The following is a 71,741-nucleotide window of genomic DNA, read 5'->3' as shown; positions in this document are numbered from 1 at the left end:
CACTAGGGGCAGATTAAATGACATTAAATTCAGTGAATGTGTGGTCTGGCCAAAAATGATGTTTTGCTGTGGTTAACTCATCATCTGTTTTGTAGGAATAAAATTGTTAAGCAACTCATTAAGACTTCAGTTGATTTTGTTTACCAAAATTATCCATACCCCCTGGATTTGGTTGCATGCAAGCCCCAAGGTGGCTGAAGATCTACATTGTTCGAGAGGTGCAGCCCAGCATCACAGATGAATCAGGAAGCAAACCCAGAGCCAATAGAAGGAAGGAGAAGCTACTTACTCTTGGGCAATTATGGTATTAAAAAAATCTCACTAGTATACACTCCATGAAAAGTTGTCCTTCTTTCTTCAGAAACAGTTCATTTAACCAGGTAACTCACTTAGGAGAAGAGGTGTGTTCAGACCTATTGGGAATCACTGGATAGTGTCTCTGAGATCACCTCCAGTCTTAGGATGTAGCAGGAACTCCCTAGCCTGTGAATAAACAAAGTTTCATTCAGTTTGATTTAGAGGTCTTGTGGGGCTTCCCAACCATTCAGTGGTTAATTCTCCAGTTAAATGGAACATAGTAGGAGTGAATGTCCTATAGGATACATAGGCTTTTACTCGTGAGTTCACCTCACAATTACTTATTGATTGACGTTTATGTACTGAACACCGTTCTAGGCATCGAAAATATAGCCTCAGGGCCGGTGTTGTGGCGTGTCGGGTAAAACCGCTACCTGCAGTGCAGCATCCCATATGGGTGCCAGTTCGAGTCCCGGTTGCTCCACTTCCAATCCAGCTCTCTGCTACGGCCTGGGAAAGCAGAAGAAGATGTCTCAAGTTCTTGGGCCCCTGCACCCACTTGGGAGACCCAGAAGAAGGTCCTGGCTCCTGGCTTCGTATCAGCTCAGCTCTGGCCATTGCATCCAACTGGGGAGCGAGCCATTGAATGGAAGACCTCTCTCTCTCCCTGGTTCTACCTCTCTCTGTAACTCTTTCAAATAAATAAAATACATCTTTTTTTAAAAGAAGAAAATATAGCCTGAAAGCAAAAGGACAAAATTCTGGGTCCTCATGTAACTGCCTTCTGATAATGGTTCCTTGGTTTCTTTCCCCAGGAAGCAGGAATTCCTGGGTTATAAAGGCAAAAGTGGAAGCTATGACAGCTCAGGCCCCCTATAGAAGATGTCATTCTAAATCAGCCAGCTCAGTTCATTTAGGGATAAACGCAATGAAGAGAAGGAAATAAGATAATGCTGCTGAGCAAGGGTTGCTGACTATGGCCAAATCTGCCCTGCTGTCCAAAAACTGTCTTTAAAAATGAAGTTCTTACATACTTGGAACCTGATTAGGACCCAATACATTGTTTCTGCTGTTCTTATCATGATTATGTTACTATTGTTATTAATAGAAGTATTTTGAAATGTTTTATTATGATGGTGGTTTTATCTACTAATTCTTGTATTTCTAATGGTGCTGCTTGGCCATTTCACTGCTGTATGAGATGCATAGTAGTTTATATGTCTTTCTTATGGATATGTTTTGTGAGTATATATGCCCCCTCTGTCATGTTTAATGTGCAGTTATTTGATTTGTTTCAAACTTTTAAAATGCTATTCCATTAGCCATTTCTCCAAAGATTCCTAATCGTTACCTTTCAATATTTAAATAGTATTAAAATACAGATAGTATAAAATTTACCACTTTAATCATTTTAAGTGTACAGTTCAGTGGCATTAAATGTTTAATAATTTTGCACAATCATCACAACCATCCATATCCAGAACCATTTACATCTTATAAAACTGATACTCCATGCCTATTAAGCAATTACCCCCAGCTCCTGGCACTGACAACTGCCATCCTAGTTTCTGTCTCTATGATTTTGATTACTTTTAGCATCTCATATAAATGGAGTCATATGATTTGTTCTTTTGTGATTGGTTTATTTCATTTAGTGTGATGTCCTCTGGGCTCATCCATAAAATAATTTCTTTCATTTTTAAGGCACAATAATAGTCTATTGTGCACACACCATTTTTGCTTGTTCATTCATCTATCCATGAACATTTGAGTTGCTTCTATTTTTTTCACCTGTTTTGAATAATACTAGGAACTGGGTGTACCAATATCTCTTTGCGATCCTGCTTTCAATTCTCTTGAGAATATACCAGGAATTAGAACTTCTGTACCCTAGGGTCCTATCCTTGGGTGTGGTTTGTCCCCAGAGTGTTCATGTGTAGTAAGCTTGCTTCCCGCTTTGGTGAGGTTAACAAGTTATGGGAAATTTAAGAGGGGGAGCCTGATGAAAGGTCATTGAGAGTGCTGCTCCCAGTAGGAATTAATTTAGTTCTCTAATCCAGCTCCCTGCTGATGTGCCTAGAGAAGCAGTGGAGGATGGCCCAAGTGCTTGGGCCCCTGCACCCATGTGGGAGACCTGGAAGAAGCTCCTGGATCCTGGTTTCGGATCAGCCCAGCTCAGGTCATTGTTTCCTTTTGGGGAGTGAACCAGCAGACGAAAGACCTCTCTCTCTGTCTCTATCTCTCTTTGTAACTCTGTCTTTCAAATAAATAAAATAAATCTTTTTAAAAAAAGAAGTGTATCTCTTTATGTTGTAGATTATATCCTTTACTGTGCAGAAGCTTCTTAGTTTGATAGAATGTTGTTTTTCAGTTTTTGCTTTTTCTGCCTGAGCTTTTTGGGTCTGGATGGTATCTTTTGGTGCACAAATTTAAACAATTTTTATTAAAGTCCAATTTGTCTTTTTTTTCTTTTGTTGTCCTATGCCTTTGATGTCATGTCCAAAATATAATTGCCATGTGCAATATCATGAAACGTTTGTCCTGTTTTCTTCAGAGCGTTATAATTCTATGTCTTACATTGTTAGGTCTTCAATTCATTTTGAGTTAATGTGTGTATTTGGTGTTAGATAAGACTGCACCTTCATTTATTTGTATATGGATATTCAGTTTACCCAATACCATTTGTAGAAAAGATTGTCCTTTCCCCCACTGAATGGTCTTTCCTTTCACTTATAAGTATTTTTGAATTTCCCTTGTTGGTTCTTTGTCCATCCATTGATTATTTAAGCATGTGTGGTTTAACATCTGCATACATATGTAGATTTTCAAAGGTTACTTGTGTTACTGATTTCTATTTTCACCCCATTGTGGTTGCAGAATATATTATTCTTTATCCTTTAAAAATTATTGAGTTTTAGTTTGTGGCCTAATGCATAGTCCTCTCTGTAAACTGTCCTCCGTGTACTCGAGAAGAATGTGTGTGTTGTTATTGGGTACAGTCATCTATGCAGGTCTGCTATATCTAGCTGGGCTTTTGAGTTACACCCCCTGTTTCCTTATTTAATTTCTGCTTGGTTGTTATAGCCTTGTTTGATCATGGGATATTGATCCCAATTGTTATTGTAGAACTGTTTCTCCCTTCAGTTCTGTCATTATCTGCTTTATATATTTTGATACTCTGTTATTAAATACATAATGCTTATAATGGTTACATCTTTATTATATTGAACCAATTATTAATATGTAATGTTCTTCTTTATCTCTTGAAACAATTTTATTTGAAGTCTACCTCATCTGTTAATATAGTATAGTCACTCCTGCTTTCTTTTGCTACTATTTGCAGGCAATATCTTTATTCATCATTTCACTTTTAACCAATTTGTTTTTGGATCTAAGGTGAATGTCTTGTAGACAGTGTAAATTTTCACTATGCATTTCTATTTATTGTGCTAACTTCTGTCTTTTTATTTATGTGTTTAATCCATTAAATTTAAAGTCTACAAAAAGACTTATTCTGCTATTTGTTTTCTATATTCCTTATAGGCTTTTTGGTGCTCATTTTCTGCATTACTGCCTTATTGAGTTTTTTTTTTTTTTGCAGTGAAATGTGTAAATTCCTTTCTCATTTCCATTTGTGTATATTCAATAGCTATTTTCTTTTTACTGACCATGGAGACTTATTTTTCATTGTAAAGTTGTAGCACTGTAACTTGAATTTATACCAGTTTAACCTTAATAATTTACAAAAAGCTTCAACATCACAGCACCATCCTCACCCCCTTTTGATTGCTGATATCACAAACTATCATCCTTATACATTGTGTGCCTGAAACCACAAGCTAATAATTCTTTTTAATGCATTAATCTTAAATTATGTGTAAAACAAAATTAGGAGTAACAAAGCAAAATTCCAACAATCCAAACTGTTACAGTAATAGCGTTTTTTTATTTTAAATCTTATTTTATTTATTTGAAAGGATGAGAGATTGAGGGAAAGAAATTGATTTCCTATCTGCTGATTCACTCCTCAAATGCCCACAACAGCTGAGGCTCAATCAGGCTGAATCCAGGAGTCAGAAATTAAATCTAGTTACCCTGTGTGGGTGATAGGGACCTAACTACTGCCATCACCCTGCGTTCTAGGACATGCATTATTAGTAGGAAGGTGAAAGGGGGCACAGAGCTAAGACTCGAACCAAATGGAATGTGGGCATTCTTTTTAAAAATATTTATTTTATTTATTGGAAAGGCAGAGTGACGGGGGAGAGGAAGGATCTTCCATTTGTTGATTTATTCCCAAAATTGCCACAATGGCTGGGGCTGGGCCAGGATCCTGGAACTCTATCTGGGTCTCCCAGTTGGGTAGTAGCAGGCCCGAGCACTTGGGCCATCTTCCACTGCTTCCCCAGGTGCATTATTAGGGAGTTGGACCAGAAGTGGAACAGCCCAGACTCCAACCTGATCTTATATGGAATGTCAGCATCACAGGCAGAGGCTTAACCCACTGGTTGTGGGGATCTTAACTGGTGTCTTAACAGCTAGGCCAATCTCCTGCCCCTCTTCCTGACTTTTGAAGGAGATTTTTTCCTGATGTACGATTTTTGCTTTACTTTTTTAAGCATTTTTATTTCAGCTCACTGCCTTATGGCCTCCTAAGTTTCTGATGAGAAATATTCTGACAATTACATTGAGGATCACTCATATGTAATGAGTCACTTCTCTCTTGCTGCTTTCAAAATTCTCTCTCTCTCTCTCTCTCTCTCTCTCTCTCTCATATATATATATATACACACACAGATAAGCTATGATTATTTTTTAAAGATTTATTTATTTATTTGAAAGGTATAGTTACAGAGAGGCAGAGAGAGAGAGAGAGAGAGGTCTTCCATCTGCTGGTTCACTTCCCAATTGGCAGCAACAGCTGGAGCTGCGCCAATCCGAAGCCAGGAGCCTCCCCCGGGTCTCCCATGTGAGTGCAGGGGCCCAAAGACCTGGGCCATCCTCCACTGCCTTCCCAGGCCACAGCAGAGATCTGGACTGGAAGTGGAGCAGCTGGAACTTGAACCGGCACCCATATGGGATGCCGGCACTGCAGGCAGCAGCTTTACCTGCTACACCACAGCGCCAGATCCTGTAACCTATGTTTATTTAGTCACAAGCAGTTGACTGACTCAGCTGACTCAAGATCATAAAGGAGCCACTCCTATTCCACATCATTCTGAGTCCTAGCATTCACATACAAACTGCCAGGTATGCTGCTTGAGGCTGGTTTATAGGTTTTCCAAGTTCCTCGTTCAGGGGCAGTCTATGTGTACATGAGATTGGTCAGGTAGGTCACCATCAGCAGGTCATTGATTCTACTGTTGACTATGGTTTTGAACTCATTGGGAACCATTTTGGGTAGTTGGTTAACCAGGCTTATCAAGAAGTGGCCCACAGTATTGTCAGCTGTCACCTTTCCAGACAGCACATCCTCTGCGTACAGCAACACTGTGCTCAAGGCATCCTGGATGCAACTGATGCCCCTCCCACTTGCTGCAAGTCACTTGAGAGTCTAATCACATGGTTGAGGCCAAAACGCATCTTCACTATGAGTTCAACTCTGATATGCACAGTGTCATAATATGGAGATTTCACGATCAAAAGTATGATCAATTCTCACATGACAGGCCTGGAAGCTCATGACACCACTGTGGAGACTCACAGTAAGGTGAACGGGATTGGGGCCCTCCTGGCTGTAGTACTCATGGATCAGCTGGCCCAGGATAAGCTCATTTGCAGAGACTTTTTGGGGGGCAATTCCTACATGTTCTATCAAATTCCATGTCAACAGTCACTTGATCTTCTACTTCTTCATTTCTGCCCTCTACTGACTGCTTGTTAGCAGTACCCAGCAGGGTCTCACTAACTTGGGCAGTAATACTGATACACACAGGCAACTTTGTTTTATACCTGTCTCAAACCAATGGATAAGAATGTTTTATAGCTTTAGTGATATATGGTTATTTAAAATTTACTGTATATGGGGGAAATGGTCATTTTCCCATTCAATTATTGTTTATAGTCATTGTCTGTATTCCCACTAAACTAGGGTATTTTTGCTTTTTTACTTGTTAAACTTCTTATTCAGTGAACAGTAAGCCTTTTTACCTTAATGTAAATTTAAAATGTTATCTCAAAAACTAAAAAAAAAAAGAAAGAAAAAGGAAACAGAAGGAGAGGGCAAGGGAGGGAGGGCAGGAGAAAAGGAGTATCAGTATGTTCTTAGGGTTGTATCTACAAACCTTATTGAATCTGTTAAAAACTAATTAAAAAAAAAAAACAACTTGGGCAGTGCCCTCGTATTGTCAGTCACAGCTTTCCATGATGGAGGCCAAAGTGATTGGGGAAGACTGACCATGCAGCCCCTGGGGAAAGACCGTGGGAGAATGGGACCTGGCAGTGAAGGTGCTAATGTCTACCCTGGAGCATCTGTGCAAGTCAAGGTCTGGCCAGAGCTGCGGTTGAAGCCTCAGCCACAGCCACAGCCATTGCCACTGTTAGATCCGTGGACAAGACTGAAGCCACTGCTGCAGCCAGTACTGAAGCTGGCATCAGCACTGAAGCTGGGACCAGGGCTGAGGCTGAGTCTGGGCAGAAACCTGCTCTGCAACTGGAGTGGCAGGAACAGTACTCTATCAGACCGCTGGGGTGACCATCGTTTTTAGAAAGAAGAATTTCCAAGATTCTCTATTTGTCTTTCAAAAGTTTTACTATAGCTTTCCTTTGTGTGGGTTTCAGTTCTTCTTAGAGTTTATTGAGCTTTTTCAGTGTTTATATTCATGTCTTTTATAAAAATTGGGAACTTCTTAGCCAATGTGACTTCAAATATTCTCCTTTCCCCTTTTCTTCTTCTTTTGGGACTTTTGCAGTACATGTGTTGGTCCACTTGATGGTGTCCCTAGGGTCCCTGAGGTTCTGTTCACTTTTCTTCAATCTTCCATCTTCCTGTCACTCACAACTTACAATTTCCAATTTACACCCTTCACATTTGCCAATTCTTTCTTCTGCTTTTAAATCAATCTAGTGAATTTGAAAACTTCAGTTACTGTTCTTTCAGCCCCACAGTTTATTTTCTTGTTTCTTCATTAGGTTTTCTGTAACTTTATTGATTCCAGGGATGTTCAAAAAGGCATGGGAAGTGTGTATTATGAAAAAATTATGTATATATTTCTAAATTTGTTTTTGCACCCAAATAAATTTATTTTTAGTTACAGTTCTCTGTGAATTTTTTAAAGATTTATTTATTTATTTGAAAGTTGGGATTAAAGAGAGGCAGAGGCAGAGAGAGAGAGAGAGAGAGAGAGAGAGAGAGAGAGAGGTCTTCATTCACTGGTTCACTCCTCAATTGGCTGTAATGGCAGGGGCTATGCCAGTCCGAAGTCAGGAGGCAGGAGCTTCTTCCTGGTCTCCCATGTGGGTGCAGGGGCCCAAGGACTTGGGCCATCTTCCACTGCTTTCCCAGACCATAGCAGAGAGCTGGATCAGAAGTGGAGCAGCCAGAACTCGAGCCAGTGCCCATATGGGATGCTGGCACTGCAGGCAGCAGCCTTGCCCACTGCGCCACAGCCAGCCAGTATTTTTTTTAATTATTGTGGTTCCTTTTATTGTAGTAGGTTGTCTCTGTGCCAACAACTAACCTGAGATGTGAACTTGAGATCATCTTAAGCCTGTTCTGAGTCTGTGTCTTTCCCTGGCATTGATAAGCACTTTGTAATTTCTCCACATATGTATTTTCTTTTGATTTTCCTAATCATCAATGTCTGGGTCACATATGGGAGAAAAAAAAAAGAAAAAGAAAACAGGTTCCAGCCCCTTATAATCCCTGAAAGGCACTTAAGCCAGAGTGGGAAGGGTTTACAATATTAGGGAGAAGTGTGAATACAATGGCTGTTCACCTCTTTGTTTCCATGTCTGGGAACAGATGCAGCAATCAGTTCTTAGAGCACACATCCTCAATATTTGGGGGACAAGTTCCTTTTTTTCCACTCCAGCTCCCACAAGCTGGGTGCAAGCTGCTCCAATAACATGTGCATCACTGCCTGCCTCAGAGCTGGTGGTGGGGGCTGGGGAGCTGTCACTGTACTCTGAGAGTTGAAAATGACCAAAGTTAACCACACTTCCGTGCCTTACCCCATATACTCCAAAATCAAAAAAATTACATCAGACAGCTCTTACCCATGTAATTGCTGTCTATGTAGGGAGAGAGATTGCTGGTGTTCCTTGATTTGTACTTCGCCAGCTTCCCAGAATCCTCTTACACTGACATTTTACACAGGCACACTTATAATTATGCCTTTCTGAGTATATTCTAAAGTTGCTCGCGCATCTGTTCTCTTCCTGACATGACAAAAACCTTACTATATGTTGTCTTCTGTCGGTGCTCTATTTCCACAATTCTTGAAGTGTGTTTTGAAAAATTTTGTTTTCTTGAATTTTAATTCCAGCTTGTTAGAAACATTGCACATGAAACTTTTCACCTCTTATCCCTCCGCTTCCCTCTACCCTCCCCCTTGAACTTTAAAAAAAAAAAAAACTGTGATAACTTAAAACACAGACACAGAAGTAATACTACCTGGACCCAAATCTACCAGGTAGGCCTTAGTCCACCAAGTGTGTGACGTTGGGCCAGTTACTGTACTCTCTGAGCTCCAGTTTCCTCCTCATCATAAAGAAGAATATCAAAACTTTCTGTTTCATGGCCATTGTGGGCATTCCATTATTTAGTGTATATAAAGTGCTTATCGTAGTACCTGACACAAAGTAAATTCTCAATAAATGTTAAATATTATTTTTCTTCTTCCTATTTTTTTCCTTTAATCATCAACACATGTTGAGATTGTTAAATGCCTTAAAATGAGTATTTTTTTTTGTTTTCATGCCTTCCTTTTGGTTTCTTGTTCACATTTAATAAAAGTATATAACCTTTAATAATTCTTCCAGCAAGAATTGATGGAAAGTCAAATTTGTAGGTCCTTCTATGTATCAGAAGGTTTTCATTTTATATTCATTCATAAGTTATAGGCTCAGCTTCTCTTTGCATGTTGAAGACATTAATTGTGATGCTCATAGAGAATTGGGTCCCAGTCTTCATCTTATTCTCATAATATATCTTCCTGTATTGCACAGTCAGGAAACTGTAAATCTAGGGCAGTGTTTAGTTCAGCACTTGGGATGCCCCCATGCCATATCAGAGAGCATATGAGTTCAAGTCTATGCTGCTTTTCTGATTACAGCCTCCTGCTAACGCGCATCCTGGAGGAAGTAGATGATGGTTCAAATAGTAGGGCCCCTCCCACCCATGTGGGAGATCTGGATGGATTTCTAGGCTACTGGCTCCAACCTGGCCCAGTTCAGTTATTGTGGTCACTTAGGGAGTAAACCAGTGATTGGAAGATCTCTCTTTCAAATTGAAAATAAAGATATAAAAAGAGAAAAACCACAAAACATTATTTCCAAGATTGTCCTCCAGTAAGAGGTTCTGCAATTAGGTTCCCTTGAGATTCGGGTGATGGATAAGAAGCAGTGGCCATCTTCCTGCTTCTTTGCCTCCTTCTTCTGGCAAGTATAGTCATGCAGAACTTGTGTTTTTCTATTTCATTGTTCCTTTGCCTACTGAAAAGTTTCTTGAGTAGCAAAAGCTGATTGTGATGTGGTAGCAGCTTTCTGATCCTTGCATCACAGCTAGAGGTGGATATTCTTTATTTTTATTTTTTTGAAGATTTATTTATTTGAAATGCAGAGCGAGGGAGGGAAGGAGGGAGGAAGGGAGGGAGAGAGAGAGAATAAATATGGGAATCTTCCATCCACTGGTTCACACAACAGCAAAAGCCAGGAGGCAAGAACTCCATCCAGGTTTCCCACATAAATGGAAGGGGCCCAAGTACTTGCTCCATCTTCTACTGTCTTCCTAGGTATGTTAGCAGGATTGGAAGTAGAGCAGCTCAGACTTGAATGGACACTCCAATATGGGATGCCAGCATTGAAAACAATGGCTTAATTCACCTCACCACAATGCTGGTCCACATTGTTTTACTTTTGAGACTACTTAGTTTTTTAAAAATATTTTTAAATGTGTTTGCAATGTTGCAGTGTGTTTGGAAAAATGTCTGGTAATGGAATAGGCCAGGGTGGTGCTAAGAGTGAGTTTAAGAGATTCCAAGATAGTTGAATAGAGAAAAGACACTCTGATTTTGATCACAGGAAAATATCTGACAAATGGGAGGATCTGCGTTCCTGGGAGATGGACAGAAGTTTTCAGTGAAAAGTCGACAGTAAGAAGAGAGACTCCCTCCCAGGAGGGGGACATCTTGACAAGGCAGGATTGGGCTCAGGCTGAGGAGCACAGCCTGAGGTCAGGGGCCCTGGGAACACCCAGTCACAGCCCAGGGCTCCCCAGGGGTCAGAGTGCCCTGGAGAAGGGCCCTTCCAACTGCACTGGTGGCTGTGCTCTGTGGTATGTGCCACCACAGGAGGATGGACCCATGTCCTGAGCTTCCCTCCCATGTCCACACGGTTCTGTTCAGTCCCTGATGGCCCCACCCCAGCAGTTTCCCTTGGGGTGGGGCAGGAGCAGGCTGGGATTGTGCATGCTCTTAACGTTTCTCCTTTCCTGAGTGTGTGTGCTCCAGCGCCCCCGGACCCGCCCACCTACCTGCTCTCTTGCCCTCTCCTGACTCTGTCGCTCAGATCCCCATCAGCTTCCAGCAGTGGGATGGAAGGGAGACGACAGTGGGGTCCATCCCAATGGGGGCCCAGCTGCTCCCAGGCATGGGGGGGCTCAATGTGAAGAGGACCCACAGACCTGCCCTCCCTCCCCATTGCCCAGATGTCCCATCAGCTGGACCCCGCCCAGAAAGGACAGGGTCACCTTCTGCCTTTGCCCGTCGACCCTGCTTCCAGCCCCATCCTCTGCCCCTCCAGAGGGCATTGCAGGCACAGGAAGAGCTGCTGTTTGAGGATCTATTTCAGACTTGGTTTCTCTGTAAAATGGGTATACTGGCATTACACTGAGATTACAGATGCAAAGCACCTGTGCCTGGAACGTGACATCATTGGATGTCAGTCCCTGCCACCTGGTTTCTTCTTCATGGTCACAAGGCCACTCCAAGGATGACCAGAGGACCCCCACTGAACTGACTTCTCCCGCTTAATGCCCACAAGCACCCAACAGAGCTTTGCTAAGATGCACATGGTGGGGATGAGCCTAGGACCACATGGTAGAAAGGGCTGGGCTCAGAGCCTCCTGGGTGATGCCTTTCACCAGCACAGGACAAACCTGCTGGTGGGAAGGGCGGTCCCTGTCATCACGATGCTGTCCTACCTCAGTCTGCTGGGCGTGTGGTCCCTGGGGGGGATGGGTAGTGGGGCCATCAGGGACTGAACGGAACCATGTGGACATGGGAGGGAAGCTCAGGACATGGGTCCATCCCCCTGTGGTGGCACATACCACAGAGCACAGCCACCAGTGCAGTTGGAAGGGCCCTTCTCCAGGGCACTCTGACCCCTGGGGAGCCTTGGGCTGTGACTGAGTGTTCCCAGGGCCCCTGACCTCAGGCTGTGCTCCTCAGCCTGAGCCCAATCCTGCCTCGTCAAGCCGCCCCTGTCCTGGGAGTCTGTGAGCCTTCTTCCATCGCACCCCAATGCCCTTCTCCCCAGGTCTCTCACGAACGCCCTGCCCTCGTCCTCAGGCTTCCCCCAGCCCCCTCCCCAGCCTTCTGCCAGCTTGCCCGCCCTAGAGCCTCTGGCCTGCTTCCTTGGGGGGCCAATGGGAGTGGGGCTGAGTTTGCACCTGAGGTGGGGGAAAAGGAAGAGACTTCCAGGGCCCATGGATGCTTTCTTTCCCTGAGACCCCCAGAGGCCGGCCCACAGGGGCAATGGGGACTTGACCACCTGCCGCTGTTTGCACAAAGTGCCTGTGGAGGCTGTGTGCCACTTCCCTTCACTCCTGCCCACTCCAGGGTCCAACTGAATGAAGCATCAGACTCGACAATGGAAAAGACTTAGGTCTCAGGTGTTTGGATGCCAGTAGTGGGTGGGGCCAACTGCCACTCCTTGAGCCAGGTTCTGCTGCTGCCTGTGTCTCATGCGGTAGTGGTGCAGGTCAAGGCTGGGGACATTGGGAGCAGACTCTGAAGAGCTGGCCATTCCCTGCCACAGCCCCACCCCCAGCCCCTAGCTCTGGCCAAGGCCATGGAAGCAGCGGTCCCAGCACTGGGCCTCCCTCCTCCCAGGCTACTGCATCATGCCCACCAGAAACAGGAGGCCTCAGGCAGGATGACGATGTCCTGGACTCAGGACTTATCTTTGTAACTTAGAGACAACAGCACGACGACACCACAAACAAAAACACCTGGCTGAGCAGACGATGCTGTCCAGGACACAGTTAATCACACACAGAACAGTGACGTCATTCAGGCCAGTATCTGCATGTGCAGAAGCTCCACTGCCTGGAAAACAGACTGCCATAAATACAAAGTGCATGGAGACCGCGCCGTGCAGCAAGGGCCCCGTGGGGACAGGAAGCGGTGGTGACGAGGGCGGTGGGAAAGCAGAAGCTGGCTAACTACTTTGCCCAACAGACAGGCACATGAAGCCCAGGGCTGGTCAAGGCATATCCCAGGGTGGCCAACAGCTTCTGGCCAAGACAGCTATGACCAAAGCCACTGCGGACACAGTGCCACTCTGGACCGGGCCAGGATTTCCATGCAGTGGGGGCCCCAGGGCGGGGCTCCTGAAGCTGCACCCCTTCCTCCCTGTAGGGAAGCAGCCTCCTAGGCCCTAGGCAAACCCCTGGAGGGAAGAAGGCTGGGGCACCTGGACATCCTTCTTCTCCCCTCTCACTGGGCACATGCACACCCATAGAGAAAAGCCTTCCTCCTCCGTCCCTGGCTGGCCAGGAATGGCTGCAGCTGGTGATCCTGTCCCCCAGAAGGTGAGACAGGGCTCTGAAGGGACCAGACCTATGTAGCAGACCCACGGAGGCCTTGGCTCCTCCTGTCCCCTCCAGCCCTGTGGATATCTGGTCCCTCAGAGGCCACCCTCAGACATCTGTGCTTACAGACTCCCAGAGGTGGACCTTGCAGACAAGGTTGGCATGGACAAGAGGGGCCAGCAGGACTGGGGGTTCCCAGGAGACTTGGCAAAAGGAAGGATGTCATCAGGTTGTGGCTGTGGGCAAACATGGGGGGCAGGGGCACGTGGCAGCCACCATCCAGCCTCCGCCCATCCCTGAGACAGGCAGAGGTCTTCCAGGATCCCAGCTCCAGGGGCAGGGCTTGATCCCTGGGCCACTCTGTCCCTAGAGTTGAGCAGACGCTGCAGTTTTCCATCTCAGGAATGCAGAACAGGGGCCTCAAGCCACCAGCCGAGGTTGTGTGGGAACCAGGATGGCTGCTGAGGGCCAGGGTCTCTCCTGGCTTCCATTTAGGCTGCTCCTGACCATTCGTGGGTGCCAGTGTGCATCACACCCAGGGCCTCCAGGGCTAACTGAAGCCCATCTGCAGGAGATTCTCTCGCATGACCCTGACGGTAGGGGACCGAGCCTGGGGACGGAGAGATGGGGTCAGGCCATGGGTCCCCACCCCTTCCCACCCCACGTTTCTCCCTTGACCCTCCTGGTTACATCGTGTCCCCAGCGAGCATGCCACCATTATTGTCCCCACTGATAGGCTCGTGCCACTTAACTGCTGAAGAGCCCTTGGTCACGGTTGGGGTGGGAAGGTTAGGTTCGGGGGTGAGACTTGGCTCCCCCGGGTTCTTGGACCCATCTCTCCTGTCCCCCATCTCAGTACGCTGTCCTGGCCTTGCCCATGACCTTCCATACCATTCCCAGGAAAGCCAGATCCCTGGATAGCCTGCCCCTGGACCTGGGTTACCCGGGTTCTCCATCCCACCATGCAAGCTCTTGGAGAACTGTGGAGGAGGGCAGGGGACAGCAGACACAGGGGCAGCCTCAGCTCCACCTCCTTCTACTGTGTGGGGCAGGGGGAGAGCCTGAGGCTGCCTTTCCTTCCTCCAGTTCTGTGGAGCAGCTGTGCGGGCTGGTTTGCCTGGGTACCTTCCACGTCTCCTCCAAGCCACCAGGAACAAGAGCAAACCCCAACCCCTTCCCCAGAGCCTCAGTTCCCCCAGTCACTGGGGAGGGAGAACACAACTCCCACATAGAGTTGCTAGAAGACCTTGGTGCCCACGGAACGCACCCAGCTCTTCCCGTGCTAGGAGCTGATATCCAGACGACCCCGCCCCTCTGGGTCTCTGTCCGTGCTGGGCGTCCACCATGAAGGTCCTTCCTCTCTTCCAGGTCAGGCCCTTCACTCAGCTGCTCTCTGTTCGTGGCCAGGGCAGGGGCCACCCATGGGCAGGGACATGCCTCTTGCCAAGGCCAGAGAAAGGGCTGGTCACCACCTACAAATGGCAATCCCTGGAAGAGAAAGAAAGAGGTAGAGACTTCAGAGTTGCCTGGCCACCCAGAGATGGCTTTGTTTCCCCAAGTGTCGCCTCCTCTGCCACCCCCTTCTCCACTTGCTCTCCCTCCCTGGTTGGAGATCTGCTGTCTGTTCAAGGAGTTTCTCCCATCACCCCAAATCCCTTCAGTACACAGTGGACTTCACAGGCCTCCAGGGCTGAAGGATGGAGCTGGGTGGTGCTCAGAGGATCATGTCAGGAGCTGTAGGGCAACTGGGCTGACATGGCTGAAGAGCAAGACTGTGGCAAGAGGGGATAGGTAGAAACCAGACTCCTTCCTGTCTCCAGATGCCTAGTTTAGGGAGAGCCCCTCAGAGAGGGGCTAGGGCTGGCAAAAGGAACAGCAGGAGCAGGCAGAGACCAGTCCCCTGGCCCCAAAGACAGGGCAGGAGGCAGTCAAGGACTGTGGGGAAGCCGCAGGGAGCGCCAGGGTCCTGAGCGCAGAGAAGGGCACAGACCTGGGGTTTAGCCCAGAGAACCCTGCTTCCTATCTGTCCACCCAGAGACAGTGCAGGAGGAGGGCAGGTGCATCTTTTCTCCTCCAAGGCCTTCCCACAGCTGCCCAGCCTATCCCCATGCATCCCTGGGGGTTCAGGTGACACCAAGGGTCCTCTGGAGAAAGGGCACAGGTACCAGGCTGTGGGCAGGAGGGGAGGCCATATCTGCTGGGGATGGGCTGACCTTCTGGGATGAGATGTTGAGAACACTGCCTGCCCCCACCCATCACAGAATTGTGATGGGTGCAGGCTAGAGCCTGAGCAGACAAGAGCCCGGGGCTCTGTCTCCTCTCCTTTCGGCTGGGCAGCTTTGGTGGCTGGTTTACCCAGGTCCCTTCCATGTTTCTTCCAAGCCAGCAAGGAGTCCTGACATGTCGATGTCATAGCAACTGCTCCCTCCCCTGCTCCAATCTGCGGCCTTCGTCTGCCTCCCTCCTAATCCAACATATGGCCTCCTCCACCATCCCCCCTCCAACCTGTGGCCTCGTGCTGTGCCCCCTCCAACCTGTCAGTTCCTAACTGTGGCCTCTTACCACCCCCCCACTCCAACCTGTGGCCTCTTACCACCCCCCTTCTCCAATCTGTGGCCTCTTAACTCCCCCCCACTCCAATCTGTGACCTCCTATCTCTCGAACCACCCCCCCAATCTGTGACCTCCTATCTCTCGAACCACCCCCCCTCCAATCTGTGACCTCCTATCACCCCCCCCACTTCCAACCTGTGACCTCCTATCATGCCCCACTCCAACCTGTGGCCTCCTATTACCCCCCACACTCCAACCTGTGGCCTCCTATCACCCCCTCCTCCAATCTGTGACCTCCTATCACGCCCCACTCCAACCTGTGGCCTCCTATCACCCCCCTCCTCCAACCTGTGGCCTCTTGTTGCCACCCCCAACTCCAGCCTGAAACCTCCTATCACCCCCCCACTCCAACCTGTGGCCTCCTACCACCCCCCTCCTCCAATCTGTGACCTCCTATCACGCCCCACTCCAACTTGTGGCCTCCTACCACCCCCCAACTCCAGCCTGTGACCTACCTCTGTGCTCAGAGCCTGTCAAATCCAGGGGTTGCAGCGGCTGTATCCCTTCCTTCAGGTTCTCCGCTTTGGCCGATGTGAGGCAACAGGTCGGCGGGGCCCAGGGACGCTGAGGGCCCCTTCAGGGAGTTTCTTTGCGCTCCTGGGTCGGGGGCCGCGCCTCAGCCACGGAGGTCTAGCGTCCAGGGGCCCGGGCAGCCGGCCTGCGCCCCGCGCCGGTCCCCGGCGGCCCCGCTGGCCGTCCTGCCGGTGGCCCGGCGCCGGGCGGGCGCTCACTCGATCCGCACCTGCAGCCGCACGTTGAGCATCACCGAGGCCACGATGTAGAAGTAGGGGAAGTTCATGCGCAGCCGCCAGGCCAGGTCGAAGAAGGTGAGCAGCGTGCGAGTGAGCCCCTTGCAGAAGGCGCTGTAGGAGCCGCGAGCCGCGGCCGAGCGCGACAGCCGCACCGCCAAGCCGGACAGGGCCGCCGCCGCCGCCGCCGCGGACAGAGCCGCCGACGCCGCCATGTACCCGGGCCGCCGCAGGCCCCGCCGACCGCCGGCCTTCCCGCAGGAGCGCGAACGTAGAGGGCGACAGCCAGACGCGGTCCCCTGGACGCTGTCCCCCGTCGCTGTCCCCCGGACGCTATCCTCCTTCGCTGTCCCCCCTCGCTATCCCCCAGACGCGGTCCTGCGAATGCTGTCCGGAACCACAGCCGGTCCCCGGGCGCCACGGCCCGCCCTCGGGCTGTCCCCGCCCTCGCCGGGCTCAGCCTCGCCCACCCCCGCCGCCCCTACGGCCACTGTGCCTCCTCCTCCGCGGGACCCAGCAGCCTCTCAGCTCCGCCCCTCGCCGCCTCCTCACTGCGGCTGCTGCGGCCTAGCTCCGCCCCTCTCCTGGCCCCGCCCCTGGACTGGAGATACCAGGGGCGGCCCAGGCCCCGCCCTACGGCACCGCCCCCTCAAAGCCCCGCCCACAGGACCCGCCTCGCCAGCGCAACTCCGCCCTTGGGCCTCACCCCTCCTGTACAGCCCCGCCCACGGGCCCCGCCCTCAAGCCCCACCCACGCGACAGCCCCTCCTACGGGATCCGCCCACAAAGCCCTGCCCACCAGGGCCGCCTCTCCTGTACAGCCCCGCCCATGGGACCCGCCTCGCCAGCGCAGCTCCGCCCACGGGCCTCGCCCCTCCCGTACAGCCCCGCCCATGGGAGCAGCCCTGCCCGCCCACACAGCCCCGCCCACAGGCACCACCCCGCCCTCAAGCCACACCCACGGGACAGCCCCTCCCACGGGGCCCGCCCACAGAGCCCCGCCTCCCCGGGCTCTTCTGGGCGGAGCCTGAGGCCTGAGCTGCAGGGATGGCGGTGCTGCCCCGGATCCCTAGCGAAAGTCCCGGGGGCGCAGCCGGAGTGCGTTGCCCAGGGTCTGGGCGGGTGTGCGGATTCTGCGCAGAAAGCGGTCCTGGGTGTGCACTCTGCTCCGGCTCCCCACCGTCTCCCCAGAAAACCCGGTGTGCCGGCCCACGGTAGTTCGCTCTAGTCTCTCCCACTCGCGCCGTGCGGTGACCGCACCGCGGAGCGCCATCAACTCGATCCACTCGCGTGCGTCCCGGCGTTTCTGGTCCCTGTGCTGCCCGCGTGTGCGGCCGTGTTGGTGGATTTCCCCGCCGACCTCCCCTGCCCCGCGTCCCCTGGGCCCGCCGCTCGCTGCGCGAGGACCTCTCGGGTTTTCCTTTGCCTTAAGCGCCGTCTTTGCTGATGGCCCGAAAACCCTTCACGGGCTCGGCTCCTCTTTATCCTACGTGGACCGAAAATCCCAAACGAGCCCGACCCGGCCTGTTAACGAAGCGGGGAGATAGATGCTGGTTCTTCCTTAGGTCGTGACTCAGAAAACGTAGAGTCAGCAACACGCAGATTCCCTTTGACCCCAGCCCAGCGGTCAGACGAGGGACGGACCTGAATGGTCAGGGCCCCTCAAAATGCCTGGTCAGCGTCACGCTTGACCACCTCGGCAGTCCTCCGTGTAGCTGCACCGGAACCGGCACACTCACACACACCGACTGGACAACTGCCCTACCTACATGGTGAACGGTTTCTGGTTTTTTATTAACAACAACAACAACAACAAAAAACAGTTCCAGTGTGACAGAAGCCACCAAGTTATTGTGCAGGCATCGTGATTTTATCAACCGCACTCCTATGTGTGTGTGTCTAAATGCATTAAAAATGCTAGAGCAAATATATTAAATGACTCAATGTCATCTTCTCTCCTTAAGGCAGTAGGAAGGCAGACTTATTTACTCTCTATGAATATGTATGTCTAGCCATACATATTATATACAACAAAAATTATTTGAAAAAGCGAAGGGCCCATAAAGTAGACTTAACTCACCTAGAAAACCTTTGTTCCAGACTGGATTGAGCTACATTCATTTTCACAATCTGTTTCCCCCAATCATTCTGATACCTCTCCTTGGCGCTTTCTCTTTCATTTTTTAACATTTTTTAAATAATTATAGACTTACATGAAGTTGCAAAAATAGTACATAAAATACCCTCTGCCTTTCATCTAGCTTCCTCCAATCATGACATTTTCTGTAGATAGGTTATAGTAACAACAACAGAAAATTGGTATCAGTATATCACTGCAAATATACTACAAGCCTAATCCTGCTTTCATCATGTTTAAAATTTGCATTAACATGCACATGTATGAGTGTGGGCATGTATAACTCTAGCAGTATTATGGCATGTAAACATGTGTGTAATCATCACTACAATGAAAATACAAAAACGTTTCATTACTCAAAAGAACTCCTTCCATCTACCTCTTTGTGCTTAGACTCTGCCTCCTTGTACACATTTTGTTAGATTTATATCTGCTTGATTCTCTTTAGAGAAACTAAATGGCAATGTGTGTTTAATACATGTTAACTATTTGTTTTCCAGATGTTCAATGTAAGTATGTAGAACTTGAATGGATATTTTTAATTAAAATTGTGAGAGAACTGTAGATTTACATACAGTTGTAAGAGAAAACACAGAGAAATCTCATGCATTCATTAATCAGTTTCCCACAATGGTAATGTCAAATCCACGGTACAATATCACAACCAAGATTTTGGCAGTGCCACAATCAACCTATATTATTCAGATTTCCCTCTGAAATTCCCCACTAAGCTCTTCTCTATCATTTTATTGTGTGAGAAATGTTATTATACAAATGGAGTAATGCAGTATGTAATCTTTTGGGACTGGCTTTTTTTTCCCTCTCCATATCATTCTTTAGAGTCACCCAAGTTTTTGAAAGTGTCAAATGTCAACAGTTCATTTCATTTTGTTGCTAAGTAGTATCCCTTGGTGTGGTTATACCACAATTTGTTTAAGCATTCACCTATGAAGCACACCAGAGATATCTCTGGTTTGGGGCTGCATGAATATTTGCTTACATTTGTGAACACAAAATTCCATTGTCAAGTAAGTTTTCTAAGACTCTGCCAAACTCTTTTCCAGAGTGGCTGTAACATTTTATATTCCCAGTAGCAATTTATGAGTATATCCAGTTTCTCTGCATTTTTGCCAGCAGTTTGTGATATCACTATTTTTTACTTTATCCATTTTGAGGTGAATTTGTGTAAGGTCTCAGGTTTAGGTCCAGTTTCAATTTTTGCCTTTTGGATATCTGATAGCTGGAATATGATTTGTTGCAAAAAGCTCTTCTTCCTCAATTGAATTTCATCTTTGTTCAAAATCAGTTGAACATTATTCTTGGGTCTCTTTATGTGTTCCCTATTTTGTTTCATTGCCTGTTTGTCCTTTCTTCATATCATAGTCTTAATTACTATAGTTACGAGTATGTAGCATATTTTAATAGAAGGTAGAGTAATTCTTCCATCTTCATTTTTCATTACCAACATTTCTTTAGTTATTCTAGAGCTTGCACGTGCCCATATGAAGTTTAGAACGAGCTTGTCTATGAGTACAGAAAAGCTTGCTGGAAATTGTGTTACACTTACCAATTTTGGGGGAGAACTTACATCATGTGTATGTTGATCCTTCCAACCCATGAACAGAGTTATGTCTTTTCATTTATTTAGGTCTTTGTTGTTTTTTTTTTTCAAAATTTTAATTAATCTAATTGAATGACATAGAGACAGGGAGAAAGAGACAGACTGGCAGAGTGAAACCATTGTCTTACTCACTTTCCAAATGCCTACAATGGCCAGCTGAAGCCATGAGTCCATAACTCAATGTTGTGGGTGGCAGGGACTCAACTTCTTGAGCCATGACCTGCTTCCACCAAGGGTGTACATCAGTGGAAATCTGAAACTGGGAGCGCACCAGGAACTCAAAGCAAGGCACTCTAATAAGGAGAATGGGTGTCCCAACAGGCATTTTAACCACTACACTGAATGTCTATTCTCTTTGATTAAAATTTGCATATTTTTCAGTACTCATACCCTATATATTTTGGTTAAATGTACTCCTAAGCATTCATTTTATTTAAAGGGATTATAAATGATTTTTGTTCTTTGAATTCCAGTATCCACATGCTCACTCATTGTGATAGATTTTTGTGTGTTCATCTGGTATCCTGTAACCTGGCTGAACTCTTTTAATACTTCTACGAGTCTTTTTGCCATTTCCTTGAAATTCTCAAACTACACAATTGTGTCATCTGCAATCTGGGGCAGTTTTGTTTCTCCCTTTTCAAACTGTATTTTCTTTCCTTGTCTTATTTCAGTAGGTAGAGTTTCTAGTGCTAGGTTAAATGAGAGTGGTGGGAAGCTGACACCATTGCCTTAGTTTGGCTTTTAGGAGGAAAGCATTTAGTCTTTCACCATTAGGTATGATGTTAGCCATAGTGTTATTTATTTACTTCTTTTTTGAGAAGAGTTTTCAGTTGTCTTATTTGTTTTGTTTCCTATACTTTATTTTTAAAATTTATTTTTATTTTATTTAAAAGCCAGATAGAACCAGAGAAAAAGGGAAATCTTTTATCTGCTGGCTCACTCCTTTTTTTTAAAGATTTTATTTATTTATTTTTAGAAGTAGAGTTACAGACAGTGAGAGGGAGAGACAGAGAGAAAGGTCTTCCATCTGTTGGTTCACTCCCCAGATGGCTCCAACGGCTGGAGCTGTGCCGATCCGAAGCCAGGAGCCAGGTGCTTCTTCCCGGTCTCCCATGTGGGTGCAGAGGCCCAAGGACTTGGCTGAGTGGAGGCTTGGAGTGGATGATAAAATTCCTAGTACAGTCACCATGGGCATCTGAGCCCTGTATTTCCACGTGGGAGTGGGTCATTGAAGAGTAAGCTCCCCACTGAAGCTTCGGAGAGGAGTGGGGCACATTGACTAGAGTAGGGCTTATATTATCACAGAGGTGTCCTGCGTTGTTCAGCCACATTCTTGCTCCCATGCTTTGACTAGAGGGCTTGTTCTTAGGGCTTTGCTTGTGTCAGCAGTTTCAGGTTGCAGGCTTCTGTAGCACCAACAAGGATGTCTAGAAGTAAAACAGAAAACTCAGGGAGCTTGCTGTTACTGTGTATTTCCTCAAGGGACTCCCAAGATCCCTACACAATCCTTCCAACAGTTAAAAGAAAAACTTGACACATATTAAATTTAACAGTTTATGTGGGCAAAGAACAATCTGTGAATCTGGCAGCACTCAGGACCAGAAGAGGTCCAGAAAGCTCTGCCCAGAAGTATGAGCAGTGGAATTTCACAGGTGGATCAGTGAAACAAAGAACAGAAATCACTTGATTGGCTACAGCTAGATGTTTGCCTTATTTAGGTGTAATCTGATGACTGGTTGGCTGATTGTGATTCATTGAGATTTTTTTTTGTTAAGTCGATTACAAGAAATGTTTCTAAGTTATCCTGTAATTTGCTTACATTAGAGCTCCAGTTGTAGAGAAAATCTCAGGCTAATGGCCTCCTGTTTATTTTGCTTTAACACATTTTTCAATTTTCCTGTGCTTGAAATCTAATCAATAATTCAATGTGAGGCAGGGATTTGGCACAATGGTTAAGGTGCTGCTTGGGAGGCCCACATCCCATATCACAGTGCCTGAGTTTGACCCCCAGCTCCGTTCCTGACTTCAGCTCCCTAATAATGCACACTTTTGAAGGAAGCATGTGATGGCTCAAGTAGTTGGGTTCCTGTGTGACAAGGTGGCTTGCAGTTTAAAATTTTCCCACAGGACATAGCTTGCCCGGGTGGTTACAGGTTATCTTGCTTGGTTGCCTCAGAGCACGGACTGTTTGTTCCTTTGAGAAAAACAAGTTAGAGATATCAGTCTGCTCATCCTGCTGTAACCGGCATATTTCTGGCTTCTGTACTTCTGATTGCTTGCTTGATAATCACCAAGGCCACCAAAACGTAGTTTCTGCCTTAAAAAAACCCTTGCCACTGCAACTCCCAGCCATCTTCTCCAGACTTGCTCTGTGAGAGGGCAGTCACCAGCTAGCTAATAAAGACTCCCAATTTGACCTCAGGAGTGTCACTGCAGTTTTTTTCCACTTTAATCTGTGCACCCCACAACACCTGCCACCCATGTGGGAGATCCTGATTGAATTCTAGGCTCAGCCCAGCCCTGGCTGCTGGAGGAATCTGAAGAATGAACCAATAGATGAAAGATCTCTGTCTCTGCCTTTCTCTCTTGTCTCTGCCTGCCTCTCTGTCCTCTCTGCTTTTCAAGTAAAATGGAAACAAATGAATATGGATTTTAAAAAACAATACAATGAAATACAACCATATAAAGTATACATTTGGATGAGTTCTGTAAAATTTATATGTCTATGGAGCTGCTACCACAAGATATGGAAAATTTGCTTCACAAGAAATACTTCCCTTGTGTCCTTCTTAGTAAACACTTTCTCACCACACCCAGGCCCAGGCCACTCCTGATCTGTTTTCTGTCACTATGGATTGGATTTGGTTTTCTAGGGGTTCATATAAAAATGGAATAACACAGTATAAACACATTTATGTCTGGCATCTTTGACTAAGAATAACATTTTTGAGATTATTGAGTGATTACTTGCATGTGTGAATAGTTTCTTTGTATTGCTAAGTAGTGTTACATTGTGGTGGTATACTACAAATTGTTTGCCCATTGACTTGCTATGATTGCCTACAGTGATTCCAGTCTTGTGACATTCACTCTCGTGTGCTATCCCCAGCATTAAATGTGGCCTGGATTTAATGACTTCCCTCCAATTAATATAAGAATATTCAGGGGCTGGTATTGTGGAGTAAGGGGTTAGGCCGCTGCCTGTGGTGCCAGCATCCCATATGGGTGCTACTTCAAGACCCTGCTGCTCCACTTCTGGTCCAGCTCTCTGCAGGTGCGCTTGGGAAGGCAGCAGAGACTGGCCCAAGTCCTTGGGCCCCTGCACTCATGTAGGAGACCTGGAGGAAGCTCCAGGCTCCTGGCCTCGGCCTGGCCATATCCCTGACAGTTTCAGCCATTTGAGGAGTGGACCCACAGACAGAAGTTTTTTTTCTCTCTGTGTGTGTGTGTGTGTGTGTGTGTGTGTGTGTCTCCCTCCCTCCCTATCTCTCCTCTCTGTATCTGCTTTTCAAATAAATAAAAAAACTTTGAAAAAAGAGGACATTAAATAGTAACACTTTGTAGTGTGAAACTTTTTAACTTTAGCCATCTTGATGTGTATGTAGTGCTAACTTTAGCCATCTTGATGAGTATGTAGTGCTAACTCATTGTAGCTTTCTTTTGCATATCCCCTATAAGTAATGGCGATGAGGATTTTGTCATAGCTTTGTTTGCCATTCAATAGGCATTTTCTTATGTAGTGTTCATTTAAATCTTTTACTCCCTTTTAAAAATTATCATTGAGTTATAAGAGGTATTTATATATTTTAGATACAAAACTTTTGTAGGATATGTTTATAAATATTTTCTACTGATCTGTGACTTGACTTTTGACATGTAATTCTGTATTTCAAATATGAAGAGCTGTTACAACAATCAAGAGTGATTATCTTGGGGCTGGTGCTGTGGCATAGCAGATAAAGCCACTGCTTGCGGTGCCAGCATCCCATATGGGAGTCAGTTCAAGACCAGGCTGCTCCACTTCCCACCCAGCTCTCTGATATGGCCTGGGAAAGCAGTAGAAGATGGTCCAAGTGCTTGGGCCCCTGCACCCATTTGAGAGGCCCAGAAGAAGCTCCTGGATCCTGGCTTTGGTTCGGCACAGCTCCGGCCGTTGCAGCCATCTGGGGAGTGAACCAGTAGATGGAAGACCTCTCTCTCTTTCTCTGCCTCTGCATTTCTGTGACTCTGCCTTTCAAACAAACAAATAAATCTTTTATTAAAAGAGAGATTATCTTTGTAAAGTGTCTGTTACCCAAATTATTCCATAATTTGTTCCCCATTTCCTTAATCCAAATATTGGAGCAGAACCTTATGGTAGTTGCCTTAGCATTTTCCTGCATATCCTCCTAGCCCCAACCAAGCTTCTTGGACTTTACCATCATTTCCTTTCATTGTCCATTTCCTTTGCCAGGGACAGCTAGTTTCCTTAAAGCACACCTTTTTGGAAACCATGCTCTGAAATCCTACTAGGAAGCAAGCAGTGGCCCAGTACCCTACTTGTTTTTTGTACTGAGCCACATTCTGTTGTGGCAGCTCTGACACCTACCATGTAGGCTGACAGGACTCAGCACAGCAGGACATTCTAAGAGCTGTCCCGCCTTGTGCACTCCTGGGCACTTGTTAACTGGCAATGCCAGGAAGGTCTCTAGTATTTTCTAGCCTGTATGAAGTCACTTCTTTCCTAGATAGTGATTAATTAAAGGTAAAGATTTTTGATAATTTGTTGGGGTATTGCTTCATTTGAACTTCTTTTTTTAACTTTTATTTAATGAATATAAATTTCCAAAGTACAGCTTATGGATTACAATGGCTCCCCCCCCAACTTCCCTCCCACCCGCAACCCTCCCCTTTCCCTCTCCCTCCCCCCTTCCATTCACATCAAGATTCATTTTCAATTCTCTTTATATACAGAAGATCAGTTTAGCATGTATTAAGTAAAGATTTCAACAGTTTGCTCCCACATAGAAACACAAAGTGAAAAATACTGTTTGAGTACTAGTTATAGCATTAGATCTCAATGTACAGCACACTAAGGACAGAGATCCTACATGAGGGGTAAGTGCACAGTGACTCCTGTTGTTGACTTAACTAATTGACACTCTTGTTTACGGCATCAGTAATCACCCTAGGCTCTTGTCATGAGTCGCCAAGGCTCTGGAAGCCTTTTGAGTTCACCGACTCTGATCATATTTAGACAAGGTCGTAGTCAAAGAACTTTTATACAATATTCTGAAAGGGACTTTTAACTCTTCTTCTTATGGAATAGCTCTAGTGATTCTATTCTATATGCAAGGGTTTCATTTCCAGAGTGGGGTCATGTCCCTGAGACCAGGAAAAGCTACATAATTTGTGGCCTCTCAAAGAAAAATGAAAATGACAAGTCTCTTGTTAAAAAAATATTAAGAATTTCAAGATGTCATCAGTAACGTGTTAAACCAAGCATGGAGCTTTATTTGAATGCACAGGTTGTACACCCATGAAGCTGGCTATGGCTCACAGTGAGGTAGAAAACTCTACATTTCCATTTGATCAGAAACTACACATCATACCTCAGTTTTGTAGAACACATTTGTATTTTAAAACTTTTTCATCTGCCAGCGCCGCAGCTCAATAGGCTAATCCTCTGCCTGCAGCGCCGGCACACTGGGTTCTAGTCCCGGTCAGGGTGCTGGATTCTGTCCCAGTTGCCTCTCTTCCAGTCCAGCTCTCTGCTGTGGCCCGGGAGAGCAGTGGAGGATGGCCCAAGTGCTTGGGCCCTGCACCCACATGGGAGACCAGGAGAAGTACCTGGCTCCTGGCTTCGGATCAGCGTGGTGCGCCGGCCTCAGCAGCTATTGGAGGGTGAACCAATAGGTGAAGGAAGACCTTTCTCTCTGTCTCTCTCTCTCTTACTGTCCACTTTGCCTGTCAAAAAAAAAAAAACTTTTTCATTTATTACTATAATTACATTATGTAGAACCCTACGAGGGTGAAGATCATTGTTATTTTCTACCTGTGAAAAGCCGAGGCATTATGTATTTTTAGATCAAGCTTTACTCAAGACAATTATTTTAGCCATGGAAACTAAGTTCTTCCATTATGTGACTTACTGGTGACCAAGGACCAGACACTTACAACTCAGACTTATATTTGGCTTATGATGAAAATGTTGCTTATTTTGCCAGTCCAGGACGCTTGTGAAATTGCAACAGATCTGAGAAACCTTTTGTGCCTTAGCAACCCAGTCATCTTAGTTGGCTTCATTGCAGTAGGATAGGGGAAGGCCTCAGTGAATTGTCTGGTTTAATGAGCAATTCTGGTGAGAACTTGCATTTAAAAGGGGGTCACAGGCTGAGTAGTTAAAGAAGGATGCCTGTAATTGTTTGAATCTCCAGAACTGGGACCCCTCTTGGGGAAAGTAAAGATGACCTTTCTTCAAATTTAGGCTGCCCTGCCCTGGATCATTCATAAGGAGATGACTCCTAGATCATCATATGTCCTTTCACTCCTCTGCCCCATGTACAGGTGCATGATTCCACATTGGTGGGAAGGTTAATTTCTCATAAGTTATTGGGATGATGAATTCCATATCAAATACATTATTTTATTAAGTGTATCTTCCATCCTCTTTTTAAAAAGATTTTCTTTATTTATTTGAGAAGCAGAATTACAGAGAGAAGGAGAGACTGAGAGAATGGTCTTCCATCCTCTGGTTCACTCCTCAAATGGCCTCAACATCTGAAACTGGGGCAATTTGAAACCAGAAGCTTCTTCCAGGTCTCCCATGCTGATGCAGGGGCCCAAGCACTTGGGCCATCTTCCACTGCTTTCCCAGGCCATCAGAATGGAGCTGGATTGGAAATGGAACTGCTGGGACTCAAACAGGCACCCACAGGGGATGCCGGTGCCACAAGCAGAGGCTTAACCTACTAGGCACAGTACCAGCCCCATCCCATCCTCTTGTTATTGTAGTCATTGGAAAGAGAATAGATTATCACTGAAACTGTAGAATGGCAATTAAGAGGCGTAATTTCAATTTAGTATATGCAGGAATGGTGAAAAGTCCACTCTCCAAACAGGAGGATTTGTTGTTCCTTTGTATGGCTTCATGAAAACAAAATATAGGTCTGTCTGGCCCTTGGAAAGGTACACACAGTTAGAAAAGGGATTTTTCAATTTCTCACTGATATTTGCATGCCTGAGGTCTTAATTTTGTTCTAGGAATAAGCTGTCGTCCAAAGAAGGACTTGAGGGTTACCATTAGAAAACTTGCATGGAAGAGACATAGTTTTTTTGTCTGTTTGTAGAGACTCAAATATGTTTGTAGAGACTCAAAGGGCTGTAAAGAGCTGATGAAGTTGCAACTACCTAGTTAGATGGGACAGAATGTCTAGATGTTTCTGTTGTATCATTGCATAAAGTGGCACAGACTAGCCCAGTAAGTGTTACATTCCCAAAGAACAAAACTGTGGGCTTTCACTGGAGTTATTCTCCCAGAATAAGATGTCGCTTGGATTCTTCTCCTTCTGATGATCATTCACTGATGTATGGGATAGGTCATCACTAAAGGAGGCAGGGTAAGAGATGCCAGCTGGAGAGATGGCGGGAAAGGAGTAGTGAGAGAAATAGGACTGTTCATCGTTCACAGAGGAACCTGAAGAGCTGTCTGCTCAGCAGGTAACTGGTTTCCTTCTTTAAGTATGATATCCAATAAATTGGATATTCAACAGATCTGATTTGTGACTTTCACTGTTTCAGCATCTCATTCAAACTGCCTATCTCTCTCAGGATTCTTGTAGAAGTGAGGCTATCTTAGAGTAACATGAGAGACACTATTTTTTATAGGCAGAGTGGATTAGAGTTCTCCAGAGAGACAGTATTAAGTGGATAAACAGATGGCTAGATAGATTGACAGACAGCTCAGAGGGGATATTTTAGGGGAATTGGTGTATATGATTATGGAGTCTGAGAAGTCCCACAGTAGGCCTTTAGCAAGCTGGAGTACTGCGGAAGCTGGCAACATCATTTAGTCCAAATCTCAACACCTCAGAACCAGGGAAACTGATGCTATAACAGTCCAAGGCTAAAGGTCTGAGAAACTGGGCTGGGGGCACTGTTGTTAGTATTGGAGTCTGAAGATTGTAGAGTCTAGAGTTCTGTTGTCCAAGGGCAGGAGAAGGGTGTCCTAGTTCCAGAAAGCAGAGTGAATTTTACTTTTGTCTTCCCCTTTGTTCTACCCAGGCCCTCAGACTATAGGATAGTGCGGATAATGCCCTACTATAAATTGAGTGAGAGTGAATCATCCTTTCTTAGTCCACTGATTCAAATGCCAATCTCTTCTGGAAATATTCTCACAGAAATATCTAGAAAGAATGCTTTTTCAGCTGTCTGGGCATCCCTTGAGCCTGTCAAGTGAACTTCTGAAATTAACCATCACACCGGGGAAAAACACTTTCCCCCCTGGAAACTAAAAAACTGTACCTCTCACCTTGAATGCCATCTTCAGACCGACTAGTGGCTACATTTTTTTCTTTTGGAACCTATTTTCAATCACAAATGGGAGACAGTCTCCATGGAAGAAAATGCAGCTGTGTGTATTTTTTACTGAAAGTTTGCTAATTTTAAAACCCAGCCAATAGAAGAATCTGCAGCAGCAATAGTCATTTTGAAAGAGAAAATACAGACCATTTTGACAGTGATGCTGTTGCTATGGCTGCTAGTTCTGGTGGAGGTGATGCTAATAAGAAGAGTCCTCTTTGTATTGATAAAAATTTTTAAAAAATTAAAAAAGAAAGGAGGTACCACTATCAATTATTTAAAGCTTACCAGGACCAAGAACTATTCTTGGTTCTTTTCAACTATCTCAGTCCTCTCAAAAATCCTATGAGGTAAGTAATATTTCTAGTTCCATTTAACCCATGAGATTAATGATTCCGGAATTCATCCTAATACTTAATGTTATTCAGTGAACCTTAAATTTCTCTGATTGGACCTCTTCTTCCTGTTGTATCACACTGAAGCATAAGCTCATTTCAGCCTCATTCTGTGTGCTTGTTGTTACCAGTCACAGAGGGGAGGGCAGTTGCAGAAGCAAGTTTCGTGGATTCTTTTCCTCAGCTTAGTATAGAAATAAGAGGCTGGGGAAAATTTTGCAAAGAGGCAGAAACTTTTATTAGACAGAAAAGAAACCTATTTGATTGGCAAGCAGAAGAAAAAGCATCTGGTCCAAGAGGAGAGCAGGCTGAGTACCCAAACGAGACACTGGCTTTGAGGAAGTGTCCCGGGTTTTCAAGGCATTACTATCCGTTCATTGGGTTATCCTATTGGGGGTGCCCATTGGACAGGAGTAGGGGTTTCCCATATATATGTTGATTGGCTTGGGACTCAGGGAGATAGTGGGGGGTCTTCTGGAGACTGTCCATCTCCTTAGGGGCCCAGCCCTCTTCTCTGGTAGCTCTGGGTGGAAGATGGCAGCCACCCTGGAGGTGTGATTTAAAGCCATAAGGTCACACAAGATAGCCTGGATCTCCTGGAACCAGTCTGGCCCCTCCCCCCACCACCACCAAGGGCTCAGCCCCTTCCCCTGACAGTTCTGAGTGAAAGATTGCACCCACCCTGAAGATGTGATTTAAGGCTGCAAGGTCACTATGCAGCACAAGAAGCTATTAGTGGGGGAGATGCCAGTTGGTCTGGAGACAGGCTTTCCAGCCACAGCTGACAGCTTGCTTGTGAGGGACATTCTACCTATGTCTGAAGGGGCCACAGACTCCAGCCCCACTGGCTGGCCTCACTTGTTAACTGAACCTTCATACTTTTGTTCCAGTGGTCAACCTCATGCTTGTCTCCCATTAAACTGTTTCCTTATTCCAGTGTTCACATTCTTATTTGTTGTCTCCCACTAATAAATGGACATATCACAGTGTCATACTACAGAAGGACAATCTTATTCCACTAGTATCTGCATGCAGATTGTCATACAGTGAACCTGTACCTAATCCCAGTGGTAATCAGAACACTCGCATCTTCAGCCTGAAACACAACATCATGAGTTGTCTTCATTCTTGCTGTTTCACAATGAATTGGAAATTTATTCTAGTGGTCATTGTTATGCTTGCTGACTTACGCTGCACATGAATACTACTCAAGCAATCATTTTATGACCTTCTATTTCACACACTGAACTTTAACTTTATTCCACAACTACTCTTTATGGTTGATAGCTCAAAGTGAACCTTAACATTACTCCTACGATCATCTTCATGCATTTTGCCTCACATTGTGCGAAATATTTTCACCTGTCCACTCAAGAGATGAACTCAGGAGGCCGGCGCTGTTGCACAGCAGGTAAAGCCGCCGCCTGCAGTGCCAGCATCCCATATGGGCACCGGTTTGAGTCCTGGCTGCTCCACTTCCAACACAGCTCTCTGCTATGGCCTGGGAAAGCAGTAGAAGATGGTCCAAGTCCTTGGGCCCCTGAACCCATGTGGGAGACCCGGAAGAAGCCCCTGGCTCCTAGTTTTGGATCAGTGCAGCTCCGGCCATTGCAGCCATCTGGGGAGTGAACCAGCAGCTGGAAGACCTATCTCTCTCTGTGTAATTCTGACTTTCAAGTAAATAAATAAATCTTTTTTTTTAAAAAAAGAGAGATGGACTCAGACTCAGGAAGCACAGTGAAAGCAAGACTTTATTATCACTCTTGCAAGATCCGGTATCTGATGAGCAGGCCCACCTGGAACAGTTACAGCAAACAATTTATATCCTAGCCTGCAGGTCCCTCCTCTGATTCCTCATTGGCTGAGTCCTGTTGGGTGTACAATCTCCCTGGACATTGCCCAACTTACAAAGTTACCTTCTTCCTTTCTTTTCTGTACTTTAATTTTCTCTTGAGAGTTGGCTACTCTATAACATCCTGTTTGCCTAGTGAGTTTTGCTAAATCTGTAAGTCAGCTAACAGTAAGTTTCCATTCTATGTTGAAAATGCAACACCAGACATTTTCTTAAAAATCCCTCCTATTTATTTTTATACTTTTTGGTCCCATTTTCACTCTTATTTTTGTTCTCAAATCACCCTCTTCTTCTAACTTGGTTCATCATTCTGGCTATAATTATGAGAGAGGTGAGGATTGACGCTACCATATCCTTTCACTTTCCAAAGTGTCATTCTAGCTAAGCCGTAAAGGAGTCATCAATTCCCACATTCTCTGCCAGGTTATTGGTTAAAGTAGTTGCCCCTGTAATGCCTTTGTGATGGTTCGTTCCATCAGGAGCTGTATTATTTGGGATGCAGCATTTTCCTCCTAATATCCTTCTTTCTGGAAGGGATCTGAGTATATTGGATAGTCAGGCATCTCTTTCCAGCTTCCTCCACCAGCAGCACATCCCACCTACTCAAGCCATATTCCATGGCCTCTGTCAGGATAGGGGAGGCTCAGAGGAAGGGGCTGGAATTCTTTTTAGAGTCACTTTTAAGGGTCATGTGGATGACTGACACACTTTCTATTGGTCCCCTTCTCTTTGTCACAGGGTTTCATTTACCAGTTATTTAACCCAAGTAAAATCTATTTTTAAAAATATTTATTTATTCATTTATTTGAAAGGCAGGGTTGCAGAGAGGCAGAGGCAGAGGCAGAGGCAGAGAGAGAGGTCTTCCATCTGCTGGTTCACTCCCCAGATGGCCACAATGGCTGGAGCTGGGCCGATCCAAATACAGGAGCCAGGAGCTTTTTCTGGGTCTCCCACAGGGGTGCAGTGGTCCAAGGACTTGCCATCTTCTACTGCTATCCCAGGCACATTAGCAGGGAGCTGGATCACAAGTAGAGCAGCTGGGACTTGAACCGGTGCTGTCATATAGGATGCCAGAACTGCAGGTGGCGACTTTACCCACTACACTGCAGCACAGGCCCAAACCTGAGTATAAGGAGTCCACCCTTTCTCTGCTGTTCCTATGGCTGTCTCAGAAGTCAGGAGCACTTGGTATGGATCCTCCCAGTATGGTTGGAGCTTGTCTTCCTTCCCAGTCTTAATCAGCACCGAGTCACCGGGTTGAGAGTGATGAACTACAAACTTGAGTGGTAGATTCTGGGCAAGGAGTCCATTTAACCTTAGGGATGATAAAGTAGAGGATATGGTCAGTACATGGTTCCTTTGAAACTGATCTTTGGTTTCCATTGTAGGTGATCAGTACTCCTATCTAAGTAAAGGAGTCCATGTAATAATTCACAAGGGGACAATCCCACCTCCCTTCTTGGAGCTGTTCTAATCCTAAGGAGTGCTATGGGGAGGGATTTGGTCCAAGGTAGTTTGGTTTCCAAGATTAGTTTAGTAATCTGCTTTGTAAGGGTTTGATTTGTCCTTTCTACCTTTCCTGAAGAGGAAGGATACCAATGAGTGTGGTAGTCCCACTTAATATCCAAGCTTTTCATAAGCCCCTTCAGTGTAGTTGATATAAAATGACTCCCATTGTCTGAATCAATATTCTCTACAAGGCCAAATCTAGCTATAATTTGTTTTAATATTATTTTGATGATATTTCTGATGGTGCCAGTTGTGAGGGAGAAAGCTTCTACTCAACTGGAAAAATGATCTGGCATCATCAGTAGGTATTTTAGTCTCCCAACCTTATGCATTTCCATAAAGTCTAACTGAATACTTTGAAATGGCCTTAACCCAGGAGGTCTCCCTCCTGTGGTTTATTTTCTAATTAGATTTTTATTTATAGCAATGGTATAGATTTTCACACACCCATAGTTTGTATGTATTGCCTCACACATAGCTTGGGGATCCCAGTGGCTCCATTTATGCCTTCAGTTTGAGTGGTTCCTATTATGTGTAAACCAAAGCCTTATTATTGCTCTAGAGATTGTGGAATTAGATTGGATTATTTAATTCCTTCTTCTATTGGAAGTTGCTTAGCAGCTTCATTTGAAGTCTGTTTTCTATAACTCCCATATAATTTCCCCTTCAATGACAATTTGCATGTACTATAGGCACTTCTGCTGGAATTAAGAGGCTTTCTAGAACTTGTTTTATTAATTCCCAATGTACCAGTTCCTTCCTTCTATTATTTACAAAGCCCCCTCTTTGTCCAGATTTTCTCAAAAGTATGTAAAACCCTTTAGACATATTTAGATAATTCACAGGTTTGGGCTGACCAATTGTTAAGTAATTGTCTACCCTCACAAAAGGATTGGCTATTACCATTGATGATAGCACCACCATTGTGTCTTTCCCTCTATTACTTTGGATGAACCATCCATGAACAATCTGTTCCCATCATGCAGTGGCACCTCCCTGAGATCTGGCCTGACCCCAATCTGGCATTCTATAAACTTCTTGTAAGGATGGGGTTTTGTAGTTCACATAGAGAATTAGAACTTGGCATATCCAATCTTCATCTGAGCTAAACTTGGCCCAAAAGGCCAAGGGTTCATGAATTGGGTCTTTAGGCCTAATAAAACAGCAATATCGAATCATTTTTCCCTTTGCTTTTTTCTTGGTCCTAGGGGCATCCCCCAGGAACCCCAACATTCTCTCCAATAGACTAAGGAACATTTTCCACATCCCCTTCCCCAGGCCTAGAATTTTCATTCCCCATTTTCAACCAGTCTTTGTGCCTGAGTTTGCCTGTGCACTCCACATTCCATAATGGAGACTTCTGGCACATCACCCCAAGTTTTCCTGTGAACTCAACCACCCGTAGTAGAGATTTCTTGCACACCCCAAGACCCACTTCATCCATCTTTGGCAGTTTCTCTTTTGGGAGAATGAAACCTCAAGACTCTGCACTCGCTTCATATCTAGGATATGTCTCAGTCACACACACCCCATATCACTCATCCCATCACATGAAATCTTAATTTTTCTAGAGTCCATCTTCATGTCAACTGTATCTTTATTCTAATGTTCATTTTCCTTGTTGTAGTCACATACACTAACCTTATTACAGGCGCCATCTTCATTTTCATACTTGTGGTCTTATGATGACCTTAATCTTAGAAAAGTGGTCATTTTCATCCTTATAAATTCACATTGAACCTTTGCTTTATTTCAGCAGTTATAATTATCTCACATCGAAGCAAGCCTTATTACAGTCATCTTCATGCTTGTTGTCACACTGAACTTTGCATTTATCTAGATGTCGTCTTGTTGCTTAGTCTCATACTGAACCAAAATATTAGTGCAGCAGTCATCTTTATGCTTCTCTCACACAGAACTATCATCTTATTTCAGCAGTCATCACATACGTTGTTTCATGTAGAATCTGAACTTTTTTAGTGGTTGTTGTCTCCTATTGATTCAAAACCATATTCCAATGGTCAATATTATTTTGTCTTGTTGTTAAGGACACTGAACCTTAACATTTTTCAGTTGTCTTCATCACTCTGAAATGTCCCCTTATTCCAGTGGTAGTCTGCATTCTTGTCTCACACGGTTGTGTAATCTTTGGCAGTAGTCATGCTCATGCCTATTGCCTTATTCCAACAGTTATTGTCATGCTTGGTGTCAGACACTGAGTTTTAATCTAATTCCAGTGACTGTCTTCATACTTGCTATCTGACACTGAACATTAATCTTCTAGCAGTTGTCATCATGTTTATAGTCTCAAATGAAACTTTACCCTAATGCCTATAGCCATTTTAATGCTTGCTCTCTCACACTGAAGCAAAAACTTATTCCAGCAGCTGTCTTTATGACTGTTTTCTTTCGCTTATTCATAACCTAATTCTTAATGGTATATACATGGTTGTTATGCCATACTGAACTATAGCTGCTTTGTAATAGTAATATTTACGGTTGTTTTCTCATACTGCAGCTGAATATTACTCCAGCTGTCATTTTTGCATTTGCTGTCTGACACTGAAGTTTAAGTTATTATTGTGGTTATCTTCCTATTTATTTTCTCACATGAATATTAACCATTTTCCCGTGCTTGTTTCCTGATACTGCACCCTAATTGCTCATTCTCATAATTGGTGTCTCATGCTGAATATTAACCTTATTGCAACAGTCATCTTCATGCTTGGTATGTAACACTGATCTGTAAAGTACTTTTATTTTCATCTTCATGATTCTGGTCACACTGAAACTTATCTCCATCCCAGCATTTGCTTTCATACTTGCTTTCTTATGCTGACCTATAATTTAATTCTAGTGTTCAATATCATAATTTCTCCCACTGAAATGTAACCTTGTAACAGTGTTCATATTCATGTTGTTGTCTTACAGAAACTTAGCCATATTTATTTTTTTTTCTTTTTCTTTTTCTTTTTTTTTTTGACAGGCAGAGTGGACAGTGAGAAAGAGACAGAGAGAAAGGTCTTCCTTTGCCGTTGGTTCACCCCCACAATGGCTGCTGCGGTCAGCGTGCTGCGGGTGGCACACCGCGCTGATCTGAAGCCAGGAGCCAGGTACTTATCCTGGTCTCCCATGCGGGTGCAGGGCCCAAGCACTTGGGCCATCCTCCACTGCACTCCCGGGCCACAGCAGAGAGCTGGCCTGGGAGAGGGGCAACCGGGACAGAGTCTGGTGCCCCAACCGGGACTAGAACCCGGTGTGCTGGCACCAGAGGCGGAGGATTAGCCTATTGAGCCATGGTGCAAGCCAATTTAGCCATATTTCATCAGTCATTTGCTTTCCCAGCTGTCTTCTTCATCTTTTCCATTACACTTTCCATTACACACTGGACGTTAACCTTATTCTGTTGGTTACCTTCATGTTTTTTGTTCCACGTTGAATCTTTTTTTTTTTTTCATTTGACAGGTAGAGGTATGGACAGTGAGAGAGACAGAAAGGTCTTCCTTCTGTTGGTTCACCCCCAAAATGGCTGCTATGGCCAGCACGCTGCGCCGATCCGAAGCCAGGATCCAGGTGCTTCCTCCTGGTCTCCCATGCGGGTGCAGGGTCCAAGGACCTGGGCCATCCTTCACTGCCTTCCCAGGCCACATCAGAGAGCTGGACTGGAAGAGGAGCAACTGGGACTAGAACCCGGCGCCCATATGGGATGCCGGCGTTGCTGGCAGAAGATTATCCAAGTGAGCCACGGCGCCGGCCCTTCCATATTGAATTTTAACATTATTCCAATGATCATCTTCATGCCCGTTGTCCCACTCTAAACCTTACACTTATTCTGTTTAACATCTTCATGACTGTTGTCTCATAATGAACTATAATCCTAATCCAGCCATCACTTCTTATTTGTTGTCTCACATTGAGCTAAACCTACACCTAGTGGTCATCTTCATGCTTGCTGTCTCACAGAGAACCTTTACCTTATTACAGTCATCTTCATGCTTCTTGTTTCACACGGAAAAAGAACCTAAATGCACCGGTCATCTTCATCTTTTCTTTGTCAGACTGAGCCATAACCATATTTCAGGTGTCATCTTTATGTTTGTTATCCCACATGGAGCCTTATCTTTATTCAGGAAGTCATCTTCCTGTTTATTGATTCACATTGAACTGTTTATTAAACAAATAACTTTGGCAAAATATCCAAAGCTTGATTTCCTCACCGTTTGCCTTGCTTTTGCCTTGCTTCCCAAGAGTTGCAATCTAGGTCCCCTGTCCTTGAATCTAATCAGGCTTGAGACTGCTGCTAACAAGATACAGCAGAAGTGATACAGTGTCACTTTTGAGGTAAACACATAGAAGTCTTTGTAGCTACTATATTGTTCCCTAGCATTGCTTGCTCTTGGATCCCACATAAATAAACTATTTTGAGACCACCATTATGGAGAGACCACATGTAGTCTGTCAGCTGGCTAATCTGAACTGAACCTGTCTTTCAGCCATCCTGGCTATCCCATTTTGTCTTAGTGAATCCACCTGCTCCAACAGTTCCAGCTCCATATTTGTGAGTAGCCCAAATTGAGGCCCTGCACATTCTGGGTAGAAAAGGGCCATCCGTTGTGCCCTATCCAAATTCCCCATCCATATAAACTGAGAGTATAATAATGCAGCTACTTTTTACACTGCTAAAATTTGGAGTGGTTTGTTACACAGAAATAGATAGAGGTAATGTTTTCAAGACCGATGCAACATCAGAAAGACTTTGTCTAGATGAGCAATGGGAAAGTAGACCACAAAACCTTGAGAAAACAGAGTGCCTTCATTTCTTTTCTTTAAAGGCTTATTTATTTATTTGAAAGTCAGAACTACAGAGAGAGAGGGAGAGACAGAGAGGGGCCTTCTATCCTCTGGTTCCCAGATGGCCGCAATGGCTGGGGCTGTACCAGGCCAAAGCCAGGAGCCAGGAGCTTCTTCTGGGTCTCCCACGTGGATGGCAGGGACCCAAGGATCCTCTGCTGCTTTCCCAGACCATTAGCAGGGAGCTATATAGAAAGTGGAGCACCTGGGACTCAAACCAGCAGCCATGAGGAATGCCAGTGCCACAGACAGAGGCTTTATCTGCTATGGCACACCACAGGCCCCACCTTCATTTCTTATAAAGGAGAAATAAAGCTAGAACCAAGAAAATATATTTGCAACTGATAATATAGCCCTAAAATACATGAGACAAAACACAGAATTCAAGTGAAAAGTGAAGAACTCAATAAAAAGAGTTGGAAGAAAGATTGGATAACAGGTACCAAAACACCATCAGACAAAAGTGAACAATTTCTAATGTTTCACAGCATGGGGTATGGGATAACTATATTTCATAATAACATTCTGTTATGTATAAAATACTGGAGGAGAGGGGGTATTAGGCTACAAGCATGAGGAAAAGATAAGAAGACAGAAAGGCTGGTCACCTGGCTTGATTGTCTTATACTGTGAATGCATACTGATGTATTGCATTGTACCCCATAAAAGTGTACAACTATTACATGATAATCAAAAATATAAATAAAATAGAAAAAAATAATAGTTTGATACTTAAGTATCTCTCCCTCAATTATGAATAGAACTAGGCAGATTACCAACAAAGAAATAGAAAATCTGAACAACATATTCCCCCAACAACAGTAAGAAAAAAGATTCCTCCCAAGTGCATATGAAACATTTTCCAGAATAGGTCATATGTTAGGCCATAAAAAAGCTTTAATAAATTTACATAAATGAAATCATTTAAAGTATGTTCTCCAGCTACAAAGGAGTGAAATGGGATGGGAATAGAAGAAAGAAATTCAGAAAATGCACAACTGTATGGAAATCAAACAATATCCTCTTTTTTTTTTTTTGACAGGCAGATTCGACAGTGAGAGAGAGAGACAGAGAGAAAGGTCTTCCTTTGCCGTTGGTTCACCCTCCAATGGCCGCCACGGCTGGCAGGCTGCGGCCAGCGCACCACGCTGATCTGAAGGCAGGAGCCAGGCGCTTCTCCTGGTCTCCCATGGGGTGCAGGGCCCAAGCACTTGGGCCATCCTCCACTGCCCTCCCGGGCCACAGCAGAGAGCTGGCCTGGAAGAGGGGCAACCGGGACAGAATCTGGCGCCCCGACCGGGACTAGAACCCGGTGTGCCAGCGCCGCTAGGTGGAGGATTAACCTATTGAGCTGTGGCGCCGGCCACAATATTCTCTTAACTGTTGCTACAAATAATAAAACAGAAGAAGAAATAGAAAATATTCAGATTAACGAAAATGAAAACAAATTATACCAAAACTTATGGGATACAGCTATAATTCTTAGAGAGAGATTAAGAGCTGTAAACATTTTTTTATTCCCTTAAACAGCTCACTTCTCAATACTCCCTTTCAAAAGTGCCATTTCTCTCAGTCTTACCAAAGCCCCTGGTCCTACTTCTAGAACAATTGACCAGGACTGGACTCTTCTAGAGAGCTCAAAAGTCTGAAACAGAGAAATCAAACCACAACTCTAAATGCAGCTACAATTCTTATCCTTCAACTGTTCTAGTTGCTAAAGAACTGTGGAAGTTGGCTAAATCTCACTGCTTTGTCTGCAACACCTTCAATGACAGGGAAAAATTCAAACCAAGATGGTTACTGTATATTACTCATCTTTATGTCCTATTCAGAGCTCCTTCTCAATGTGCTCTGTCTTGAAAAATACAGTATCCAAGTTTTGGAGTCGGATTTCCCCTTAGAGGACATTAACTCCCTCATGCCACTAAACTCCCATTCACCTATTTAAAGACTCCTAAAATTAAATGCATAAACAAGCTCTTGGTTTAATGTAGCTTTACCAAGACCAGATTGTGTACACAGGGGAGGGCACAAATTTTGGTAAAGATAGAACAAAAATTCAATTCTACCATGTATTGCAAGAGAGTCTCTCCTATGGAGAGTCTCTCCAAGTTATTTGCTAATGATTAAAGGTGCAAGCCATTATAGATTCACTGCAATGAGGGCAGGAAAAAGGTTACATTGCAGAGATGACACATGATTGGTCTCTTAAGAATTATTGGGGCCAGTGTTATGGTGTAGTGGGTAAAGCCAATGCCTGTGACACAGGCATCCCATATGGGTGATGGTTAGAGTCTGAGCTGCACCACTTCTGATCCAGCTCCCTGCTAATGTATCTGGGAAAGCAACAGCAGATGGTCCAAGTGCTTGGGCCCCTATACCCACCTGGGAGATCCAGAAGAAGCTCCTGGCTCCTGGCTTTGGAGCAGTCCAGCTCTGACCATTACAGCATCTTAGGAAGAGGGAGGGATTCCAAACCTTCCCAGGAAGCAGTGTAACAGTTTCCCTCTCTCCACTCTAGGCAAAAATGAGGGACATCTGGTTTTTCACTGTTCACCTTCTACTTCCCTACATTCATAGGAAGGGAATGTAGCTAGGAAGAGATGGCTAAAAAACTATTTCAGATATATTTCATCATGGGGTAAACAAGCCTCTTCCAGGTCCAACATGGTCTGATCTTCAGGAAAGCCCTGAAACCTTAGAGTTTTGAAGTCATCTCCAGTAAGTGCTACTACATCCATACTCTTGTATTAAGTGATAAAGATGTTGATAAATATAAATATTTGAAATAATGTTTTATAATATTTTAATATGCTTAGGATCTTTAAAAAAAATATGAACTTAGGTCCTTGAGAACCCTTGTCTGATAATGCCAGCTAGAAGACTGGATAGAGGCTAACCTATATATCCTTCAGGAAGCATGGAAGCTACCACCTCCAATCCCTGTTATTAAAGTCCTAGAATTGGGGCCTGAGCAAATTGATGACTAATGTCTAAGGAAAGGCTAAGAGATGAACTCTCTTTTCAATCAATCAGTTCCACAGGACTAGACAAGAAGGAGAAACAGGTGTTCGGTTCAGGGCCCAATAGTGAGCTTTGGTTACATATGAGCATATTCAGCCCGTATCTCTAGGCTAGGAAGGATAGAGGGTAGCAGGAATGAAGCTCATGCTGTTTCCTGGAGGGGCTGAGCCCCCTTTCTCTTCAGAATGCTATGGGGATTGCAGGTGCAAGATGCAGCAAAGTGGGAAGCCTCTCTTCCTCCACCTGCTGGTGAGCCGCTGGGGGGGTTGATGTCCCTGTATTTTCCCCACTGTCCTGCAGTGTAGCCTGGAAAAAAACACCCAGGGTACACTTGGAAGCAATCCCTGCAGATTCAGAATGTCCGTAGTTGCGAAATCCTTAGTGGGACTGCTGCAGGTTCTGTCCACTTTCAGGAGGACAGATGAGGATGGTATCTTGAGGGTGATCCTGGATCCCAGCCTGGTTTGGAGAGGCCAGGACCCTCTGAGGTCTTTTAGCATCCTGTTTTTTACTGCCAGTCTCAATACCTAAGCAACTATTAACAATTGCTATATGATATCTATAGAGGACCTCAACAACAAAAACAAAATATCCTTGCTAAGGGAAATGGGAGTACAAATGTGTAGGGAAGGCAGACCAGGAAGCAACCCACCCAACCTGCCACTGCCCTTTTGCAAACACCAGTAAGATATTAATGTAATTGAGAGGTCCAAGACTAAATATGTGCACTAAAATGGAACTCTTATTTTGTAGAGCTTTTAGGATATTTACCAAATTCTATCAAATACAAGTCTTAAAAAGTCCTAAATGAGCTTTCAAAGCAGAAATTGAGTGAAACCTATTTTCTAATCACAATGTAGCAATACCAAAAAGGAAAAGGAAAATGACAACATTGTACTGCAGATAGCTCAAAGAAGAATTATAATGAAAACTATATTAACAAACAATATTGAAACTCCCAATAAGAATATTATATATTAAAATTATGGAATGTGATGAAAGCCATACTTAGAAGAAAATATGTAGCCTTACTTTTATCATTAAATAATGAAAACAAAATACGTTGACTATTGATTGAAAGCTTACATTATGTAGGGCCTTAACATAATATACTTAGTTTAATCTTTGTAGACTTATGAGGTAGATACTGTTTTTTTATTTTTTATAATAGTTAGGAGGTATTTACTATATTAACCTGTTTCTTGATTCAATGCCACAAATATTCATCAAATGCTCATCATATATACACAGATGAATACCAGATATTTTCTACCCTGCAAACATCTAGACAGTGTGTTTATGATATAGATGAGGAAGATGCAGCTCACATTATGATTCTAATTAACCTCACTGCTAAAATTTGACTGTATTAAATGCTAAAAATGATGCATAATCACAGTACTGTGGGGGGGGGGTCGGTGTTGTGGGTTTAGTGGTTAAAGCTGCTGCCTGTGACACCAGCATCACACATGGGCATCAGTTTGTGTCTAGATGCTCCACTTCTTATCCAACTCCCTACTAATGGTCTTGGAAATGCAGTAGAAAGATGCCCTAAGTGTTTGGGCCCCTGCCATCCACATGGGAGACCTGGATGAAGCTCCTGGCTTCGTCCTGGCTCAGTTCTTGTTTTTGCGGCCATCTGGGGAGTGAACCAGTTGATGGAAGATCTCTCTCTCTCTCTCTCACTCTTTCAGATAATAAATCTTTTTTTAAAAAAAGAAGCCAAATGTGGTGCTTGTAGCTCTAAGCTGCTCAAACAATTAATCAATGTAAGTGAAGCAAGAAGAGCATATACATTTTCATTTTATTAAAATATTGCATAAATACAGAGCAGTTGGGCACATCCATTCTAAGGCACTGTTCTGGTTGAATGCAAGTCCACAAGAGAGAAAAGAGAAGCCATTACATTCAATATTTTTCATCTCTACATTCAGACTCCTCCCATGTTACATGTTTATTGCTACTGGGATCTCCATTTTAACCCCAGAATTATAGCAGCATCATACAGGGACCTGGATGTCAAGAATTAAAGACACATCCTGGCTCTAGCACTTTGATATGATTTGGCACTTGATTATAAACTCTCTTGCATTATTCTCCATTTGTTTCCCAACTCTTGTTTAACTAAAGATATAAACTCTTTATGAGCCTGACTCATGACTTATTTTCTTTACCATTAAGTCTAGAACAGGACTAATTAGGTACATGGTATATACCCTCCCAAATACTTATATCTCATTCCCGAGAACTGCAAAGGATTAGAGTAGATATACTCTAATTCTTTAATTCTAATTTAAGGATTAGATGACCAGATACCTTCATAAAGGGGAAATGCTTGAATATCCAATTCTTGTATTTTATAATAAGGAACTAGGCTCAATGAATATTTTCAGGTATTAACAGTCTTAACTGACAATGAGAGTTCTTCCTTCACTATTGGAACTTTAGTTGTTAGCGTGATTATATGAGAACATTTATATAAGTAGCAGTGTATGTATGATTATAAGAAAATTCAAAGAGGGTGGGATCACTGAGAAACTTTCTAAATTAGTGACCCTTGCCTCCTTAAAATGATGTGTATGCATGTATGTGTGTGTATGTGTATATGTGTGTGTGTTTGCATGTGGGTGTATTACACAAAAGACATACATGGTTAAAAAATGTTTCATAATACCCTTGAAACACCTGGAGATAACTAGGCTTGGGAATTAACAGGAATATATTGAGAGTTATAGAAATATTTGCTTAAGGCAGTGTGTTCCAAGGGATATCCGAAAAATACTAGTTCTGTGGACTATTATTGGATGCATATGAAAAAAGTTCTGGGGCCAAGTGGATTTTGGAAACAATGAGTCAAAAGAGATGCATTTCCCCCCTTTACTAGAGGACCTCACAGATATTCTCAAATGGTGATGTACACTATGGATCTAGGTAGAGGAAACAGCAGGCAGCGATTCCTAACATTATTTGTAAAATTATCTCACAGAACTATGTTCTATGATGCATACTTAGGGAGACAGGGACTTAAAGAATGAGTAAAAATGAAAAAGCACTGAATAACAAAAGACGAGTGAAAAGCAGTGCATGCTGATTCTTCAGGGAATCTAAATGAAATTAGATTGTACTTGTACAACTTAAATTGTCAAATATATTCTTCCACAAAGAGATCTTACTTATTCTGTGAACAAAATCAATTACCAAATCAATACTGTTCCAAACAGACTAGAAAATTTTATAAAACTGAAAAATAAAGGTTAAAAATCTTAATTTTCTTAAACATAAAAAAAGTTTCAATGGAAGTAATTCAGATCCTACCAGACAAATTACATACATCCTTCATCCTTGTGTTCCTGACACACTTTTACTGTTTTTACAAAATTCACTGTCTCCTTTACTGTCACCTGGGGGACAATTAAAGATCTGATCTAATATAATTATCTTTAATAAGATGCAGTAAGATAATTATGGTACTGCTGTAATAAAGGTGTCAGATAACAATGGTATCTAAGGATTGTCATCATTTATGGTTGTTTTGAACACAAGGTTTTTCACTGTAATTAAAAAAAGAGTTCTGGAGACAGCATAAATCAAATATAAGAACTCATATGCCTTGGAAGATGGGTTTTTAAAAATAACAAACAAAAATTTGTTATAAGCCCAAAGAGGTTCTTCCAAGACAAATAGGCTGCTATAGGTTAAGATGCTTTTGAGTTAGTGTCAACTTCTGTAGGATCTGTTTCCCTTAACAATTCTTAAAGAAGTCCTCTAAAGTGAGTGACTTGGTGCATAATAAGGCCTGCTCTCTGTCTGAAGCTTTTTGAACAATGGCTACACTTGTAAGGCTTCTCCCCAGTATGGATTCTTAAATGAATAACCAGGCTTGGTCTCTGTCTAAAGCTTTTCCCACAATAATTACATTTGAAAGGTCTCTCTTCAGTGTGTGTTCTCTGATGCAAAGTAAGTGCTGTCAATCGACTAAAACTTTTCCCACAATTAGGACATCTATGAGGTTTTTCACCTGTATGGGTTTTCAGATGTCTTTTAAGACTTGATCCATGACAGAAACTTTTCCCACACTCAAGGCATTTATATGTTTCTTCTTCAGAATGGGTTCTCTGGTGCCCAATAAGGTGTGACCTCCGAGTGAATCGCTTTTTACACACGGTGCACTCATAGGGCCTCTCCCCCGTATGAAGTCGTTGGTGTCGATAAAGGTCTGAACTACGGAGGAATCTTTTCCCACATTCAGGGCATTTGTGAGGTTCCTCTCCTGAATGAATTCTCTGATGCCCAGTAAGTTGTGACTTCCGAGCAAAGCATTTTCCACACTGTGGGCATCGATGAGGTTTCTCTCCTGGATTCTTTTTCTTGTGGGGTTTAGGGTTGAGAGGTTCTTCTAAGTTGGAGCTCTCAGCTGTCTCTCCTAGAGTGGGGGTCTGATGATCTACAAGTTTTGTTAAATCTGGCTGTAAGTCCTCTGGAGGGGGTTCCCAGTGATTTTCTAACTGTGCATATTCTTTTTGCACAATGGGACCATGGAGGGCATTCCCCTCTAAAGTTACAATAAATGGATACATATTCTCCAGTTTTTTCTGTTTTGAAGTATCTTCTTCATTTTCTAACCCAATCTCAAAACCTGGGAGAGAAACAGAAATTGCAGATATCATTTACTCCATGGAGAAAAGGAAAATGAAGAGTTTTATTAAACCACTAAAAAGGAATATAGAAGTTTCTAAACAAAATTCCAAACTTTACCCGATTGAGGTTGAATTCTACTTTTCTTCCTTCCATAGTAAATCAATGAACAATTACTTACCTATCTTGGAATCAAGTAATTGCTTCATTTCTTTGGAATCCTGTAGTTCCTTAATCCATGGTTCTTCTCTCTGCTCCAATGGGAAGTTCACATCAAGCTTTGGTAATGGATATCCTGGCCACAACAAAGAAAGGGAAGCATGATGGTTTGACTCATCGAAGATCTTTCCAAAATTTAGGCTGAGTTTTGGACACATGGCCTATTCATATTAACTTTCTCTTCAATTACTTTTATTTCATCTGGAGTCACAAGAATCATTTTAAATCTATAATTTATCTACTCTCATAAGCAGATTCTGTCATCTGCTTTATTTTTCTTCCAATTTATGGATCATACTTTCCTGGTAACATGCACTCCTCATACTTTTTGTTGGAAATTATATATTTAAACTGGACATTATACTAATCCTATGTCACCCCAGGGCTTTTTTATTGTTATTTGCTTGAATATTTGTTTGTTTATCTGTAGCTTGTAAATATTGGATAATTTCTGTGAAGTCCATTCCACCCTGCAATACTAATTATTATCAGGCATAAGTAATGTTAATATGAGATTGTTCCTTCTGGCGTGCATCCTTAGGTATACACAGTCATCCTGGAGAGCCAGTTGGTTTTACAGGGTCAGAGAAAAATATTTGAAGAAATATTGACCTCAAACTTTCCCAAATATACTGAAAAATATTAATATGTACATCTAGGAAGCTCAGTTCTGAGTAGAATAACAAGGAAATCCATAAACACAAGATTCTAAAAACCACACAAAAGGATAGACTCATCACTCATAAGGGAATACCAATGAGATTAAAAGCTGTTTTCAATTTGTTAAGTCAACAACAGGAGTCACTGTGCACTTACTCCTCATGTAGGATCTTTGTCCTTAGTGTGCTGTACATTGAGATTTAATGCTATAACTAGTACTCAAACAGTATTTTTCACTTTATGTTTCTGTGTGGGAGCAAACTGTTGAAATCTTTACTTAATACATGCTAAACTGATCTTCTGTATATAAAGAGAATCGAAAATGAATCTTGATGTGAATGGAAGGGGAGAGGGAGTGGATAAGGGGAGGGTTGCAGGTTGGAAGGACGTTATTGGGGGGAAGCCATTGTAATCAATATTCTGTACTTTGGAAATTTATATTCATTAAATAAAAGTAAAAAAAAAAGCTAAGTTTTCCTCAGAAACAAGGGAGGATAGAAGGCAGTAATATAACATAGTCAAAGTGCTCAAAGAAAAATGAAAATTGTCCATGAAGAATATTTTATCCAGAAAAGCTGTTGTTCCAAACTCACTTTGAAATAAAGATATTCTTGAGAAAATAAACTGAAAGAATTTGTTGCCAGCAGCCTTGCCTGACAAGAAATACTAGTAAGCACTTCCTCAGTCTGAATGCAGGTAACCCCAGATGGTAATTCGAACCCACATGGAAAAAACAGCACAAGTAAAGGTAATTACATAAGTTGAAAAGATAATTTAAATAAAAAATTTTACATCTTCTTTTCTTTTAAAAGATTATAAAGCAACTGAATAAAACAATATGTATACAGTGTTTTCCTGGGCATATAACATATGAAAATGTAATATATTTGCCAATAAAGACATAAATGAGGTGGGTAAGGATAAAGTGCATTGGGTTAGAGAAATGACCCCAGTTGCTAACCCAAATCCATTGGAACAAATGAAGAAAGTCAGAAATGATAAACAGTGTTAATGTAACATAACCTTTCACATATAATTGTTTTCCTTTCTTCTCTAAAGAGAATTAACTTTTAAAGACACTCTCTTCTTTCAAAAGAAAGAATATTTGAAGACTCTCTTTAAAACTCTTAGAATTATATAAAGTAATAGTAATAATGTATTTCTGGGTTTATGACACTGTTAATATAACATGTATAATAGTAATGCCACAAAAACAGGGAAAAGCAAATGGAACTATATATGAAAAATGATTTTATATTTCAGTGGCAGTAAGTCAGTATAACTTAAGCCAATTGTGGGTTAAGATGTACAAGGTAAATCATAGAACAACCTCTAAGGAAATAACTTTTAAAAGTGAAAATTAATTAAGGTAAATAAAATATTATATTAGAAATATTTACTTAATGCAAAAGAAGGTGGTAAAAGAGGACCAGAGGAACAAGAAATCATGAGGCATATAGAAAACAGAAAGCAAAATGGCAGATGTAAATCCAATAATATAGAAATAATATTAGGCGGTTGGAGTTGTGATGAAGAAGGTTAAGCCTCCCTCTCTGATGCCAACATGCCATATGGGTGCTGGTTGGAGTCCTGGCTGTTCCACTTCTGATCCACCTCCTTGCTAATGCACCTGAGAAGGTAGCAGAATATGGTTCAAGTGCTTGGGCCCCTGGACCCACGTGGGAGACCTAGATCCTGGCTCCAGACCAGCCCAGCTCTGGCCATCTGGGGAGTGAACCAGTAGATGGAAGGCCTCTCCCTCTCTCTCTCTCTCTCTTTCTCTCTCCGTGTATAAATCTTGCCTTTCAAATAAATGAACAAATCTTGGAAGGAAAGAAGGAAAGAAGGAGGGAAGGAGGAAGGAAGGAGGGAGGGAAAAATAAAATTAGGGACAGGCTTTTGGCTTAGTGGTTACGCCACTGGTTAGGATATCTGCATTCCTACACTGGATTCAGTAGCTGGGTTCAGTAGCTGGCTCCAGCTCCTGATTCCAGCTTCCTGCTAATGTGGATCCCGGAAAGCAGGAATTATGGTTCAAATGATTGGCTTTCTGTCACCTACATGGGAAACATGGATTAAATTCCCAGTTCCCTGTTTCACACTCTGATCTGAAGCCAGGGGCCAGGTGCTTCTCCTGGTCTCCCATGCGAGTGCAGGGCCCAAGCACTTGGGCCATCCTCCACTGCACTCCCGGGCCACAGAAGAGAGCTGGACTGGAAGAGGGGCAACCGGGACAGAATCTGTCGCCCCAACCGGGACTAGAACCTGGGGTGCTGGCGCCGCAGGCTGAGGATTAGCCTAGTGAGCCGCGGCACCAGCCCATATATACACTTAATTATAGAATATGAAAATACTTGCAGCAAAGATCAACAGAAATAGAACTAAACAATTCAACAATAGTAGGTGGATATTTGAATAACCCCTTGCACTAATGGATAGAAAATCTAGACAGAAGATCAACAATAGAAGATACAAAAATACTGTAAACCAACTAAATATAACAGATATTCATAGAACACTCCATTAACAGTAGCAGAATATGTATTTTTCCAACAATTTTCCTATAAAAAATTCTCCAGGAAAGATATAGTGCTACATCATAAAACAAATGTTCTGAAATTTAAAAAGATTATAATTGCAAAGTCAAGTCTCCCACCAAAATGGAATATTAGAAATAATTACGGCTGGTGCCGCGGCTCAATAGGCTAATCCTCCACCTAGTGGCACCGGCACACCGGGTTCTAGTCCTGGTCGGGGTGCCGCATTCTGTCCCGGTTGCCCCTCTTCCAGGCCAGCTCTTTGCTGTGGCCCGGGAAGGCAGTGGAGGATGGCCCAAGTGCTTGGGCCCTGCACCCCATGGGAGACCAGGAGAAGCACCTGGCTCCTGGCTTTGGATCAGCGCGGTGCGCTGGCCGCATGGCGCCAGCCGTGGCGGCCATTGGAGGGTGAACCAACGGCAAAAGGAAGACGTTTCTGTCTGTCTCTCTCTCACTGTCCACTCTGCCTGTCAAAAAGAAAGAAAGAAAGAAAGAAAGAAAGGAAGGAAGGAAGGAAGGAAGGAAGGAAGGAAGGAAGGAAGGAAGGAAGGAAGGAAGGAAGGAAGGATTACATCGCTTCTCAGCCTTTTGGCTAAGATCAAATGTAGAAATAATGACAGAAATAAATTTGAGGATCTTACAAATAATATGGAAATTAAACAACACACTCCTAAATAACCAATGAAGAAATAAAAATTGAAATTAGAGATATTTTTAGATAGCAAAATGATGCTGTTTTGATTACAGTAGCCCTGTAGTATGTCTTGAAATCTGGTATTGTGATGCTTCCAACTTTATTCCTGTTCAAGACTGATTTGGCTATTTGGGAGTCTTTTGTGTTTCCATATGAATTTTAGTTTTTTTTCCCCTAATTCTGTAAAGAATGATATTTTTTTCCCATTGGTATTTTGATGGAGATTTCATTGAACCTGTAAATTGCTTGGATAGTATGGACATTTAATAATAGTAATTCTTCCAATCCATGAATATAGAAGGTCTTTCCATTTTGTGTGTTTGTGTGTGCGTGTTTGTGTATGTTTTCTTCAATCTGTTTCATTGGTGCTTTGTAATTTACATTGTCGAGGTCTTTCACATCCTTGGTTAAGTTTACTCCAAGGTACTGAAATTTTTTGTAGTTATCATGAAATGGGATTGGTCTTGTAAATTCTTCTTAGTGAGCTTACTGTTGATGTATAAAAATACTACCGATTTTCGTGTGTTGATTTGGCATGCTGTAACTTTACAGAATTTACCTATTATTTCTAATAGTTTCTTAATGGTTCCACTCTATATAGAATCATCTCATCTGCAATCAGGAATAATTTAATCTCCTCCAATTTGTATGCTAGTTTTTTTCCTCTTGCCTAATAGCTCTGGATAACACTTCCCGAACTATATTGAGTAAGAGCAATGAGAGTGCACCTCCTTGTCTGGTTCTAAATTTCAGTGGAAATGATTTCAGCTTTTATCCATTTAATATAATGTTGGCTGTGATTTTGTCATTTGCAGCCTTTATTGTGATGAGGTATATTTCTTACATATCTAACTTGTTCAAGTTTTTTTATCATGAATGGATTCTGCATTTTATCAAATGCTTTTTCTGCATTTGTTGAGTGATCATACAATTTTATCCTTCAATATGTTAACATGATGTATTATGTTTATTGATTTGCATATATTGAATCATTCCTGCAACCCAGGAAAAATCCCACTTGGTCAGGGCAAATGATTTTTTGATGAGCCGTTGACTCTATTTGCTAGTATTTTGTTGAGAATTTTTGCACTGATGTTAATCAGGAATCTTGGCCTACAGTTTTCTTTTATTGTTGTGTGGTTTTGGAAGCAAGGTAATGCTGGTTTTGTAAAATGAGTTCATAAGGGCTCTCTTTCTTTTGATTGTTTTTATAAAGAATTGGTGTTAGTTCTTCCTTAAAAGTTTGGTAGAATTCAGTGGTGTGGCCATAAAAATAGACACATACACCAACAGAACAGAACAGAGACACCAGAAAGAAATCCATGCATCTGTAGCCAACTTATCTTTGACAAACATGCTAAAAACACTCCCTGGAGAAAGGACAATCTCTTCAATAAATGGTTCTGGGAAAACTGATTTCCACATGCAAAAGTTTGAAATAAGACTTCTGCCTTTCAACCTATACAGAAATCAACACACTGCTTTCCCAGGCCAAAAGCAGAGAGCTGGATTGGAAGTAGAGCAGCCAGGACATGAACTGGTGCCCATATGGGATGCTGGTGCTGCAAGCAGAGGCTTAACACATTACACCACAGCATTGGCCTCAGGCAATAATTTTTTTTTTTTTTTGGATAAGATGCCAAAAGCACAGGCAATAAGAACACATACAGACAAAGGAGATTTTATCAAACCACGAAGCTCTGTTCATAGTGAAGAGGCAACCAACAAAATTGGAGAAAATATTACTAAACTGTGCATCTGATAAAGGATTAATATCCAGAATACACAAGGAATTTAAAAATCTCAACAATCCCTTTATTTATTTATTTATTTTGACAGGCAGAGTTAGACAGTGAGAGACAGAGAGACAGAGAGAAAGGTCTTCCTTTTTCCGTTGGTTCACCCCCCAAATGGCTGCCACGGCTGGTGCGCTGCGCCAATCTGAAGCAAGGAGCCAGGTGCTTCTTCCTGGTCGCCCATGTGGGTGCAGGGCCCAAGCACTTGGGCCATCCTCCACTGCCTTCCAGGGCCACAGCAGAGAGCTGGACTGGAAGAGGAGCAACCAGGACAGAATCCGGTGCCCCAACTGGGACTAGAACCTGAGGTGCCGGCACCGCAGGTGGAGTATTAGTGAGTCGCGGCACTGGCCTCAACAATCCCTTTAAGAAATGGGCAAAGGATCTATACAGACATTCTTGAAAAGAAGAAATACATGAATAAGCGCCTAGGGGCAGGTGTTTGGCCTGGCAATTACTCTGCTAGGGACCCCTACATCCCATAGTGGAGTGCCTGGGTTCAAGTCTCGGCTGCATTTCTGATTCCAGCTTCCTGCTATTGTGTAATCTAGGAGGCAGTAGGTGACAGCTCAAGTAGTTGAGTCCCTTCCACTCACATGTGAGACCCAGCTTGAGTTCCTGGCTCCTGGCCACCACTTGGCCCTGCCCTGGTCATTGCAGGCATTTCACTCCCATCAATCAGTACATGGGAGCTCTCTGTCTTTTTGTCTCTCTGCTGTTCAAATAAATAAGTAAATATTCTAAATGCTCAGTTATATACCAGCCATCAGGGATATGCAAAGAAAAACCACAATGAGGTATTATTTCACTCCAGTTAGAATGGCTACACACTGGGGCCAGCACAGTGGCGTATTGGGTAAAGCTGCCACCTGTGGTGCCCATATCCCATATGGGTACTAGTTTGAGTCCCAGCTGCTCTACTTCCAATCCAACACCCTGCTAATGTGCCTGGGAAAGCAGCGGAAGATGACCCAAGTACTTGGGCCCTTGTACCCATATGGGAGATCTGGAAATAGCTCCTGGTTCCTGGCTTCTGATCGGCCCAGCTCCAGGCACTGAAGCCATTTGGGGAGTGAATCAGTGGATCAGAGATCTCTCTGTCTCTGTCTCTGTCTCTGTCTCTTTCTCTCTGTAACTCTGCCTTTAAAAAAAAGAGAAGAATGGCTATTAACCAAAAGTTAAAAAAAAAAAAAAGCTGGTGAGGTTGTATAGAAAAAGGAACCTTAATACACTATTGGTAGGAATGCAAATTAGTAAGCCATTGTGGTGAACAGTATAAAGGTTCTTCAAAATACTAAAATTAAAATTATCCAGCATTCTAACTTCTAGGTATATAATCAAAGGAAATGAATTCAGCATATGAAAGAGATAATCTGCACTCCCATGTTCACTGCAGACTATTCACAATAGCCAAGATATGGAATCAACTTAGACATACATCAATGGATGAATGCATAAAAATGTGGTATATCTACACATAATGGAATGTCACTCAGCCATAAAGAAGAATGAAATCCTGACAACTGTAACAAAATGGATGGAACTGGACATCATTTTGCTAAGTGAAATAAGCAAAACACAGAAAAACAAACAGCATAATTTTTCTCTCATATGTAGAAGGCAAAATGTGCATGCACATGTGTGTGCACATGTATGTGTCTGTAGTTGATATGAATCTAAAATAGTGATTACCAAAGGCTGGAAAGAGTGGCTGGGATTGAGAAAGATTTGATAATGGGCACCAAAATGCAGTTGGGTGAATACACTTTGTGTGTCTGTGTGGGTGCAATCTGTTGAAATCTTTACTTAGTATATACTAAGTTGATCTTCTGTATATAAAGATAATTGAAAGTGAATCTTAATGAAGAATGGGATGGGAGAGGGAGTAGGAGATGGGATGGTTTGCGGGTGGGAGGGTGGTTATGGGGGGAAAACCGCTATAATCCAAAAGTTGTACTTTCAAAATTTATATTTATTAAATAAAAGTTAAAAAAGGAAATAGTATTATACCCAATAAAATTCACAGGGATTTCATGTTTACATCCAAAATTTAAAAATTAAAAAAATGTAATTAGAACATGGTATGAAGTACTGCCCAATTCTAGATTCAAAAATAAAGCCAGTTAATAACATTAAAATTAAAAAAAAAACTAGATACAACATAAAAACAAATATTTTGAGATAAAAGAAAATGAAAACACTGCATATAAAAACATAAGGACACAGATAAAGCAGTGCATGGGGGGAAAGTTATAGCTGCAAATGTCTATATTGAAAGGGAAAAAAAACTCAATAACCTCAGTTTCAACCTAAAAATACTAGAAAAAGAAGAGTAAACTAAACCCAAAACAATAGGGAAGAAGGAAATAATAAAGATTAGAGTAGAATTTAATGAAACACAAGACTGCAAGACAACAGAGAAAGCTGCTGAAACCAAGATTGTTTCTTTGAAAACATCAACAAAATTAACAAACCTTTAGCTAGCTTAGACAAAAAGAGAGAAAATTCAAATTAATATAGTCATAAATGAAAGATGATGTACTACTACAAACCTTTTAGAAATAAAAAATTTAACAGCGATCACTTTTCAGTTAAGTTTCAGCACTTAAGAATAATTGTGTATTGATTACAGTATTCAAAATATAAGAGTGGGAATAAGAGAGGGAAGAGATGTGCAATTTGGGACATGCTCAAGCTGACTTACCTCAAACGGTAGAGTTAGAAACATACCAGGGGATTCCAATTCAATCCCATCAAGGTGGCATGTACCAATGCCATCTCACTAGTCCCAGTGATCAATTTCTGTTCACAATTGATCATAATGATAGGACTAAGAACCAAAGGGATCACATAAACAAGAATAGTGTCTGCAAATACTAGCTGATAGAATAAAAAAAGGAGAGCACGATCCAACATGGGAAGTGAGATACACAGCAGAGCCATACAATGGCAGATGTCCTAAACAGAACTCTGGCCTCAGAATCAGCCCTTAAGGCATGCGGATCTGGCTAAAGAGCCCATGAGAGTATTTCAGGCATGGAAAGCCAAGACACTCTGGCAAAAAAAAAAAACCTAAATGAAAGATCTCTGCGAGTGAGATCCCAGTGGAAAGAATGGTCATCAAAGAAGGAGGTACCTTTCTCTGAAGGGAGGAGAGAACTTCCACTTTGACCATGGCCTTGTCTAAATATGACCAGAGTCAGTGAACTCAGGGGGCTTCCATAGCATTGGCAACTCATGACAAGAGCCTAGGGTGATTACTGATGCCATAAACAAGAGTGTCAATTTGTTAAGTCAACAACAGGAGTCACTGTGCACTTACCCCTTATGTAGGATCTCTGTCCTTAGTGTGCTGTACATTGAGATTTAATGCTATAACTAGTACTCAAACAGTATTTTTCACTTTATGTTTCTGTGTGGGAGCAAACTGTTGAAATCTTTACTTAATGTATGTTAAACTGATCATCAGTATATAAAGAGCATCGAAAATGAATCTTGATGTGAATGGAAGGGGAGAGGGAGTGGGAAAGGGGAGGGTTGCGGGTGGGAGGGACGTTATTGGGGGGAAGCCATTGTAATCCATAAGCTGTACTTTGGAAATTTATATTCATTAAATAAAAGTTAAAAAAAGAAAAAGAAAAGAAAAAAAAGAAATAAAAAATTATAAAGAAATACTATAAACAAATGGATGGCAATAAAGTAGAAATAATTTTAGGATGAAATATACAAATTCCTAGAAACATACACACCATCCACATTGACTCAAGAAGAAACAAAGGGGTCTTTGTTGTGGTATAATGGGTTAAACCACCACCTGCAATGCCAGTATCAGTTTTGAGTCCCAGTTCTCCACGTATGATTCAGCTCCCTGCTAATGTGCCTGGGAAAGCATTGGAAGATGGTCCAAGTGCTTAGGTCCCTGCACCCAAGTGGGAGACCTGGAAGAAGCACCTGGCTTCAGCCTGGGCCAGCCCCAGCCGCTGCAGCCATTTGGGGAGTGAACCAGCAGATTGAAGATCAATCTCTCTCTAACTCTTTCAAATAAACAAAGATAATATTTTTTTAAAAAGCAAAGAAATAGAAAATCTTAATAGACCTAAACAAGTAAAAAGATTTAATTGGTAATCAGAACAATTCCCAGAAAGAAAAGCCCAAGTTTGGTGAATTCTGTTAGACATTTAAAGAATTTATACTGATTCTACATCATCTCTTCTTTAAGAATAACTGAACACTTTACTTACTTTACTGGTGTAAGGAAAGAAAGATATATAAATGGTATAGAGTTGAGGTTCCACACGTATTTCGATTTACAGTTAACAGATTTTTGATAAAGGTGGCAAGAATATTTATTGGGGAAAAATAATCTCTACAACAAATGGTCTTAAGACAATTGGATATTTGCTTACAAATTAATGACATTTATTTCCTATGTCATATCACATAAACAAATCAATTCAAAATAGATCAATGATTCCAACATAAGAAATAAATCCATAATACTCTTAGAAGGAAGCATATGCATTAATCTTTGTGATCTTGGAGTAGGCAACAATTTCATAAAAATGATGCCTGAAGCATAAGCAACACAAGGAAAATTTAACAACTCTTCACAAATGCAGTAACTCTTCACAAATACTTCTAAAAACTAGAGGAGAAAAGACTTCCCTACTCATTCTATGAAGTAATTATCACCCTGGTAACAAAACCATACAAAGACAGTAAAAAAGAAAAGGAAACTAAGACCAGCATGTCTTATTAATATATAGGTAAAAATTTGAAACAAAATACTAGCAAATCAAATACAGTAAAATATAACAAAAGTACACACCAGGACCAACGGGGTATTTATCTCAGATATGCAAGATGGGTTTACCATTTAGAAACTAAGGTAATACACCATTACAATAGAATGGCAAGCAGAAACTACATTATCATCTCAAAATATGCAGAAAAAGTTGACAAAATTCATCCCTGTTTCCTGATAAAAACATTAGAGCTAGTAATAAAAGGAAACTTCCTCATCTTGATAAAAGGAAACTACGAAAGATTCACAGCTAATAACATAACTATTGGTGAAAGACTAAATATATTTTATCTGATATCAATAACAAGACAAGGAACAAAACACCTTCTATTCAATATTGCACTAGAAAGCCTTGTCAAAAGAAATAAAACATACCAGCTTGGAACATAGCAAGTGATACTAACTCTTTTCACAGAAGTCATGATATTGTATATAAAACAATCAGAACTAAAAAACAAGTTCAGTAAGTTTTTTTAAGAGATGCATTTATTTATTTTGAAAATGAAAGGTACAGAAATGGCCACAATGGTCAGAGCTGGGTTGGTCCTCTGCTGCTACTTTCCCAGGCACACTAGCAGGGAGTTGGATCAGAAGTGGAGCAGCCAGAACTCGAACCAGTGCCCATATGGGTGGCTGGTGTTGCGGGCAGCAGCTTTACCCACCACAACATAATGCCAGCCCAAAGAAGCAAAGTTTTAGGGTAGTACAAGCCTAGAGGTCCAGAAGATCTCAATATCAAAGTCAGGAAAAAGAGTTTTGAGAATGACAGATACTATCTATCTGGTTATTCATATCCTATAGAGCATGAACTTGAAATGCTTAAGGTTGCAATTTTCCGTACATGTTGCTTTGAAGACAGGCCTAGACCCTTTCCTTGGGAGAAAGGGAAACTATAACCTAAAACCAAGCAGGTGTGTCTCGTGGGCTTCCTGTTTTGGCTCTCAAGTCCTGCTACTATTTTCTGTACAGCACCAAATAAGGAGGCTTGGGTACTTTCACTTTTGTTCTTCATCCCCAGCATTATACTCCTAGCGCCAGCTTTCAAAAAGCTTGGCCCAGCAGTGTTGTGGTGCAGTGGGTTAAGCAGCTGCTTACAATACCAGCATGCTATATAAATGCTGGTTCAAGTCACTGTTAATGTGCCTGGGAAAGCAGTGAATCCATCCATGTAGGAGACCAGGATGGAGTTCCAGGTTCTTGGCTTTGGCATGGCCCAGCCTTAGCCATTACATCCATCTGGGGAGTGAACTAGTGGACAGAAGATCTCTCTCTCTCTCTCTCTTTCTCTCTCTTTCCCTCCCTCTTCCTCTCTCTATAACTGTGCTTCAAAATAAATAAAATGAATCTTCAAAAAAAAAAAAAAAAAAACAAAAACCTTGGTCCCCAATTACTTGCCATCAGTCATTCCCCAGACCCTGGATGCAGAGAACATGTGCTTGTATTTCAATTTCTTCATGGATGTTAACCTAATGAACTTATGTGTGTACACACCCCACTCCAACCCTCTCGCCCTCAGCAACATTTAGATACTCCTGGATGCTATCACCAGTTTGTACTCTGTGTAGTCTCACAGCCTATGTCAGCTAATGCTACTTCCCATATACCTTTGGCCCCATTATACATTGAATAAAATACCATTGCTAATCCTGAATAAAACTGACACTTATTTAAAAGGTTTCCAAAGTTATAGCCTACTCCTGTATGCCAAGATGGTGAGAAAAATCTATATCTCTTACATAGCCAAGATAAGTGAAAGTCAGAAGAATTTGGCACTTTCATATGCTATGGTGGGAAAACAGACTGGTACAATAATTTCAGGGGACAATTTCATAGTATCTATATACTTTTAAGCACTCATTAATGAATTGATCCCACTTTTAGAAATTTATGCCATCAACACCTGCATACAGGGCTAGTGTTTTGGTGCAGTGTGTAAAGCCACTGCCTGCGACACTGGCATCCTGGATGGGCGCTGGTTCCAGTCCCAACTGCTCCACTTCCCACCCAGCTTCCTGCTAATGGCCTGCGAAAAGCAGCAGAAGATGGTTCAAGTCCTTGGGCCCCTGCCACCCATGTGGAAGACCTGGATGAAGCTTCTCACTCCTAGCTATGGGGAAACTTCAAAAAGTTCATAGAGAATGGAATGAAAAGATAATGGTGCATTGTCCATGAATTTCTTGAAGTACCATCATATGTGTGCTCATTGCATGCTTTCAAGCTTGGCTCCATGGCTTTTGGGTCCATGGTAAATGGAAATAAGAAAGCAGACCCCAGAGCCTACTTCTGTCAGTGGACTCTTCTATTTATCTTCTATGTACACTAGTCTGTGAAGCTAGTATTATCACCTGATGAGTAGTTTTAAGTAATAGAGAAAACATCAACAGTTGATCAGCTGATAGAAGAGTCCTGCAGGCAGAAACCAAAACCTTCTCATGTCTTCTGTGTTTGAGACATAGTTTGAATGTTAGTTTCCCAGTGACAAAAACAATGTATTGCCTAGGATGTTAAACTCATTTCCTTGCTTTTGTTGAGATTCATCATGACTATATTCTATTTGTTCTAATATAATTTAATAAATTCACTCAAAAATTAATTGAAGGAAAAGAAAAAAAGAATTTAGCTTTTATCTGAAAGACTGAAGTAAAAAGTAAAAGATTAGAAGCAGGGCTAGAGTTGTGACACAGCAGGTTAAGCTGCTGCCTGCGATGCCAGCATCCCATATGAGCATGGTTTCAAGTCCCAGTTGCTCACTTCCAATCCAGCTCCCTGTTAATAGCCTGGTAAGAGCAGTGGAAGATGGCCCAAATGTGTGGGTCCCTGACACCCATGTGAAACACCTGAATGGAGTTCCAGGGTCCCGGCTTCAGTCTGGCTCAGCCCTGGCTGTTGTGGCCACTTGGAGGATGAACAAGCAGATGGAATCTCTTTCTCTGTGTGTGTGTGTGTGACTCTGCCTCTCAAATAAATTTTAAAAATCTTTTAAAAAAAGATTAGCGGGTCCAGTGCAGCATAGGGTGCATAGTTGTTTTAAAGTATGCTCCCAAATTCTTTGATATTCTTTCCCTTCAGAGGGGGAACTTTATTTTCTTCCCCTGGAGTATGGGTTGGACTTAATAACTCTCTTTTAATTACAGAACATGGCAGAAGTGATGGTGTGTGACTTGAAAGCACTGCAGCATGTTCCTTTCTGCCTTTCTCTTAGGATCATTTTTTTTTTGGTGGGGGGAGGGGAGTAGGGGAAGCCTGCTGCACTGTCATGAAGACACACAAGTAGACCATGGAAAAGTTCCCTTAGCAAGGAATTAAAGCTTCCTGCCGGCTACTGCTGACATCTTGATAGCAACTACAAGAGAGACCCTTGAGCCAGAAACATCCTGAAGTTCCAAATTCTTCACTCTCAGAAATAATAAATGCTCTTTCCTTTAAACTGTTAGGTTTGGGGCCAGAGCTGTGATGTAATGGGTAAAGCCGCTGCCTTCAGTGCCAGCATCCCATATGGGTGCTGGTTCGAGTCCTGGCTGCTCCATTTGCTATCCAGCTCTCTGCCTATGGCCTGGGAAAGCACTAGAAGATGGCCCAAGTCCTTGGGCCCTTGCACTGGAGTGGGAGACCCAGAAGAAGCTCCTGGCTCCTGGCTTCAGATTGGCGCAGCTCCAGCCTTTGCAGTCAATTGGGGAGTGACCAAGCCCATGGAAGACACACACACACACACACACACACACACTCACTCACTCTCTCTCTCTCTGCCTCTCTTTCTCTCTCTGTGTAACTCTTTCAAGTAAATAAGTAAATCTTTAAAAAAAATAAGCAATTAAATTTTAGGGGTAATTTATTATGCAATTCACTACAAAGGAAAAAAGTAATTGCTGGTTAACAAAGAAATTATTTCATTGATGATCACCCCCCATCCTATGCTCAGGAATGAATTTATTGAGCTTCATTAACAAAAATTACATAATAAAGTCTCCATTGCACCAAGAAATATCATCACTCTAGTCATGAATTAGATATTACCAGATGATAAATCCTTTGATGCTATAATCTGCATACATTTAAGTTACAAGTATATGCTGATGTTTTACAGATAGCATTTGTCACCTCTAAATTTTACTTTTAATTTATACTTCACATGTCTTTCATCATCAAAAAGATACAATCTGATATTTCACATACACGCCAAGTGAAATCTCATCAACTGAAATGAAAGACCCAAAGCTTTGACAATGCAAACTGTGTGCCAATTTTACTGCTCTAATATTGAACTCCACGTTTTCAAAGATAAGCATGCTATATTTTATATTTTTAAGATCAGTGCCCCATTGCCTTGTTTCTTTCTCACAGCAGACATTCTTATATTATTGGATACTTCTAGTATCTGGAGTATCTGGCTTGAATTTGAATGGGGGACTTTTTTATACTATGATTTCCTCAGATCACTTTGTAGTTTTCACTTCCTGTTTGCAATGAATTTGTGCATGTTTTCAATTAGGTTAAATGAATATAATTTAATAAAAAAAATAAGGGGCTGGCGCTGTGGCATAGCGGGTAAAGCTGCTGCCTCCAGCTGCTCCACTTCTGATCCAGCTCTCTCCTATGGCCTGAGAAGGCAGTAAACGATGGTGCAAGTTCCTAGGCCCCTGTACTTGCGTGGGAGACCTGGAAGAAGCTCCAGGCTCCTGGTTTCAGATCGGCGCAGCTCCGGCCATTGCAGCCATTTCGGGAGTGAACCAGCAGATGGAAGACCTACCTACCTACCTACCTACCTACCTACCTATCTATCTCTTTCTCTCTCTCTCTCTCTCTCACTGCCTCTGCCTTTCTGTAACTCTGCCTTTCAAATAAAAAATCTTTAAAAAATATATGAGAGTATTTCATTGAAATAGAATTAAAAGATGCTTATTTTATGGCAAACTTTTTTTTTGAAATCCATGAAGAACCATGAACTTTTCTGTCCTGAGTGCAACAGAATCCCCTAGGTTAGGCACAGAGCTTAGTTCTTCTTCAGTACACAGAAGTTTGGTTGGATACACAACAGAAAGGAGTGGAAGCAGCATGAACAGCTGCAAAGCCCTGGCATTGTGCTTGTTATGGGTACAGCAGACACTTTTACTTTGTAACGTGTACTGTTCTCTGTGTATTTCTATTCTGTTCTCTGTGTACTTCTCTTCTGTGGTCTCAGCATTATACAGTCTCTTGATTGTGCCAATAGTTGAAGCTCTGCCTGCGGAACTCAGGGGAACGATTTCTGCCCAGACTTGGGCAAAAGTCTGAATGAGGGCAAGGGGAGGGCTAGGAGGGGGAGCACTGGTGAAAATGTAGGAAAGCCTCAAAGGGAAGTGAAATGCAGGGCCAACAGGGTTATGTGGTCCAAGTGGTCCAGGAGACCAGCATCTGGATGCTCACATGATCCTGAGTGCCCGGTCTGCTGGCTACCACTTCTACCTTTCAGTTCAATGAGATGCATGTTCCTTTACACTGTGGGAAGGGATGGATCTCTCCTGAAAGATCTGAAGAGTGAGGTTTGCATGAGTTCCTATGTTATAAAAGCAACTGAGGAAGACACAAATGTGACCACTGGACTCACAATAACACAGATCCCACTGACTGAGTAGAGAAACTCATCCTTATCCAGACTGGGCTTCTTACTCCCAGGGTTTTGCTGCATAACTTCTTGATTGAAAGCCTCCTGCACAAGGTCATTAGTTTAAAGTCTTCCTGATCCCATTCCATGCAGAGCCCTGTGTTGTCTGCTGTTCCCAGAGGGAGATTTCTTTTTCTCACTCTGTATCTCAGCATTCCATTTGCATTGGGACATCACTGTTTCTAACACAAACCTCAACCCTTGGTATTTCTTGAGTTCTCAAAACAGAAACGAAAGAAGTGAGAGGAAACTTTTGCCTTACCAGGGTCCAGAAAGGGCTGGCATTCTCCAGCAGCACCATAATTCAGCTCCTGAGGTCCTGCCTGTGGGATCCAGGGCTCTGCCACAGAGGCCTCCTGGACAGGTGCCATTACCTGGAGCTCAGGTGACTCCAGGTGCACATTTGGTGGCATATGTTCCATTCCCACTGGTGTCAGTTCTTCCAAAAGCATGTCATGCATGTCCACCTGTGAGACATGAATCCATCACTCCACAGTTTAGAGCAACTTGTTCTAGTAGAACTTTAATGAGAGCCATACATGTTGTTATAAATTCTCCAGTTGTCATATGAGTACAATTTAAAGAATAGACAAGGTCTATCTTAACAGTGTGTTTTACCTAATCCAATGAAAAGTATCAAGATTTCAGCATGTAATCAACATAAACAATTATGAGTGAGATATTTTACCCACTATTTTTTCTTCCTTACTAACTCTTATGCATGTGCTGTGTGTTTGACAGTCACAGCAGATCTCAATTTGTTCTGGCCACATTTCAGCTGCTTCAGAACCATGCATGACTAGTGGCTTCTACAGTGGGCACTGCATGTCTAGCCCATATGAAGAGAAAAAACTTCTACCAAAAGCAAAACTAGGAAAACAGAAAGAAGCCTTCAATTCCATGCTATCCAAGACTCCCTTTCAGGTTGGCTGCCTGCATTAAAGGTAACAGCTCTTACAGAGCCCCTATTCTCCAAAAGACCAGAGCACCCCTGTAGCCCAGTTGGAACAGCCTGTTCCCTTTTCCAACAGTTGTAGGCCTTTCTACAGCCTGGGCCTATGAAACTGGAGGTTTTGAACACAGGGCAGTGCTTCCAGCTCCATGGGGACACTGCAGATACACTGGCAGGTCACAGGTATTAGAATGTAGTGTACTAGAGATGAGAGTATCTTTCATGATGCAGAGTGGTTCTAGGTCACTACCAACTGTGATGTGACATGCCCTTTTCAAAAATTCATGTAGGTAACAAAAACCTGCCAAGAACCCCAACCTGTTGGTTAGATATAGAATATTTCTACCCATTCAAGCATGACTTGAATTTCCTAGCAATGCAGTACTGGGAAAATCAAAGGAACACTTCACTGCTTACAGCCTGCATATACCCAAAGAGAGTCATTTTGCCACTTCGGAAAACTAGATAGGAACAGCCACGCTGCTCATGGCCTTGGAGGGGAGCAGTCAGAATGATTGGCTGTGGACTCTCAGTGGCTATAATAAGCATAGATGCAGGCTTTATGCAACTTCAGAATGTTTCCTGGGGTAGTTGAACCCAATCACTTATTTGTAGAAGTGCATCTTTGTTCATATCCTACTATGTTCCCTATGCTTTATGTCCCTTCTAGACTGCACATGATTCAGGATTCCCAAATTCTATCTGTACATAGTCAGATAGTAAACACATTAGGCTTTGCAAGCCACATACCCTGACAGTTCTCCTTCTTCAAAATTTTTAAAGCCAACTTTGAACAAGTAAAAACTACTGTCAGCTATAAGCTTATAAACAGGTGCTTATAAGGTGTCCAGATTCGGTGTGCAGGCCATTGAGTAATATAGTAATGGTTTGGGTTGGCGTAGGTAGCAATTGTGCTACTTACAGATTTCCTTTAAGGATAGTAAAGAGGACATTACTCAGCATGTGTTCTAGAAGGGGTTGGGTCTGATAAGGGTGAGAACCACTGAGTCGTATGCTGATTCCAGCAGAAGAAGAAAATGAAAAGGACTGTTGGGAAATCTAGGGGCCAGGGACGGACACAGAGACAAAACATCAGGTCTAGTCCGAGCATCCTCGACGACTTCCTTTGGCCCAGGAACAAAGATCCCCCACTCTTTTCTCACCTGTGGCTCTGGTATCTCAAGTTCTCTCTGTAAGTCTTCTATCAGTGACACAACTCTTTCTCTATTCTCGGGGCAGTGTTCCCTCACCCAGGTCTCTATCTCCGTGGGCAAAATGGTTAGAAACTGCTCCAACACGAGCAACTCCAGGATCTGTTCCTTGGAACGCATCTTTGGCTTCAGCCATTGACAGCAAAGCTCCCAGAGTTTGTTGAAAGCTTCATGAGGACTGGCTGCTTCTCTATACTGGAATTGCCTGAAGCGCTGCCGGAACACTTCGCAATCAGTGTCATACTCTTGAAGCACAGAGCCCTGATTCAAGGAGGCCTGGATTGCACAACCCAGGGCCACAGCCATCGCCTGAGATCTCAGTTTACAAATTCTTTTTCTCTGTAATCCTTGTGGGAGTCACCTGCAGCTGAGGATAGGGAAAAACGGGAAATGAGAAATAGCAGAGTTTACAAAAGGCATTCTTAATGCCCTTCACTTACTTATTTTTACCACAGAACTATGAGCATTTTATAATCTTTCTGGTGCTTTTGAGAATCTCACAAAAGCCACAGACTTACTTCCTAGGGGAAAATATATGTATACTACCAATTTTGTATATAATTTCAAAGTTTTATAAAATCTCAAAGCTCATCCACAGGCCCTCTAGAATTATGATAACATGCAAGCAAAACATCCTACATCACGATTCGAGTTCAATTAAAAATTTAGTTTCTCACTCATACTAGCTAAATTCCAAATGCTAAATAGACATCATTTCTGGAAGTTCTATTGAAAGTAGTTGTTGTATTGCAATGGTTTAAGCTGCCACTTGGAATACCCACATTCTATATTGGAATGCTGGTTCAAGTCCTGGCTACTCTGCTTCTGATCCAGCTTTTTGCTAATGTGCCTGGGAAGACAGTGTACTTAGGTCCCTGTCACCTATGTGGGAGACCTGGATGGAATTCAACATTCCTGGCTTCGATCTGGCTCAGCTCTGGCTGTTGCCAGCATTTAGGAAGTGAACCATTGGATGCAAGACTAATCTCTTTCTGTTTACCTTCCTGTCCCTCTGTCATTCTGACTTTCAAATAAATAAATAACTCTTAAGAAAAGAAAGGTTTTTTTTTTTTTTTTGGACAGTTTGGTCCAGAATTCCATGGTTCCATATCTAAGAACCCAACTCTTAAATGAAACATCACAGGTCTGCTGGCATCTAACCCACTCCCAGTCTACTTCCAAGTGTCTTGTTCTTCTGAATATACATATATCTCAAAGAAATGCAGCAAGAATGCTAACAATACTTTTCAAATACTCTGAAAGTCCATCTAGTTTTAAGTGCTTTTCCTCTTTTCTCATTTGAAAGGCACACATATACATACATACATACACACATATAAAAGGGAGCTCCCATTCACTGGTTCACTCCCCAGATGCCCTCAACTGGCTAAGGCTGGGATCCAAGAACTCAATTCATATCTCCTGCATGGGTGGCATGGACTCAACCAGTTGAGCCATCACCCCTGCCTCCAATGGTCTGCATCAGCAGGAAGTTGGAGTTAGGACCCAGAGGTGGGTAATGAATCTAGGCACTGAGATATGGATGTGCATATTTTAACCATTAGGCCAAATATTTCCCTCTTTAAATATTCCTTAATAGCCTTCAATCAAGGCGATTTTAGGCATAGCCATGCTTTGCAAGGACAAAAAAGTCACCACACCTTCATTCTCCATACAAGGTTATGTGCAGTTCTGCCACTATCACTAAGATCCTCATGTTGCAATAGCATTCCAAGCGGCTTTCCTATGTTAAAAAAAATATACTGCAGCAGGCCAGGCCCTGAGAAATTTGCTCTTTACTCATAATGAAAGACACTTACGCTACCAGCCAGGCACTGTTCTAAGTAACCCAAGGTTATGAGCTGGGTGCTAGTATTATCCCTTGAATCCAGACAGGGGCCCTGAGGTTTGAGGCTTAGGGAGACTAAATAACTTATCCAAGGTCATATGGTCCATGCCAGAAGGAAACGATGACAAGGTTAGAACCAATAGTCTCCTACAGTTGAAATGTCTAAAAACATCAAAATGTTCTTAGTGCAGTCCACATCTACACAGGTCTGCACACCTATACTTGCTGGTGTGCAGTGGCTCCTCTCTCTGCATTTGGTACCTGTCCTCTTCCCTTAAGGTGATCACAGAGAAGACTCACTCTCTTCCCCACCCCCACCCCCCACTTTCTATTAACATGCACACTCTCCCCACATGGCCTGTCACCACGATGGGTACCCGACTTCAGAGGTAAATGAATTCAACTGCGATAATCTGCCAGCTGTGCACCCACAGACTCAGGGCCTCCGTCTGCAACGTGAGGAGAATCACGGCAGCTACTCCCTAAAATGTCCTGCTCCTATGCAACTGTATGGAGAGTGAGCAGCCACATGCCTGGCACACAGGAAGTGCTCAACTAACACTCACTGCTGCCCAGGATTCCTTCCTAGGAAGCTTCTCTTTCCTGAGCGCGACTCCTAACCGTCGCCAGACGACAGCCAGGAACTGCTGGTTTTGGCTGCGGACCCCACCCATTAATCTCCTGCAGCCTCACAGCTGACCAGCCCTCCCTCAACTGACCCAAAACCTCCCCCCACGCCTGCCGGGAAGGACCCTTCGCGTTTCTTTCCATGAGCCCTTCCCAACGAAAAGTTCACTTTACTGCAAGGCTAGTGGTTTCTCCCCCAAACCATCGTTTAGCGAACCCGCCGCCCTCACAGGCCCTCTGAGTAAAGCCATGTGTGGAAAGAGGGTACTTGGGGAACAGCAGGAGTGACACGTCCCTGAAAAATCTGAAAGCTGGTTTAAAATTGGCCGCCGTTGTCGCGGTCCCCGAGTGGCCCTGAGCTATGACGACCCGCCACCCCGAGGGGCGCTCCCAGTCTCAGAAGACTCCCAGGAAGGCCTGGCCGGGTCGCAAGGAGCGACGGCGGAGACCCTGACCGGATGGGGCCCGTAGCCCCTGGCTCCTCCCGGCGCCCACCGCTCGGGGCACAGCTGGAATCCACCAGCTTGCAAAGCTCGGGCCGGCGAAGGGAGCCCCGCTACCCGCGCCCGCGCCCCAGGGACGGCCACGCCCTCTGGCCGCTCCGGGACTCACCGCCTCAGCGCCCACGGTTCTCCCAAGCTCACCCGCAACTGCACAAGGCGCAGGCGCGCGACCGCGTTGCGGACTACAACTCCCAGCAGGTCTCACGTCGCCCGCCGCGTTCTGGGCGCACAAGGATGCTGACGCGAGAGGGGCTGAGAGTCTCTCTGGCTTCGGCCGATTTCAAGCTGTTTTGGAAAAGCTCCCGCTTCCGGTCTAATCACTTCTTGGTCCCCAGAGCCTGGGCTAATGAACCAAGTGAGGACTTCTTCCCGATCAGCCTTAGAATAACTGGAGCGGCTGGGAAACCTCCGTTAATTATATTATGGCCCGGTCAGTGATTCTCAACCCTGTCTGGGGAGACTTTCATGTGACAGCGTGTTAAACATTCAGATTTCTTGGTCCTACGTGACACTCTGACGCGCTGGATCTCACACAAATACAGGAATTCGCATTTTATTTATGTTATTTTTAATTAAAATGCAATTATTCAATAAATGTTTGCTCCACATGGTACTAATGTTGCAAACATTAAACAAGAAGAAGTGATAGAATAGGTAATTTTCTACTTAATCATATATATTTGAGAGAACATTTTTAATTTACGGTATACTCAAAGGTTTAATGCTCTACTAAATAAAGAGTTCAACAAGGAAAAAAATGAAAAAGACCATAGTTCAACAGGAATATAGGAAAGGCCTATAAACAATAATGATCTCAATTTCATTCCTATACACGTAATTTTAAAATAATCACAGATCATTACAACTATAGTAGTACATCATTCTTAACAATTTGTTTGGCAAAGATATAAAAGTTCGATAAACCTTTTTGCAGCAGTATTGATACATGCAAGCATTTCTGTTTTAATTTTTAAAAAAATTTATTCCCACATGTAAGGGAGAATATGTTGTATTTGTCTTTCTGTATCTGGCTTATTACACTCAACATGATGTCCTCCAGTTGCAATCATTCTGATGCAAATGATAGAATTTCATTTTTACAGCTGAATAATATTACATTGTGTATGTGTGTGTGTGTGTATATATATATATATATATAATCCGTTTTCTTTATCCATTCATCTGATGGTGGACACCTTAGTTGATTCCATATTTTGGCTATTGTGAATGGTGCTGCTATAAACATGATGGTGCCAGGATCTCTTTGTTACAACGTGTTCATGTCTTTTGGTATATACCCAGTAATGGGACTGCCGGATCATATGCCAGGTCTATTTCTAGTTTTTAAAGAAATTTCCATACTGTTTTCCACAGTGACTAAACTGATTTGCATTCCCACCAACAATGTATAAATAAATGTTCCCCTTTCTCCACATCATTGCCAGCATTTGTTACTGTCTTTTGGATAATAGCCTTTCTGACAGTGCTGAGATGATCTCTTGTTGTGGTTTTGATTTGCATTCCTTGATGGATAGTGATGTTGAGCATTTTCTCATATATTCGTTGGCCATTTGTGTTTCTTCTTTTGAGAACTGTATATTGAGGTCTTTTGCTTATTTCTTTTTTTAAAGACTTTTATTTAATAAATATAAATTTTGAAAGTACAACTTTTGGATTATAGCGGTTCTTTCCCCCATAACCACCCTCCCACCCGCAACCATCCCATCTCCTACTCCCCTCCCATGTCATTCTTCATTAAGATTAATTTTTAATTATCTTTATATATAGAAAATCAACTTAGTATATACTAAGTAAAGATTCCAACAGATTGTACCCACACAGACACACAAAGTATACAGTACTGTTTGAAGACAAGTTTTACCATTAATTCTCATAGTACAACACATTAAGGACAGAGATCCTACATGGGGAACAAGGGCACAGTGACTCCTGTTGTTGATTTAACAATTGACACTCCTATTTATGACGTCAGTAATCACCTGAGGCTCTTGTCATCTTTGCTCATTTCTTAACTGGAATGTTTTTGTTGTTGAGGTTTTGAGTTGCTGATGTATTTTGGATAGTAATCCTCTGTCAGATTAAGTAGCTTGAAAATATTTTCCTTCATTTTATCAGCTGTCTCTTCACTCTGTTTGTTTCTTTTGATGTGCAGAAGCTTCAGGTTTTGATATAATCCCATTTGGGTAGTTTTGCTTTTGTTGCCTTTATTTTGGGGGGTCTTATCCAAGAAGTTGTTACCTACACCAATGTCTTGAAGTGTTTCCCCTACATTTTCTTCCAGCAACTTCATAGTCTCAGGCTTAAATTTAGGTTGTTGATTCATCTTGATTTAAATTTGTATATGGTGAGAGATAGGGATCTAATTCCATGCTTCTACATCTAGTTTTGCCAACAGCATTTATTGAACAGTTCATCCTTACTTTTGTCAAAAATCAGTTGGCTGTATGTAAGAGTATTAATTTCTGGGTTCTCTATTCTTCCCATTGATCGATGTGTCACTTTTTATGCTGGTACTGTGCTGTTTTAATTACTTTTTCTTGAAAAATATTTATTATTTATTTATTTTGAAAGTCAGAGTTACAGAAATAGATTTTCTTTTTTTTAAGATTATTTATTTGAAAGAGTTACAAAGAGAGAGAGGGAGGGAGAGAGAGAGAGAAATCTTCTATCCGCTGGTTCACTCCCCAGATGACCACAACAGCTGGAGCTATACCGATCCCAAGCCAGGAGCTAGGAGCTTCTTCCGGGTCTCCCACATGGGTGCAGGGGCCTAAGGACTTGGGCCATTTCTACTGCTTTCCCAGGCCATAGCAGAGAGCTGGATTGGAAGTGGAGCAGCCGGGACTTGACGCCCATATATGGGATACCAGCACTGCAGGCAGCGGCTTTACCCACTATGCCACAGCGCCGGCCCCACAGAAATAGATTTTCCATTCACTGGTTTATTCCCCAGATGGCTGCAACATCCAGTGCCTGGCCAGGCCAAAGCCAGGAGCCAGGAGCCAGGAGTTTAATGTGGATCTCCCACATGGGAGGCAGGGATCCAAACACTTGGGCCATCTTCCACTGCTTCCCCTAGGCCATTAGCAGGGAGCTGGATCGGAAGTGGAGCAGCTGGGACCTGAACATGTTCCCATATGTGATGCTGGCATTGCAGGCAGCAACTTTACGTGCTATGACACAATGCCAGCCCCTAATTACTTAGTTTTATAGCATGCTTTGAAGTCAGCCTCCAGCATGATTTTTCCCCTAAGCATTGCTTTGGCTCTTCTGAGTCTTGTGATTTCATATGAATTTTGGGATTTTTTAAAAAATATTTTTACTTATTTGAAAGGCAGAGTTACAGAGAGAGAGAGAAGAGAAGAGAGAAAAGAGAGCTAAAGAGAGATCTTCCATCTGCTGGTTCACTCCCCAAATAACTGCAATGGATGGGGCTGGGCTGGGCCAGGCTGAAGCCAGGAGCCTGGAACTCCTGGTCTCCAATTATAGGTGTCAGGGGCCCAAGCACTTGTGACATCTTCTGCTGCTTTTCCAGATGCATTAGCAGGGAGCTGAATTGTAAGTGGAATGGCCAGGATTTCAACAGAGATGCTGGCATCACAGGCAGCAGCTTAAGCTACTGTGACACAATGCTTACCCCAGGATTTTTTTTCTAATTCTGTAAAGAATGTCATTGGTATTTGGATAGAGATTGTATTGAGTCTGTAGATTATTTAGGTATTATGGACTTTTAATTATATTAATTCTTCCAATCCATGAGAAAGGAATATCTTTCTATTTGTTTGTGTCCTTGATAATTTCATTCATCAGTGTTTTATAATTTTCAGAGATCTTTCACTTCTTCAGTTAAGTTTATTGCTAAATATTTGATTTTTTTGTGGCTACTGTGAATGCGATTTATTTTCTGATTTCTCTTTCAGTGAGTTCATCATTAGTGTATAGAAAAGCTGTTTTTGCATGTTTATTTTGTATCCAGTAACTTTACTGAATTAGTTCATTCTACCATTTTTTTGGTGAAGTATTTACATTTTTCCATATGCAGGAATCTGCATTTTAATAAGATTTCTTAAGGCTTCTGACTTTAGTCATCTGCCCATGGGACACAGTCACCTTGCTGTCTTGAAGACTTGAGCTTTAGTCTAATGACCCGGCCCATACCTCTGCACCTTCTCCAGCTACCAGAGATTTCTTGTGTGTTAAGGATATCTCATTGGCCCTACCTCTTTTCTTCCAATTGCCCCCTTGCTTGTTCTTCCCCTAGGTGAAAATTTTCCCTTCTGGTTCTGTGGCTGAGTTGTGGCAAGTCGTCTTCTGATAGCCGCTGTACAATGGTGTGTCATTCAGGGAAGGTAATGCTCATGTCGGTCTCAAGCTGGCACTGTTTTTCTGTGGATGTCAAACTTTAGTGCTATGAGAGTGTTGGAGCTAGGACCAAGTCCTGTGTGAGTCCAGTACAGAAAGGGGAAAGCTGCCTGTTCTTGTGCCTCTGGGTGGCCCTGGTGGAAGTGAGATGAGGACAGATGCTGCAATGACTCAGACCCACGAGGTCAAGGCAGTGGAGACAGCTCTGCCCAGGCTGAAGCTGGGCTTATCAACTGGGACTTGGAGACCCAGGTACTCTGATTCCTGCTGAAGCTGTCATTTTTCTTACTGGCACCAAGGTGCCTTTGCTGACAGGTGCAGCTGGTTTCAGGCCCAAAGTGATCTGGGAATCTGATAGCAGCATCTGGCCTGGGCTCCCCGGGGAAAGAACTCCTGTGATAGTGCAACTTTGACAGTTGGATGGACTAATAGGCAGTTAGGTCAGTCTGGGGCAGAATGAGGAAAGGAGAAATCTCTTTAAGAGGGTACAAAAAGAGCCGGCGCCGCGGCTCACTAGGCTAATCCTCCGCCTTGCGGCGCCGGCACACCGGGTTCTAATCCAGGTCGGGGCGCCAGATTCTGTCCCGGTTGCCCCTCTTCCAGGCCAGCTCTCTGCTGTGGCCAGGGAGTGCAGTGGAGGATGGCCCA

At 43.1% G+C, this 71,741-nt stretch overlaps 3 protein-coding genes across 10 annotated transcripts in view; 1 reads left to right on the top strand and 2 right to left on the bottom strand.

Moving 5' to 3' along the window:
• The window catches only part of LOC100350357 (cancer/testis antigen 55), a 14,920-nt gene extending 14,811 nt beyond the window's left edge, over positions 1 to 109 (top strand). Inside the window, exon 6 of the mRNA XM_089323949.1 lies at positions 1 to 109. This exon is cut by the window's left edge and continues 549 nt beyond it. The gene's annotated coding sequence lies outside the window, so the exon portion shown is untranslated.
• A 16,368-nt stretch (positions 110 to 16,477) lies between these two features.
• On the bottom strand, positions 16,478 to 16,982 carry LOC100349865 (small integral membrane protein 10-like protein 2A). Its single transcript, XM_002720403.6, has one exon. The coding sequence runs from the start codon at positions 16,844 to 16,846 to the stop codon at positions 16,610 to 16,612; it is 237 nt and encodes a 78-aa protein (XP_002720449.1). The 5' UTR covers positions 16,847 to 16,982; the 3' UTR covers positions 16,478 to 16,609.
• A 14,992-nt stretch (positions 16,983 to 31,974) lies between these two features.
• ZNF449 (zinc finger protein 449) lies at positions 31,975 to 66,972 on the bottom strand. Of its 8 annotated transcripts, XR_011385470.2 has the most exons (7): positions 66,820 to 66,949; positions 63,684 to 64,098; positions 61,831 to 62,035; positions 45,399 to 45,512; positions 44,601 to 45,218; positions 39,944 to 40,075; positions 31,975 to 32,513 (listed from the first exon to the last, which is right to left on the bottom strand). XR_011385470.2 is itself a non-coding variant. In XM_002720320.6 (6 exons), the coding sequence occupies exons 2-6, from the start codon at positions 64,035 to 64,037 to the stop codon at positions 32,509 to 32,511; spliced, it is 1,296 nt and encodes a 431-aa protein (XP_002720366.2). In that variant the 5' UTR covers positions 64,038 to 64,098; positions 66,820 to 66,949; the 3' UTR covers positions 31,975 to 32,508. The 8 variants fall into 8 exon arrangements, 7 of the variants coding, with proteins under 7 accessions (XP_002720366.2, XP_089180367.1, XP_069922862.1 ...); XM_002720320.6 differs by lacking the exon at positions 39,944 to 40,075; XM_070066761.2 differs by lacking the exon at positions 31,975 to 32,513 and having other exon boundaries at positions 38,438 to 40,075.
• Positions 66,973 to 71,741: the final 4,769 nt, after the last annotated feature.

This window comes from Oryctolagus cuniculus, chromosome X, assembly GCF_051225735.1.
Source record: "Oryctolagus cuniculus isolate XC-2025 breed Fujian yellow rabbit chromosome X, ASM5122573v1, whole genome shotgun sequence".
Classification (NCBI taxonomy): domain Eukaryota; kingdom Metazoa; phylum Chordata; class Mammalia; order Lagomorpha; family Leporidae; genus Oryctolagus; species Oryctolagus cuniculus.
Note: the sequence above shows the minus strand (reverse complement) of the source record. Positions and strands in the feature narration are given on the sequence as shown.

Bases quoted from the DNA above. Each gene is read 5' to 3' on its own strand.
- LOC100349865 (XM_002720403.6), bottom strand. From the start codon at position 16,846: ATGGCGGCGTCGGCGGCTCTGTCCGCGGCGGCGGCGGCGGCGGCCCTG.
- ZNF449 (XM_089324239.1), bottom strand. From the start codon at position 64,037: ATGGCTGTGGCCCTGGGTTGTGCAATCCAGGCCTCCTTGAATCAGGGC. The intron at 62,036-63,683 runs GTGAGAAAAGAG...CATGTCTCACAG, and splicing joins TTGAGATACCAGAGCCACAG to GTGGACATGCATGACATGCT. The intron at 45,219-45,398 runs GTAAGTAATTGT...TTTCTCTCCCAG, and splicing joins ATTACTTGATTCCAAGATAG to GTTTTGAGATTGGGTTAGAA.